General features: G+C 39.4%; 5 protein-coding genes and 1 long non-coding RNA gene across 13 annotated transcripts in view; 4 read left to right on the top strand and 2 right to left on the bottom strand.

Annotated features, from left to right (window-relative positions):
• The first annotated feature begins 1,402 nt into the window (after positions 1–1,402).
• On the top strand, positions 1,403–37,059 carry LOC141754177 (uncharacterized). The gene is made up of 2 exons (XR_012590570.1): positions 1,403–1,628; positions 35,239–37,059. It is a non-coding gene; the product is annotated as an uncharacterized LOC141754177 (long non-coding RNA).
• On the bottom strand, positions 2,600–17,379 carry cdc42se1 (CDC42 small effector 1). Its single transcript, XM_074613079.1, has 5 exons — positions 17,233–17,379; positions 12,224–12,635; positions 9,524–9,628; positions 8,003–8,074; positions 2,600–7,145 (listed from the first exon to the last, which is right to left on the bottom strand). Exons 2-4 carry the CDS (start codon positions 12,371–12,373, stop codon positions 8,006–8,008), a joined length of 324 nt encoding a protein of 107 aa, XP_074469180.1. The 5' UTR covers positions 12,374–12,635; positions 17,233–17,379; the 3' UTR covers positions 2,600–7,145; positions 8,003–8,005.
• mllt11 (MLLT11 transcription factor 7 cofactor) lies at positions 18,617–22,418 on the top strand. The gene is made up of 3 exons (XM_074613080.1): positions 18,617–18,776; positions 20,979–21,155; positions 21,251–22,418. The coding sequence occupies exons 2-3, from the start codon at positions 20,988–20,990 to the stop codon at positions 21,341–21,343; spliced, it is 261 nt and encodes an 86-aa protein (XP_074469181.1). The 5' UTR covers positions 18,617–18,776; positions 20,979–20,987; the 3' UTR covers positions 21,344–22,418.
• On the top strand, positions 25,327–34,896 carry gabpb2a (GA binding protein transcription factor subunit beta 2a). Of its 4 annotated transcripts, none has more exons than XM_074613022.1 (8): positions 25,327–25,511; positions 29,396–29,503; positions 30,914–31,081; positions 31,460–31,654; positions 32,203–32,371; positions 32,452–32,628; positions 32,745–32,863; positions 33,004–34,896. In XM_074613022.1, the coding sequence occupies exons 2-8, from the start codon at positions 29,396–29,398 to the stop codon at positions 33,349–33,351; spliced, it is 1,284 nt and encodes a 427-aa protein (XP_074469123.1). In that variant the 5' UTR covers positions 25,327–25,511; the 3' UTR covers positions 33,352–34,896. The 4 variants fall into 4 exon arrangements, with proteins under 4 accessions (XP_074469123.1, XP_074469122.1, XP_074469125.1 ...); XM_074613021.1 differs by lacking the exon at positions 25,327–25,511 and adding an exon at positions 25,707–26,957; XM_074613024.1 differs by lacking the exon at positions 25,327–25,511 and adding an exon at positions 27,156–27,270.
• A 1,402-nt stretch (positions 37,060–38,461) lies between the features above and the next one.
• Positions 38,462–50,571, top strand: anp32e (acidic (leucine-rich) nuclear phosphoprotein 32 family, member E). Of its 4 annotated transcripts, none has more exons than XM_074613047.1 (7): positions 38,462–38,660; positions 42,746–42,895; positions 44,075–44,197; positions 45,096–45,258; positions 45,336–45,427; positions 46,587–46,680; positions 46,997–50,571. In XM_074613047.1, the coding sequence occupies exons 1-7, from the start codon at positions 38,607–38,609 to the stop codon at positions 47,086–47,088; spliced, it is 768 nt and encodes a 255-aa protein (XP_074469148.1). In that variant the 5' UTR covers positions 38,462–38,606; the 3' UTR covers positions 47,089–50,571. The 4 variants fall into 4 exon arrangements, with proteins under 4 accessions (XP_074469148.1, XP_074469150.1, XP_074469149.1 ...); XM_074613049.1 differs by having other exon boundaries at positions 38,463–38,660; positions 46,635–46,680; XM_074613048.1 differs by having other exon boundaries at positions 38,463–38,660; positions 45,336–45,463; positions 46,635–46,680.
• A 7,233-nt stretch (positions 50,572–57,804) lies between these two features.
• The window catches only part of plekho1a (pleckstrin homology domain containing, family O member 1a), a 13,549-nt gene continuing 10,405 nt past the window's right edge, over positions 57,805–60,948 (bottom strand). For both annotated transcript variants that reach the window (XM_074612966.1, XM_074612967.1), the window contains exon 10: positions 57,805–60,948. This exon is cut by the window's right edge and continues 854 nt beyond it. The gene's annotated coding sequence lies outside the window, so the exon portion shown is untranslated.

Here is a 60,948-nt window from a genome sequence, read left to right as displayed (position 1 = left end):
TCAAAAAGTAGTTGTGTGGATAAAAGCAGTCATAGAGTTATTGAATAGATGACGACGTAACTGAAAACATGAGGTGTATCAGCTTCCTCACAAATAATACAGGATACCAACAGAAATGTTTTTTATCGTTTGAGCTTTTACTGGAGCACTTTTAATCATCTCTTCTTCTTCTGTAGTGCTTTAACGGCACGACCAGTTGTTTATATATTATCAACTTATATCCTCATACAGCGGTTCATATGATATCTGACAAAAAGTTATTCCTCCATTTTTGTTCGTTCTCCTACGAATGTCCAGCAACACGTGTCATTACATGCATACAGTCTTTTCAAAATAAACTTCAGTCTTCACAGGAAACTACTAGTTAGGTTTAGATAAAGATGGTGGTTTGGGTTAAAATATCTACCGAAGTGGCGTAACTTAAGTACGAAAGTGACTTGACCAAAACTACTTGGTTAGGTTTAGGAAAAGATTGCGGTTTGGGTTAAAATAACACTGGAAGTGGCGTAACTTAAGCATGGAAGTAACTTGACAAAAACGACTTAGTAAGGGTTAGGAAAAGATTGCAGTTTGGGTTCAAATAACTATGGATGTGCTGTAACTTAAGTATGGAAGTTACGTAACGTAAAACTACTCAGTTAGGGTTAGGAAAAGATAGAGGTTTGGGTTAAAATATCTACAGAAGTGGCGTAACTTAAGTATGGAATTGACAAATAAGTCATCATAGACTTCTGGTTTCACACTTTATAGGCAACTTCCTGGTTTGATTAAGTGGATTACATATGAATTGATTTCATGGGATATACAGTATACGAATTACAGTGCATTACTTTTTGTAGGTATTCACCTTATGTATCTGAAACATATATATTAATATGTGTTTCGGATTATAACTGTGAATGTTCAATAAGTCATTTTAAAATAAAGTGCTCCTGAACACACACAACAGAGGAAACAGCAGATTTAATTCAGCCGTCATGAGACATGTGTTACATAACGAGGAATAAAGTCCATCTGTGTTTCTGTTTCTCTGCGGAGGAGGACGTTACATAACAAAACCAAACACAAGACAACAACCCATAAAATACAAAAAGTGATCATCAGTCACACAGATAGCACACATTCATGAAGATGTGAAGACGAAAGAGTCTGAGTCTGAAACGTATTTATTATGATGTCAAAGAGACACTCCCTGATGTTGTTATGACCCTTCCTCCTGTTCACTGTGTGCTAAATATCAATGAGTTGGAGGTGCAATAACAAAATCAGGACTTTAATCTCAGAATCGTGACTTTTCTCAAAAATGTTATGGAGTAGATGAAGTCCAGAAACATTATATTTTATTATCTTGTGTGCACAAATTGTTGCACAAGATCCATAATTTATACGCGAAAGTTATAGACGTTTTTAGTGATGATGTCATGATGAGGTCACGGTGTTAGCTGGAGGCTAAACAAAGGAAAGACTGGAGGCTAACACTAGCAGTGGGCTAAAGTTACACATCTAAAATGACATCTTGTTGTGTTGTTGGGTGCCAGAATCCAGATATCACAGACATTTGAGATGACAAACTGTGATTCGAGGCTCTAGCGAGCTACAATATCAGAGAAACGTTTCAGAGATGGAGAGTAAATGTTGCAGCCGTGAGCCGTTGGCTGCTGTTGGCAGAAAGCTAACCTATTAGCAACGCTTCGCCGCTATTGTATGACTCTCTTTTTGACCGACTTTACTGAAGGATAGTTAACTAAAGGCATCCAAAGATTTATACGCCCTCAATTTATCTTTACAGAACTGCCGTCGGCCACCTGGTTGGACGGCTGACTACTTAGCTAGCTTAGCTTGCTAATTCCACCATGCTACAGAAAATGAGATCAACAGCGAACAGCGCCGAGTCACGGTCTCTCTGCCTCACTCCTCGCCACTAGGAGACTACTTCACCGGGAGGAGAGCAGGCGTTAGCTAGTCAATCTAGCTTTAACTAGCGTTAGCCAGCCGTCTCCTCCTCCTGAAGTAGTCTCCAGCGGCTTAGGGGTCAGCTAATCTGGTCCCATTGATTAATGTTAACTTATTTGTTAAAATACAAGCCAACAATACTCGCTATCCAGCGTTAACTAACGTGTTTAGAGAATGATTCTGCCTCCACTTAACGCTCCGCCCACTCAATACGTCACCATGGTTACTATAAAGGGGCTCTATTGTGTTGATAAGATATAAATCTAATATATTGTGCAGGTTTCTATCTTGTGCACACAACAAGATATGAATTTCATTTAAAAAATATCATCTTCTGGACTTCAGGAGCTTTTTGTTCACATCGCCTTCTGCAGCATTAGCATTAGCATTAGCATCTCAAGCTGCTTCACCTTCAGGGTGTTTCTCAAATCTGGCCTGTCGGCAGATCGTCATTGAAACAGCAGGAAGTTTCTCTGTTTTCATGCTCACAGTTTTCTGGACTTTATATTTTATATACCAGTTGTTGGTTTTCCCATTCACTTCAATAGAGTTTTATCAGAGCAGCATCTGGTGGACGTCGGAGGAACTGCAGCTGATTGGTTCATATCTCAACGAAGCTGATCTGGATATTAGTGTGAGACGAATATTAGCTAAAAATAATGAGGCTTTTTATTCATGAGGCTCATCATCAATAATCAATACTCTCATTCATACAGTCCGAACTATTTAACATATATATTCAGAGAGACATTGTTCAATAACACACAGTTCAGTGAATCAACATCTTTGATAAACAACAACAACAACAAAGCAGAAATAATTTGATAATATGAGGAAATATTTCAGATTCAGGTCTTTGTGTCTCTTGTTGAAGGGAAAGAGTTCTCCAGTGATGGTGGACTGTAAGCGGGGAGGGTCGGAGGGGATGAAGAGGAAGAGGAAGAGGAACTGTGGTTGTGATAAACAAACGGAGCCAGACGTTGGCGTCCTGAGAGCTGCTCTGAGTTTCCAAGAATCAGAAGAGAAATGAGGCAGATTAGGGGGTCGACAACAACATGGCCGACTGAACACTTGAACCTCTCGACCCCATCTGATAAAAATGGTAATCCGATTCACCATAAGAAGCCACGCACATTTTTCCACTTCCGGCTCGAAGCCAGGCGTGTTAGTTCTTCCAGTTTAGCGCTAGGCGACTGTCGCCATTTTGGACTGAAAACGTTTATTGTATTTATAACATTTAATTGGTCAACACAGGACATTTCAGTAGAATATGACAATAGCATAGCAATATTTTTTTTTGTACGGCTCTTTGTAGGCGGACGTTTTACTGGCGTCTTGTCGTCACTTTCAGTCCAAAATGGTGGAAGCGTAGCTCTGCTGCTGGGCGCTGAACTATTGACTTGCACTTCTTGGCGATATACGTTCTTTAACATCAACACCCAGTTTCGTGTCTTTGCCTCTATATTCTTGTGAGAACGTGTCGTGTATTTCTGATTATTAAAACACACGTTGAATCAACCAGAACTGAAACCTGAAACTTTAGACGCACTTGCATGAGAAATAAATGCAAAGAAGCATCAGAGCTACGCTTCCGCCATTTTGGACTGAAAGCGACTACCGGACGCCAGTAAAACGTCTGCCTAAAATATTATAAATATAATAAGCGTTTTCAGTCCAAAATGGCGGCAGCGGCTGTTGTCAAAAAAACACCAGAGTTTCGTCTCTTTGCTTCTAAACTCTTTGGTCAGATTTCCGACTCTGAAAGTCGGACGAACTTCACCAACCGGGACCTCAAAATCCAAGATAGCTGCTCAGCGCATCGACAGTGACAAGCTGTTGTAAAATACTGTTTATTAACACTTCTGTCTTATTTGTGTCTCATTAAATCAGTCGTACACACGGTACTGTCCAACTTCTATCTGTGGACGTGTTGCTACGGTGTTTGTCTGCACAAAACTGGCAACTGGCATTGCTAACAACTAGCTAGCTAACTGGCGAACCTGGCTGGAGCTGACTCCATTCGAGTTTTACGGCTTCAGGTCAAATCAAAACCTCCGACTGAACTGAAAGGCTTTAACAACACAGATTTCTCCTCCCGTCTCTCCAGAGGATGAACCCTTTAGATGTTAATGGTGTTTCCTTGACTTTCACTTCTTATCAATACACGTTCTTTGGTTCTCATCCAATCACATACCGTCACTTTGTCACGCCCCTTGGCGTCACTTTAGGATTAGACAGTAAAACCACTATAGTGGTAATAGTATAGGTTTAGGAAAGAATTACATGGTTGGGCTTAAAACTACAACGTTTATAGAGTGAAAATGAAACTGAACGTTGTGAACACGAACAGCGGTCTCTTTAAACGACATCAACACACTCCCGACGCACTTTCTCTGAGCGTTTACTGTCGCTGTGGATGGTTTACGTTGTAGTTAATGGAACGCCCGGTGCATCTCATACCGGCGTTAAAAGGGTGCCTTGTGCGTCGGTATCGAACGCCGACGGCCGTGACCATTATTTAACACCCTGGAAATGAGAACGGGCTGACCCTGCAGCTGTGTGTTAATAACACGACAGAAGAAGAAGAACAGCTAGCGTCTCTGTTTACAGCAGCCAGACGGTCTCATGTGATTCTGTTTGTGGCTCCTTGTTTACCGTCTATTGTTGATTTAAACGCCATCAGCTGATCGAATGTACGCCACTGAGAGTCACACGATGTCTGATCAGTTGTTGAGGATTGTTAACAGGGAGAATCTTTCAGGGGGAAAGTTTAGAATCTCCCACACTGTGAGGAGTTCAATGAACGCAGCACGCTGTCCAGAAGAAACTGAGACAAGCAGCAGCAGCAGCAGCTCACATTTTCCTTAAATAGACATTTAGTTCTTCTTCGGGGAGGAAGTGGCCGGTCGCCACGGTGAGGGGGAACACCGTGACTCAGCGGTTTCCATGGCAACCACCCCTGGGGTAGCATAGACAACAGCTGAGGGTTGAGTTACCGCACAGTTCAGATGTTGTCATCATCTTTCTATGGCCCTTTTTTTAACTTTGTGTTTGACCTCTTTAATTGATCTGTTTTATTATTTTTGGCACATTTACAGTGTCAACTAATCAATCAATTAATCAATCAATCAATACTGAAATACTTCTGTGGAGTTGTTTAGGTATTCGTTTTTGTTCCAGTCATATCATATTTCTATTTTGGATGAAAATTTTAATGATGTTTTTTTTTAAAAAACAAGTCTCGACTGTCCAGTCTGAGTAAAATCAGTTTTGTCAATAGAAGTCTGGTGTGGTCAGAATACTGAGGTCATGTCAACACTATTTCTGGTAATTTGGGGGTTTAATAACATAAACAGTAGTTTCCACTCTACAGCTGAACATGTTGGGTTGTTTCAAGGTTGATTTTGATCTATTTTTAATCTAATTATCTTTTAAAATCAGACAATTTTAAGGCAAAAACAACTAAATAAATTAAATAGGAGTTCATATTTTTCACCAGAATTACACAACACACACTGTAGAGAAGCTTTGAAATATTTAGACCGTAATGTAGTGACATACATATTACAGAAAATGTAATGGAACAGATGAATGCATAAATACAATGTGTTTTTTTTAGGTTTGTTTAAATACACAGAAAACTGTATAGAGTTTGGTTGGTGGGTTGGACTCTAAAGCCCTAGCCTCCTCCTGTTACAGCTTTCTATAAAGTGCTGGAATTAAACTTTTTTGGGGAATTTATATACTTACATTTAATCAAAGTTATTTTTTTTCGTCATCTTACATTTAAAGAAACTTTGCAAAGGATGTCTAATCTTTCCCACGACCTCTCTAATGTTTAGAAATCTTCAATATATCGAGAGACCCAAACTGAACCGAAGCTCTGCAACCAGACGGAAGCAAAACAAAATAGAAAAAACACACAGTGACATCAGGAGAAATCATACAGCAAATCACCCAAAAACAGCAGAAAATTAAAAAATAACGTTCAAATACTCAAAATATAAAGCAGATAAACACTTGATCTTCCCGCCAGATGCAGCATGAAATGTTTAAAAATGTCTCAAAGTGGCGCCCCGAAGTTAAAAGTTCACACATTTCCGTCTTCGTGGGTCCCCTAAGTATGTCAGCTTAGGACCCGTTTAGGGCCCCGACCCACAGCTTGAGTAGTCAAATGAGCAGAAAGAAAAATAAAATCTTTCTATACGTGGAAATATGGAACTTCTAAAAAACCCGGTAATTTTCTAATGGAAGTTTTGATCTGTGTGTCCAATCCCCGCTGAGAGTTCAGTGAAGCAACGTTTATATTTAAACTGGTGGGATATTAAGACCAGATGACATCACACACACACACACATAGGGCGGACTTTCCCATCTCCTAAAAGTCTTTAATCATTCAGCACCAGCAGTGAGGCATCCTGGGAGTCGAAGTCCAATGATGTCATCACTGAAGCGACCATGTGACCAATGAACAGAGAAAAAAAAAAAAAAATGTCCATTGAGGAAACGTTGGAGGGACTTTCCACCAGCAGGAGGGTTTAAATGGACGATTGTCTCCACGACGGGAAGCGGAAACTTCCCTATGAATGCTGGGAAATGTAGTCTTTTTTTACAAAAACGTTTAGTGACAATTTCTTTCTTAAATACAGACATTCTGTCATTTGTCGCATATCCTGAATAGAACGGCATTCTGGGAAATGAAGTCCAGTGATGTCATCGGTCGGTTTGATGTAATACTGACGGGGGAACCTCTTCATGTCTGCCCTCTAGTGGTGAGCACAAGACATTTATTTTACTCCGATCTAAATTTGTTTCCTCGATGTCAGCGTAGACGTAGACGGAGTTTAAAGGCATGCTGGGAGATGTAGTCCTTGCCTTGGTTTTGTTGTTCCTGGATCCGATGCAGAGCTGGTGTTTTATTGGACCTGAGACGTAGAAAAACTCCATCTGGACTCATGACTGGATGTTTTTGTTTTAATGATTTTCAGAAAATAAGAAAGTGATGATCCTCAAAGTAGAGATTTGTCTTTTCCGGGTCAGGACGGCGCCCCCCTGCAGGTGGCTGGCGGTGCTGCACATTGCTGAGGGGAACTCCAGCAGGGCAGTTGGAGCCTTCAGTCGGCGGTCAGATGTCGGAGAGGAGAGTGGAGGAAGGAGGTCGGTCAGCTGGTCTACGTCAGTTTAATACACTCCTGAAAAATAATAAACAGGAAGCAGTCAGCAGCAGTCAGCGCCGCCTACAGGCTGATGAGTTCATTACAGCTGCAATGTTACACCTCTTCCAAACATACAGCGAGCAAGCAAACTCTGGCGAATGGAGCGTGAAGATGTACTACGAGCGACGTCACTCTCTTCTACATAGAGAGATATTGATTAACTGTCAGATGTGATTTTGACCAGTGAAAATAGTTTGGAGGTGCGCGAAACAAGCGATTTTTCAAAACAAGCGTCACGTCGCTTTGCATGTTCTCTGACGCGGTGAGGTGGCGCTAGAAGAAAGATCGTGGAGTCATCAAAATGTCAACATATTAGTTTTGTGGTTTAATACTTAAGAAAAGACAAAGTACGAAAAAAAAGAGAAATGGTGAAATTAATTGGCTCTAGTCGGAGGGTTTTTTCGGCTGATTCAGCATGTTGAAAAACCTCCGACACGTTCTTGAATCATAACAGCTTGTGTATCCGTCGTCCTCGCTCCTCCTGTTTCCCTTCCTGAATGATGAATACAGACTACCGCAGTCTGTTGGTGTGGAGACTCATTTCCTCTCAGAACGTACGTGCTGACTGGCTGTTGGCTTTCATCTTTGCGGTGTGTTCGAGTGCAACTTGTCGGCTTAAACGAAGGAGACATGAGGCGGCCTTCGTCGCTGCTAGTTCTCTGATGTCGGCTCGGTGTATATGAACCTTTAGTGAATGTTTCTGTAGAATTTTGTATATCATTTATAAATGTTTTACACTGAAAGGAGTTGAAGTGGCAGCGTAGAAAATATAAATATCTGTGTGTGTGTGTGTGTGTGTGTGTTCGTGCGTGCGTGCGTGCGTGGGTGTTTACCGGCTATAACAGGCTGTTCCTGCCGTTCTCGCTCGGGCCTTTAGACCTCATCTGTTCCTGAACCGACCCCGACTATACACACACACACACACACACACACACACACACACACAGAACATGATCAATATAACTGATTACATGTATCTGAACACGTCACACGTCAGTAGAAACACTTATATTCATTTATTTAGATTATTTAAACGTATATTTTCTGTCTCTTCTCTACAGGATGCAAACAACGCTCTGCACCACAGAACTGATCAATCATATTGATCATAATACTATTTCAACTGTGTAATAATATATTTTGAAATATTTATTTTTATGTATATTCATATTCATTCAAAACATTCATATTTTATCATGTATTTAACGTGTATTTGTATTATAATACTGTATAAATGGTATATATATATATATTTATATATATACACAGTAAAATATATATACATACATATATAGTTTAATAATTATCTAAAGATGAATTATTGAGTCATTCAGTCCGTTTGTTTGCGTTTTTTAGGAAACGAAGGAAGTGAGTCGGTGAGGAAGGATCCTTGTGACCTCCGACCTCATCAGAGAGGAAGACAACCTGCTGACTCCGACCAATCATCACACAGGATGATGTCATCAGACGATTACAAACTGGTACAACTTATTTCATTCTAATTTATTTTATTTTTATTTTTATTTCATTTTTATAGTTTATCATTATATTCTATTTATGTTTTAAAATTAATTTAATTTAATCAATAATTCATTAATTATTTTTTTACTTTTTTTACTTTTTATTCTATTTTATGTATTTAGATATTTTTGTTATCAGGCGCCTGGGTTAGCTCAGTTGGTAGAGCGGGCGCCCATGTAACAAGGCTTGGTCCTGACCGTGGCGGCCCGGGTTCGAATCCGGCCTGTGGCCCTTTCTGCATCCACTCTCTCTCCCCCCCTTTCCAAGACTCTATCCACTGTCCTCAATAAAAATGGAAAATTCCCCCAAAAAAATAACTTTAAAATAAGATATTTTTGTTATCTAATTCCATTTAATTTTACTTTGTCATTTAATTTAGTACATATTATTTCATCATTTTATTTTATTTTACAGTTTTATTATTTTAAATCTTTTCGTATTTCATTGTATATCATTTGGTTTCACTTTATTTTTATTTTATATTTTGTTGTATTATTTTATTTTTATTTTTATTTTTATTTTTATTTTTATTTTTATTTTATTTTATTTCGGTGTGGTGGTCAGACCTGCAGCTGAACTCGATGCTGTCTTTAACAGATGAGATGAAAGAGAAGCTAAAATAGAAACAGGAAGTGGCAGCGCTGCGTGTCACTTCCTCACACACACACACACACACACACACACACACACACAGTCTCTTCTTCTCTGATTCACTAATAAAACTGTATAACAGCTGATCTACAGTCAGATAACAGACACCATTCTATTGTTAAAATAATATTCAGACAGGTGAACATGTAGACAGACAGGTGAACAGGTGTGTGTGTTCTGACCGGCTGCAGCCCCTCGGCCATCTCTCCAGAGCCGATGTGTGTGAGGTGAATGAAGTTGGTCGGCTCTCCGATCATAGTGCGATCAATCCTCCTCCTCTTCTTCTTCTACACACACACACACACACACACACACACAGGTTAGTCAGTTAGTGTGTGTTCATGTCTCTACTCGTCCTCATACAGACAGCATGACATCATCTCTATAAAATCAAACACATGACGTCAACAGGAACCTGGTTAACCCTTTAACACCCTTTAACGTCCAGTCATACCTCACTGTTAACGCTGTTAAAATTATTGTAATTATTATTATTATTATTATTATTATTATTATTATTATTATTATTAATAATATAATAATAATAATAATAATAAACTTTATTTATATAGCATTTTCAAAACAAATTTACAAAGTGCTTTACAAGACAAAATAAAAATGGCAAAAACAGTTTTAAAAATATACAACATTCAGCAACAGGAGCTACATAAGAGAAACAGTAAAATAAAACAATATAAAATAATCAATAAAACAAAAGAGATGAAAAAGAGAATAGAAGAGGTTTTAAGAAGTGATTTAACAGATAAACAGACAATTAAATATAAAAAAAGAAAAAGTTAAAGTTAAAACTAAAATACTGAAATAATTGTATGTGCTTAAACTAAGTTTAACTTGAAAAGGAAAATACAAGTGAGACAATTTAAAAGGAATTATTTACCTATAATATGAAACTATTATTGTGAAAAGGTCATAATTTTGTTCAGGGCCACTCTGCTGTGTTCAGGGACCCTGTGCGTTCCGGCTCCCTGCACCTGAACGCCTCATTAAAGGCCCATCCTGCTCCCAGAGTCCAGTTAATCCTGCTGAGAGGAACCGAGAGCTGATCCAGAATCTGATCCCCGATCAGAACAATCTGGATCAGATTTAAGAGGATTATAACGTTCCTCCGGATTATTCAGCGCTGTGATGTAACCATGACGATGACGACCAGCGCCATTAAAACTCTGTAGAGAGGAGGAGGAGGAGGAAGAGGAGGACGAGGAGGAGGGAGAGTGAGAGGAGGAAGAGGAGGAGGTGGAAGAAGAGGAGGAAGAGGAGGAAGACGAGGAGGAGGAGGGAGAGGAGGGAGAGGAGGAAGAGGAGGGAGAGAAGGAAGAGGGAGAGGAGGGAGAGGAGGGAGAGGAGGAGGAGGAGGAGGAGGAGGAAGAGGGAGAGGAGGGAGAGGAGGAAGATGAGGAGGAAGAGGAGGAGGAGGAAGAGGAATGTTTGTTTACACTAAAGCCACGTTTTCTGTGGGGTTTTTACTAATAATTAGTAAACATTATTAATGATAATTTCGTTGTTTGTTGACAGTAAAATAACTATTAACTTAGTTTAATTAACTATTAATTTACTATTTATAAATGATGGTTGTTGTTGCTCTAATGATATTTATTGATTATGTTGTTGAGCTCACAGACGTCACTGATCAGTTGTGTTATATTATATGTTATATATAATCCATTATGAATCTGTTAATATAATAATAAGAGACTTTGAGGCTGAAAGATAAAATCCAGTTGATGATGTGGTTGTGAGTCTTCCAGCCAGCTGTGGTGTAACATCTGTATTACACAACAACACCACCATGACTCAGGGTTAAAGACTCTGTGACGTCCAATCAGAGGATTTCTTTAAGATGACTCACAAAGAATGACCCATAAAACACCTTCGTTTATTATATTAATATTATAGATTTCTGCCTCCAAACAAACACCCTGATGTGATTTAGTTAAAGCACCACTTAACTCTACAAACACTGCAGCAGGAAACTGCGTCTAAACAAACTGATGTTTGTAACAGTATGTGGACGGAGGGCGTCGGCCTGCAGGTGGTCAGAGGTCACGGTGAAACAGGAAGAGGAAGTTCTGCCACCTGTTTCCTCTCGACTCACTGTAGAGAGACTCACTGAAGCTCAGACGTTATATATTTATGATCTGCCTGGTCAAACTAAAACTACTAACAGCTGCTAACTGGATTATAAACTAAATATAAACCATTGTGAGTGCAGACGGAGGCTACTTCAAAGTTAGCGTCCCTCTCCGTCTAAACGCCGGCGTTTTGAAGCTGATGGATCTACTTGTTACGCACCGTCTCTCCGGCAGCGCCCGGCTGTACTCCCGTACGTAAATCAGCTCGGTCTGCTATACGTAGCAACGGTCTGTTGTACATAGCAACGGTCTGTTCTAGTAGCAACGGTCTGCTGTACGTAGCAACGGTCTGTTCTAGTAGCAACGGTCTGCTGTACGTAGCAACGGTCTGTTGTACATAGCAACGGTCTGTTCTAGTAGCAACGGTCTGCTGTACGTAGAACGGTCTGTTATAAAGAAATAACAGAACATAGAACGCCGTGATTGACCAATCAGAATCGATTACTCAACAAAGCTGTGTAATATTATCATATAATAAATTTAACGTGCAGCAGTTAAACAGGTTATCGGACACATCTTTGATTAATTAAGAGACTAAATACAACCCCTTTGCTCCTTGCACCTTACTTTGTGATGCGCCGCTAAACTAGTAAAAGTGGAGTTGCACACGCCCCCTGAATGACCTTTAGACCTATAGATGGTTTAAATATGGCCTCTAAGTGTTTTAAAGTAACCGCTGGTGAGTCAAATCAGCAACCAAACCACAAAAAGTAACTTGTGTGTGTGTCTTACCGGCGGTGGTTTCGCTACCACGCAGCAGCCCATCTTGTGCCAGAAGTCGCTCATGCCGACGCTGCGCCTGTCCAGCGGCTGGCCGCCGCTCTCTGCTGCCGCCCTGCACGCCGGGGGAGGAAGTGCAGCCGATGGATAATCCTGGGGCATTCAGACAAAAACCTGAACCAGCAGCGACACGCAGAAAAACCCAAATATACCCTCAGAGCGAAAACTGTCCACTGAAGGACGCCAGGAGACTGAAGAAAATATCCAATATCCACAAGTTCAAAGAGGAAAGTATTAAATTAAATTAACTAAAATAGAGCAAAAAAAATGTCTTCCCACAAAACTGACAGAATCCGTTAAAGTCCACTGATGAAAAAAGTTTGTGTTTTAATATCCAAACTGTGACGACAGCTTCAGGTTTGATCTGTGGAGACAGAAAAGAAACAAGTTAAGGACATCACATTTTATTTAATCTTTAAATGTTTAAGTATTTAATTACAACTCACAACAATAGAAGAACAGAACAAACTGCCTCATACAGCTGCATGGGAACCAAACGTCAACACAGTGAACACATTAAGCATGACTAAACACTGGGTGTGGTCCAAACACACACACACTGTGAGGCCTGTGACGTTTAAATTAAAGAGTTACTGGACGTTTTGTTCTTGTTGTTTTCAGATGAATCAAACTAAAAAAAAAACATCAGACACAGGTGACCTTTGACCTCAGGACTGATTACTGCTGTAGTTCAGCTAACTTGAATGAATATTAAGTGCTGGTTGAAACAATAACTCTTGTTTTTATTCTTGGTTCTTTATCAGACAGGGAGAGTGAAGGGCTGATAAGAGGCGTCCTCGTCGTACTTCCTGGTTACATGCGGAGGTTAAACGTCTATTTTCAGCGTGCGGGAGGGGGGAGAGTCCGTCTGGAGTTCGTCCAGCTCGTTTCAACAGACGATAACGGAAGAATGTGAGAAGCAACGAGTAGCTTCACGCTTCACATCAGCTCAGATCAGCTCAGAGGAATGTAGACGTCCACCGCCGGAGGCCTCAGGTTCACCAACACTGCTCCTCTATCACACTGATAACTCACTGTAACTAAGTACATCTACTCAAGTACTGGACTTCAGTACAGGGTTGAGGTACTTGTACTTTACTAGAGTATTTCAATTCTACTTCTACTCCACTACATCTCTGTTTGATAACTTCAGTTCTGTCTCCTCACGCTGACGTCATGGGACAAACATTCACTCTCTCTGTCTGAGGTTTTAGTTTAAACTGCTGCTACAGTCCTGTAAGCGCCACCTACAGATGTTCACCATCACACAGATGTTGTTCCATTGCGACATCAGCGCCCAGCAGCAGAGCTACGCTTCTGCCATTTTGGACTGAAAGCGACTACCAGACGCCAGTTAAACGTCCGCCTACAAAAGTAAAACTAAATTATTTCTATTCTATTGTCATATTCTACAGAAATGGCCTGTGTTGAACAATAAAATATTATAAATATAACAAGCGTTTTCAGTCCAAAATGGCGGCAGCGGCTGTTGTGATGTCCCAAATAAACAACATATGGACCACATTCTAAATGTGTCCCAGTTTATTTCCGGTTGCAGTGAAAGGTGTCGTCCGAAATCTCAAACTATGTACTACTAAATACCCAACAGGTGTACTATCGTTCAACATACTTTAGTGTGAATAAACAGTAGTATTTATCTTTGAGCAGTAATTTACGTCGTCACTTCCTGAGAGCCTCCTCGCCAGTTGGAGACGTATAACCATGGTAACCAACCTCAAAGTTTGAATTAATTTAAAATATATATTACACCCAGCAACGTGAAATCTTATATTTACAGTTAAATTAAAGAGCCACTGACGTTACAGAGCCGTCCGTCAACGTCTGTCATGAATATATATTTATTTATTTAGGATATTTATGCCGCCGTAATGTCCAGTGTTGCAAACAATAATATTTCCCAGGTAATAGTATGTAATACATGTACTATTGGATTCATACTAAAGTTTCAGACATAGTAAAATATCTCACATAGGCCTACTGTTTTAGCGACTAAATAACATGTTAGTGTGGAATTTTGGACACAACCTTTGTGAATGACATCAGCTGACAGGAAGTAAACATGGACGTAAGCTGTTGCCTGGCAACGCAATTCCGTTGAAATGCGCTAAATCGGAGCGTTTCAGACGGAGAGAGGGTGAATACAGTTATATATAAATAAACATAAAAGCATGTAAACATGTTCTAGTGGAAACAAAAACTAAAAGTATGAACCTGAAAATGAGTACGATATGAGACCTTTAAGATAACATGGCAGACGGAGGATGAGTGTGTGTGATTGGCCGATCCTGTGACCGGGTCACTTCCTGCTTTCTAAACTCAGACGCTCACTTCCTGTTCCACATTATCACTTCCTGTTCAGCACAAAGACGTTTGAGATAAGAAACAACATGAAGGAACCAGAAACAGTCTCATGTTCTCCTGTTGTAACGTCTGTTAGTGGACGCTGTAATGTGAGGTACTTGTACTTTACTTGAGTACTTCTACTTCTACTCCACTACATCTCAGAGGGAAATATTGTACTTTTCACTCCACTACATTTATCTGACAGCTTTAGTTACTTTACAGATTCATATTTTTACACACAAATGTGTACTTGTAACAGAGTATTTTCCCAGCATGGTATTAGTACTTTTACTGCAGCAGAGGATGTGAGTACTACTACCCAGAGAGAGTATCATCTACAGCCGCTCAGAGAGAGAGAGACGCTTCACAATGAGCTCTTTTCATTCAGACGTCTGGAGGAAAATAACGGTTAACGGTTCAACACAACAAGCAGCTTTCACACCGCCGCTCACATGGAAAATAAGAATCACACAAACACAAACACACCTAGACCTGGTTCCTCTGAGACCGGGTCAGACCATGAGACCGGGTCAGACTCTGGATTACTTATTATTTACTCATTCAAGAAGATTTGTTCACATTAACCAGACAGTAATACAGAAAAATTCACCTCAAAATAAGGCGATTTTAAGTGTGACAGCTTATAAAAGCCAGCCATCTTCTCCTCCTGAAGTAGTCTCCAGTGTGTGTGTGTGTGTGTGTGTGTGTGTGTGTGTGTGTGTGTTGGTATGAAGTCTGAAGGTTAAATCCTCCCTCTAACAAACACTGAGGTCAGAGTCCATCACTGATCCGGGACCTGAATATCTGTCAGTATAAATACAGTTTAAACACAGAGCAGATTCACCCAGGTTCACCAGGTCCACCGGGTTCCACCTGGTCCAGGTCACCATGGCAACGGCTCAGACCAAGAAACAGTGAGTCAGTGAGAGCGTCCTGTAACATCTGCAGCGGTTTAACTGACAGACGAGGAGCTCCGTTCAGCTCTCACAGAGGTGAAGACTCATGACACATGAGTGCTGCTGCTGGACCTGGACCAGTCTGGACCCACACCAAGACCTCATCCAGCACAGACCACGCAGAGCTGCTGAGACAAACCAGGAACACCAGAGACCGTCCTGTGATGAGGTCACAGCAGCCGCGACGTCACAACAGTACAGTGGGGGGTGGGGGGGACAATGGCCCCTTCACCACTTCCTGCCCCCCCCCTACAGCCGGCACCGTTGCTCCAGAAACAACCAAGAGACTATAATCCAGAAATACTATCCCTACTATAGTATACTATAGTATTCTATCATATACTATATACTATCCCTACTATAGTATGCTATTGTATACTATCATATACTACAGTATACTATAGTATGCTTTAGTATACTACAGTATACTACAGTATACTGTAGTATATTATCATTACAGAGTCATTAGAGTATTGATTATAGACGCTTTAACACTTTACCGGCGACACAAAGTCTACCGTCTAAACAACGGAGGCCCACCATTCAAACTTTATTTAAATTGTCAGATCCCAGAGTTTCCAAATTTTCCAGTAGTACATGAACGCAGCGTAACGTTCAAATACATCCCCCCAAAGCAAAGTCCCTGTGTGTGAAACCTGCGTGGTAATAAACCTGCTTCAGAGAACAGATCTTTAGTGTTTCCTCCGGCTCACCACAGCCAGCAGCTCCGTCCTCTAAACTGACTCCAGACCTGTAATTTGGCTCCACATCTGGATCCTCCACTGAAAACACACCGTGTTTCAGAAAACACCGTTAAGAACCAGGCCTATTTTTAGCTCCTCAAGTTTCCAGAAACATTCGTCTTGAATCGGTCCTGATCTCAGCAGGGTTAGTCTGAACCCTGTGACCTCTGACCTCTGACCTTTGACCTCCACACTCCTGGTTCTTGCAGTTTTTTTTACTCACTGAAATCTGCACCCAAACACCCAAATTAGAAAGAAATGTAATTTTTACAAATCAGATACGTGATAATAAGTGAGCAGATGGAGCTAGGCTAGCAGTTTCCCCCTGCTTCCAGTCTTTGTGCTAAGCTAAGCTAACAACCTCCTGGACCTGTCTATGTTCTTATTGTCTGACACACAAAAGAGACCAGAGAGAGAGCAGCCCCGGTGTTACACTTTATTCTGTCACCCGTCAGATTGTGTGACCTGATTAAGAAATTAAATCTGGTCTCGTATCGATCCGTTGAATCACAACTGAGAGGAAACACACTTCAACATCAGGTCACAGTATCTGACGGGTAACAGAAATCAGTGCAACACCGGCGTCTGGAAAACAGTTAAACGGCTTCAAAAGGGCTTAATTATCCCTTAATACACACACGTATTGTTTTTTTACTCTATGTTTTCTCTATAAATCAAAACCTACATGTCATTTTTTAAGTTTTAGTTATATATATTGTGGTTGTATTAGACACTACAGGACCAAACAGTCTATGGTTATAGAACAGCTCTCTGCAGTTGAACCCTGAATGTGAGAGCAGAGTGAGCGCTCTGTTATGAAACATCTGGGAGGGTTAAAGGTGAAGTTTTTCAGCCCGTTGGTGTGAAGTGAGATCAGATTAAATATAAAAAGACTCACCAGAAGAAGAAGACGAGGAAGAGGAGGAAGACGAGGAGGTGTTGGTCGGGCTGAAGGCGTCAGACTGAGATCAGAACCAGCTGTAGCTCTAACGTCTCTCTCTCTCTCTCACTCTCTCTCTCTCTCTGAGGTGTGGCTCCAACCAGGAAGTACATCCAGGACTTCATTTTTTCTCTTTTTCCTTTTTCTTCTGCTTCCTGTCTGTTTCCAGTCAAACGGCTCTTCCTGCTGGCTCAACACGCTCATTACACCTGGTACACTGCATTAATCTGTAATCTGACCCTGCTGGTCCCAGTTTCATCATCATATTCAAACGACAGAGCTCTGCAACCGGTTTTATTTTATTTTTTCACATATTTCACAAAAGTAAAAGTAAAACAGTTAATAAAAATGAATAAATAAAAGGGAAAATTAAACAAAAGAGTAAATAGATAAGGGAATTAATACAAAGATAAATAAATAAAGAAGCAGATTAAAAACAGAAATATCAATTTATGTCACATTTTATCAATTAATTAATGCCTAGATTTATTTTTAATATTATTTTAGCTACATTTAATGACATTTATCGAGTTATTTATTTATTTATTTGTTTATTTTTTATTTTGGCAGGTTCCATCCACTATAGATTAATACGAAGATAAATGAATAAAGAAGCAAATTAAAACAGAAATATCAATTTTATTTATTTATTTATTTATTGGTTTTGGCGGGTTCTGTCCTCCATAGATTAATACGAAGGAGGATTTTTGAGGATCTTAAATAAATATATTTTAATCTGTAATTTAATCTGTTTATTCCTCTTAATAAAAATGATATTATTATGTTAAATTATATGAATAAACAGTGCCCCCCTCTGGATGAAAACATGCACTTAATTACATATATTAGTTATTAGAAAATAAATGTTTTAATTATTGATTTGCTTTTAAAATAAGACTAGTTTACCCTGTGTGTGTGTGTGTGTGTGTGTGTGCGCGCGCGTGTGCACGTGTGTTCGTGTGCGTGCGTGCGCGTGTGTGTGTTCCAGAAACATACCTAACATACCGGAAACTAACATTTTTTTCAAAATAAATGCGTAACGTAATGTAGATAATGGAACATATTATTAAACATCGTAAACGTTGTGTAATATTAAAAAAAACATTCAATTAAACATAAATAAATACATACATACATACATACATACATAAATAAATGAACAAACAAATAAATAAATAAATACATACATACATACATACATACATACATACATACATAAATAAATAAACAAGGTTATTCTCTGATGTCTAAATAAATTGCAGTGTGTTTATTAAATCATCTTTGAGTTCATCAGCTAACGAGAAAATAGTAAAAGCTTTTATTCTGACATGTGTAACCGGAAGCTGTGTGGTGTATTCAGGTGAGCTTGATGCACGCGCAGAGCTCATTTCACCTGCAGCAGCTGCAGAACCTACCGACCGACCGACAGCAACAAAAGAACCGACAGAACAAAGAAGAAGAACAATCACACAAACCTTTATTCTGTCACCGGAAACAAAAAGGTAACAATCTCTTTATTTACATCTCATAATTACATTAGAATTTAATGTTTCTGAGAGAAAGCCGGTGATGAAAGAACCTGCTGCTAATTAAACCCTCTAAAACACGATGTTCAACCAAACTACATGTTAAAATCTGAGTATTTAAGGTTAATTGATGAGATAAATGTCACTAGTTCATCGTGTAAAATGGGTTATAATCGGCTGCATCATCAGCTAACATCGAGCCAACGCCTCTAATCAACCTGATCGATCACAATTCATCCCTCAGTTTAAACATGTGATCAATAATGGACACAAACAGACATATTGGTGATGCATTTCAATCAGAAATCATTATAATTTGTCACCGTCCAGACTGCGGATCATCAGCTGGTGATAATCTGAGCCAACGCCTCTGGATCAATAGGCCTGACTCTATAATAAAACCAGCCGAAAGTAAAATCAACAGAAATGTGAATGTAGTTTGGTGGCAGTCAGAGTGGAACCATCAGTGTCAGGCTGTGAGAGGGTTATTTCAGTCTGCAGTGGACGTGATGACCCAGTTTCTGTTATAGACTCTCTGGAAGATTCTGAACAAATATATCTACATATTTATATAAATATATAAATATGAGTCACTGATGGAAGACCACCCCCTGGAAATATATTTAGATACAAGACTCTAAATATAAATACACTCAGTTACAGAATAAAACATTAAAACCTGCAGCTGAAATAAAATATAAAAAAATGGTGAAAATATTTTAAGAAAGGAAAAAAAAACATAATTTCATTAAAACAGTGTAATATATTTAGATAAAGGACTTTTAATATAAATACACCTAGTTACAAATTAAAAACTGCAGCTGAAATAAATTATAAAAAAATGGTGAAAATATTTTAAGAAAGGAAAAAATAATTAAATTAAAACAGTGTAATTATAATCAAAACAAACAACACTGTACATAATCATCCACTCTATGTATAACCATCCAGTATTTTTATTTCTTGCACTATTTGTATTGTTTACAACTCCCAAACAGCTGACTTGTATGTAGACATTTTATTTTTATCACTGTATTCTTTATTACGTTTTTTTTTATTCTGTGTAAGTACGTTGAGAGAGCTGCATAAAAAAACGGAGTCAAATTCCATGTAAGTTTATACTTGGCGAAATAAACCTGAATCTGAAAAGTTAATACAAATAAATAAATACAAGAGAAAATTACAAATAGGAGTAGATAAATAGGGGAATTAATACAAAGGTAAATAAATGTTTCATGATGTTGATCTGAAATAGTCAAAATCACTGATTTAATGATTTATTGTTAATTAACTAAAATGCTCCTTTAACCCTGAGCTGCTGAGAGGCCTTCAGGGCCCCTAGGAGCTATCGGCTCTGTAAAAGGGCGAGTCAGCTGTGATTCAATCAGTGACAGACTGATCTGAGAGCTGTTTATTGAGCTTTGATCACAGATATCTGATCAATATTCAGCTCTGAGTCTTCCTGTGTTTGTGTTGTTTGTTTTGTTCTTTTTTTTTAACTGTAATTTTAAATTCAACCGCTCTAACTGAAATATATTAAATAGTTTTACATTTAAAAACACATGTCGGTTGAATCGTGTTTTTCTCATAAGAACAGATAATTTATTTTTCCTTTATTTTGTAGTTTTAAACTAACAATGTCTCTGTTTGGAGTGTTTTTATTCATCTTTTCCTTTCCTTACATTTTATTTGTTGTAAAATTTATTTTTATAATGTAAAATATATTTGCTAATTTTTTTTGTAATTAAAAAATCGGAACATCTTTATATAAGTAGGACTACTGAGTAATGAACTTTCGAAATAAAGTATAAAAATTACATAAAACGCTGGCTAGCAAGTATTGTTGGCTTGTTTTTATAACAATGGCTGAAGAAAATCCTAGTTTCTCTCAATATGTGCCGTCACTCACTCTCCAGGATCACTGGACTCACTCACGGCAGCTGTTAACAGACGGCTAGATATTAGCAATATTTACTCTCCATCTCTGAAACCTTTCTCTGATATTGTAGCTCGCTAGAGCCTGGAATCACAGTTTGTCATCTCAAATGTTGTGATATCTGGATTCTGGCACCCAACCATGACCTCATCATGACGTCAACACTAAAAGGGTTTATAGTTTGTTTATGTTTTCCTCTCTTGTTGGACATGTTTCAACGTGTTGTGTTTGCTTCTGGTCAGACTGCAATCATGATGGAAAAGTCAAAGAGTCAGTACGACTCCTTCCTGTTCTGGAGGCAGCCGATCCCGGCCCTGGACATGTCGGAGCTGGAGGGCCTGGGTCTGAACGGCGGCCAGCCGGCCAAAAGGAAGGCAGGAAAAGACAAGTCGTCCTCTCTGAGGAAACAGGAGAAGGAGGTGAGGGGACGGACGGGTCCAGACTGGGTCTGTTGACCACTTTAGTTTTAAACCTGGTTTCTGTTTTACATGATATTCCATCTGTCTGTCTTCAGGAGGAGATCCCGGAGTTTTCCTCCTTTAACTATTGGAGAGCTCCGATCGCCGACGTGGGCACTCTGCTGGCCGACTTCAACCTGCTGCTCTGAAACACAACGCTCCACCACCTGACCCCAGATCAGCCCGACATCACCTGACCTCTGACCCCAGATCAGCATGACATCACCATCCACACTGAAGGAAATGTTAGTTTCAGGAAGTTGCCAAAATAAGAGCATGGTTTTCACAGTAAAAACAGAGGCTGAGCCTGGTTCAGATTAAACTCTGTGATCCTGAATCATCCGTCTGAACATTTATTTTATATGAACACAGTTTCTCTGTTTGTAACCAGGAGTCTGTATCACAGAGAGTCTTTGTCTGTTCCTGATAACAACTGGTATCAGGAAGCTGATTATCAATCTGCAGAAGTATAAAATCGATAGACTAAAATCAACCGGAACAGAATAAAATGCAGCACCTTAACACATACAATAATTATCATTATCAGTTATAAATATAAACAGATCTTTAATCTGGAAAATGATGGTTCGAAGTTGATGTTGTGTGAAAATACTGAAATAAAAAGTGTTTGATAACATTTTATAATTCAATAGGAGCTGATTTAATGAAACCAGAACACCCGAAATCAAAAGTGATCTCACTGTGATACAGATCCCAGATCAGCCGTCCCTTTGTTTCTGATTGTCTCCTGATCTCAGACCTGATTTTACACCTGATTTCAAACCCGATATCAGACTTGATTCCAGACGTTACACCGGAATAAGAAACCAGATTCTGATCCGACTGAGGATGTGAACCGACAACTCTCCAGTTTGAAAAATGAGATTTTAACCCCCTTGAACAAAATGCTAGAAACTGGAATGATTGAATCAGTGTTTCTGTGATAAATGTTATTTATTTATAAATGTATTAATTTATTCAGGAGGTGATGCGTTCAAACCCGCCTGAGACTAAAGTTTTGATCTGTTTCCATTTGTGCCTTTTTATTTTTCATCCTGAGGTGCTTTATTAACAGTCACGTTCATGATTATTTATTTATTTATGTATTTATTTATTCCTCATGTTGTTTGACTGAGCTGGCCTCACACTGGATCCACAAGAAGAAAAAATACAGAATGTAAAACCTGCCAACAATAAAAGAAAATGTCCTTTTTCTGATCAAAATGTTTTACTGTTGTCTGTTTTATTGTACAGGTCTTCATATAATTCATACAAAGGAAGTGATATCTATATATTTATTGGTTAGTTTAAATAAAAATATTAAAAAGTATCTTCAGACAAACACAGTTCAATGTTTCCAACAATAAAGGAACATTAGATTAATGTTTATTTAAATGACGCTTATATGTGAGCAACAAACTCCTATGATCTCTTATTAATCCATATTGTTCAAAATAGAAGAAAAAATAAATTAAATTAGTGACTATAATAAAGATCTCCCATTCCACTATAAGAAAACACATGAAGGAAGATGTTTTAAATAAATCTTTATTGGTATTCAAGTACAACTTTTTTCATAGAAGACAAAGTTCTTTCGGTCAAACAAAATATTAAGGAAAAACAATTCACGATTCAATCAGTTATATTAAAACTCATATGTAAATAAATAAAATTCAACAGAAAAATAAAGCAAAAAAAAAAATACACATAACACAAAATATACCAACACAAAGGGCTCTTACATTTAGAAACAGGCGGTTTGTTGACAATTGGTAATTAAATCATCAATAAAATAATTATAACAATAAATTCTATTAGTTTGTCCTCCACAGTGATTCCATACTGAATATTTTAATGGAAAATGTTCAAAACGTTCATGTTTTTAGAATCAAACCAACTGTAAATGTCAGTGTCAGTGTTTCCAAGAGATAAAAATCCTCTTTCACAGTTTAATCACAATAACAACAATGTGATGTAGTAGAAAACTATTTAAGAAATAGTGGATATAAAATAAATAAATAAAAATATGGATGAAATAACCAAATAGAAATGTCTGTTTTTGTCTATCGCAGTGAATTTAAATCAAAAATCATATAAGAAGTTACTATATTTTATATTATTATTGCCCATTGACTTGAAATATTGCCCAAAATGGCAGATAGTTGACACATTAATATCTGAGGTCTCACACAGTTATTTTATTTAAAATGTAATAGTGACTTTTATTTCTCATTGTGACAGTTTATATGTTTTTAAAGATTCAGTTATAAATAAAGACTTTTTTAAAAAAATACCACTTTATTAACATGCATGAATTTTCTAATATTTATAATTAACTCTTGTTAGAAGAAGTTGACAGAAGTTTCTCAGCAGGAAACCGGTGGTTTGCCTACTCCGGGTAGGGAATGAGTCCTTACCCCAAGTGAAGGAGTTTAAGTATCTCGGGGTCTTGTTCGCGAGTGAGGGGACGATGGAACGTGAGATTGGTCGGAGAATCGGAGCAGCGGGGGCGGTATTGCATTCGCTTTACCGCACCGTTGTGACGAAAAGAGAGCTGAGCCGGAAGGCAAAGCTCTCGATCTACCGTTCAATCTTCGTTCCTACTCTCACCTATGGTCATGAGGGTTGGGTCATGACCGAAAGAACGAGGTCGCGGGTGCAAGCGGCCGAAATGGGTTTCCTCAGGAGGGTGGCTGGCGTCTCCCTTAGAGATAGGGTAAGAAGCTCAGTCATCCGTGAGGGACTCGGAGTAGAGTCCTTGCTCCTTTGCGTCGAAAGGAGCCAGTTGAGGTGGTTCGGGCATCTAGCACGGATGCCTCCTGGGCGCCTCCCTTGGGAGGTGTTCCAGGCACGACCAGCTGGGAGGAGACCACGGGGAAGACCCAGGACTAGGTGGAGAGATTATATCTCTACTCTGGCCTGGGAACGCCTCGGGATCCCCCAGTCAGAGCTGGTTAATGTGGCCCGGGAAAGGGAAGTTTGGGGTCCCCTGCTGGAGCTGTTGCCCCCGCGACCCGATCCCGGATAAGCGGTTGAAGATGGATGGATGGATGGATAGAAGAAGTTGACCAACATGGAGATGTGAGCTCTGCAGGCAGGAATGCGCCTCTTCAAAAGAGGTGTCATTTAAGTTGATCCATAGATTCTATCCAGTGAAACATTACTTACAAAAGTTAGAGTGACATAGACGTAAATTGTTCCCTCTGTGAATCACATCCTGAAACTTGCTCTCATTTATTCTGGTCCTGTAAATATACATGTGAATTGTGGAAAGATGTCAATAATTTTATACTTGTTAAAATTTTCTCAGATTTTGCACTGTACTATAAAGATATTATAGTTGGTTGCTATGGTTACAGTGACAAAGACAGTAATGCATTTTTTTCTTATTAATTTAATTTTCATTCTCGCAAAGTTCCACATTCACAAGTGTTAATTTACAAAAAAAAAGCCTAATTTCTTTGTATTTATGAAAGAAATGGAATTATATCTGTCAACAATTTCTTTCTCTCATAACAAAAAAGCAATGAAAACAAAGAATGTATGCAATATCTTTAATGTTTTTAAGTGAAATTATTGTCATATTCTCGCATGGTCTTTTTTTATTATTATCTACTTATTTATTTATTTTTATTGTGTGTGTTTTTATTTTTTTATTTTAATAATAATAATAATAATAATAATAATAATAATAATAATAATAATACATTTTATTTAGTGGTGCCTTTCTGGACACCCAAGGACACCTTACAAGGATCAGTTTAAAACATAGACAGATAAAACAAATAAAAAAACAGGACATAAGACACATATTTGTACAGACACATAGGATGGGTGCTGATGAGTGCTATAGAGAGTAGGCCAGCTTAAACAGGTGGGTTTTGAGGAGGGATTTGAATGATGTGATATTGTCAGACTGCCGGATGTGTGGGGGGAGTGAGTTTTATGTTTGTATTGTTTCATTTCTGTTGTCCTTTTTTTTCGTTTGTCACAGCTCTTTGTTTATGTTTTCGCTATGCTTCTTCTGTATGTAAATGTTTTAGGCTGTTACTATATATATATATATATATATATATATATATAACAGTCATTTTGAAATATAAAAAAAAAAGTTCCGCGGTGACGTCACGTCGCCCCGCCCCCGCTGGGAGGTTAACGGACAGAGCTTCCTCCTCCGGTGTCGCGGAGCCGCCATCTTTTACCAGATAAAACACTAAAATAACTATTTTTAAAAACACCTTTTGGCAGGTGAGCTACCTGTCAGGGTCCGACTCACCTCAGGGGACGTAATATCGCGAGAATCTCCGAGAGAAGAAGGTAAAAACACGCTTTAATTTAACTTGTAACAGTCTGCTGCACACATGCTAACGGCTAACAGAGCTTGCTGTAAACACCAGCGGCAACGGACACACCACTTCCTGTCAGGACTTTCAACATAAAATACAGACCGACAAAAATGCGTTGCAGAGAACAATAAAGTGTCACTACATTAGGAAACTATTACACTTTAAAGCGTTCTCCTATCATTTAATAGTTAAATATAAGGATAGCAGGAGTTTGTATTTGAAGTATTTTTAACCCAACTTTAACTTCACGTAGAAAAAAACAAACCAAGAAATAAAATTAGGGATGCAGATGCACCTTAAATCAAAGTTAGTTCCAAAACAAAATATAACAAATAAATATATACATATAAACTTACTTTTTCTTTTAAATTATTTAAATTTATTATCAAAATATTAAATTGTACACCAACAACTTGGGTAAAAAAAATATGAAATATTAACAGGAATAACAGTTTAGGTGTAAACCTTTTTAAATGCAGCAACCAATTGGTCAAAATGTATATGATCCGGTATCGATGCATCCCTAAATAAAATGTTGCGAGACTAAAAATTACAACATCAAAATATTAAAGCTTAATTAATTAAAAACAACAATCAAGTAAACACCAGGGATATAAATAAAGTTAAAAGATGATTTAAGCTTTGGAACTCTCCCTCCTGAAATATGAAATGCTTCATCCCTGGACACTTTAAAAAAACACCTCAAACACCACCTGTTCATCAAGGCCTATGATCTCAGCTGACTCTTCCTACACATCACTCTTTTAATTACTTAGCTATAGTTTCTCCTCTGTGTTATTTATTAGTATGATTTTGTGTGCCCCCTTTGTAAAGCGTCCTTGGGTTTCTGAGAGGCGCTATATAAGTCCAATTTATTATTATTATTCCACCACTGTAAAGCAAATTCCACTCTTACACCTGGCAATAAACACGATTCTGATGTCAATTAAAGACATCAATCGGGTAAACACCAGGGATATAAATAAAGTAAAAATGATTAAAGCTTAAAAAGACTAAGTTAGTGTTAGTACTTTGACTTCAGTAAAACATCTAAATACTTCTTCCAAACACTGTAAAACCCTTAAATTGAATATTTTTACCAAGCAGGATACACTTTACGCTCTTATTGTGAAGGCTACACCCACAACATCCTGTCCCTACACCGCTGTCCGCCCGGTAACTTTCCGCAGTAAACAACCCGGAGGAGCCCGACAGAGCTGCGGTGGCGCCTAATGTCCATGTTTTGCGCTTTGTGAATAAAACGGTGCACATTACCGACCTATTTGTCCTAAAAACGCGGAGTGATACAAGCGCAGAAAACAGCTTCACACAGCGCGGAGGGATCTGTTGTAGCATTAGCTTAGCAGAGAGCAGAGCACCGCGTCTCCGGCTGGCTCCTATAATATACCTGAACGCGGTAAGTAGCTTCTCCTCCGTCCTCTGGTGCAATAGAAGAGGTTTATATTGGTCTCCAGGTGTAGAACAGGATGAATTGATGTATATTAACAGATTTGTTGAGGTGATTCTCCTGTCTGCGGTGTGTCGGTGCCTGCCTGGTGAAAGCTAGTTAACCGGATGTGGAAGTAGTTTTTTCTCTCCGTGTGTAAAATAGGAAATTTCTGTGTGACTTCCTCCGGAAAACCAACAACTTAATATCAAACGGTTTCCTGTCTGTTGTTTGCTGTAAATGTTTGGGTGCTGCGGGGTGACGGTTTTGACCGGTTGTGGTGGTAAATAAGAGCTGGGTCAGAGGAGAGCGAGAGGGGAGAAGGAGGGAGACGTGGCACATGGCGGACTCTTTCTGCCCGTGGAGGCGCGTAAAATGGCTCCTCGGCCGCGGAGAGAAAAACCTCGTCCTGCTCCAAAGAGGCTCTATAGTAACCGCTGGCTTCCATTATCGGACAGAAAGCGTTGGGCTAACTAGCCTAGCTTTTGGCTACTTTTACCATTAAAGAAAACCATTGTAACCATTGTTTCCAGTTAAACTACAAACAACTCAGACCCTTTACTGCATTAAAAGTACTAATACCACACAGTAAAAATACTCTGTTACAGTAAAAGTCCTGCATTGAAAATGTTCCTTCAGTAAAAGTACGTCATGTATACATTATTACAACATAATTACATACATTATTATTACTAAATTAACATTATTATTACTACATTAACATTATTACTAATACATTAGTATTACTTACATTATTACTAATACCTTAACATTATTTACGTTATTACTAATACATTGACATTAATAATACATTAACATTATTATTACTACATTAACACTATTACTTATAAATTAACATTATATTATATTATATTACTACTAATGCATGAACATTGTTATATTATTACTAATGCCTTAACATTATTATCATTATTACTAATTACTTATTATTACTACATTAACATTATTACTAATTAACATTATCATTATTACTTATACATTAACATTATTAATATAATTACTAATACATCAACATTATTACTGATACATAAATATTATTTACATGATTACTAATACATTAACATTTTTAATATGATCACGATACGTAAATATTATGAATATTATTACTAATACATTAACATTACTAATTAACATTATTATTACTAATACATTAACATTTTTAATATCACTAATACATAACATTAACATTACTATTGCACTAACATTATTAACATTATTACTAATACATCAACATAATTCTTATTATTAATCATACATTAATATTACTAATACATACACCATTTTCTCATTATTATTAATATTAATAAAAGGAAAAGCAGCAAATCTTCACATTTATGAAGCTGGAACCATGAAATGTTTACATGAATTTAATTTTCTGTCCATCGATTAATTGATTAACGGACTAATTGATTAATAGACTCATTTTTTGTGTAAAAATCTGAATTTGTAAAGTAACTAAAGCTGTCAGATAAATGTAGTTGAGCAGAAGTAGAAAGATTCAAGTAAAGTACCTCAAACGTGTACTTAAGTACAGTAGTTGGGTAAATGTACTCAGTTGCATTCCACCAATGTGAATAACTCACTCATAGCAGCGCTACATGTCACAAATCATTCACCGTTTATTTATGAATTAATTTGTAGTTATTTTGTTGCATAGTTTAATCTTCTGGATGTTATCAATGCCGTTCGCGCCCAAAATACTCAGAAAGTTTGAATTCCTTATTGTTTCATCACATCGCGTATAGATTTTGTTGTTTTGGCTCTTTTAAGCAGAGGTGGAAGAAATACTCAGACCTTGTACTTTAGTAAAAGTAGTAATACTAGAGTGTATAAATACTCTGTTGCAAGTAAAAGTCCTGCATTCAAATAGTTACTAAAACAAAGAAAGAAGACAAAAAATATCAGCATCAAAATGAACGTACCAGTAAATGTACTCATTATTCAGAATAATCTATATAATATTATTGTATTATAATTATTGATGCATTAATGTGTTCATCACTTTAATGTTGTAGCTGGTAAACGAGGAGCTCATTATAATTAATCTATCTATTTTATATCAGATTATTAGTTGATTATATTATGTATTTTTAATCTGTAAAGAAACTAAAGCTTTTAAATTAATGTAGTGCAGCAAATAAGTACAATATTTACTCTGAGATGTAGTGAAGTAGAAGTATAAATACTTAAGTAAAGTACAAGTACCTAATTTTTATAAACTTGGCTACTTTTCATCTGTCTGGACATTAAATTTAAAACTAAACAGTAAGACTTACAAACAGAAGTTTGTTGTTTGTGTGTTGATGTAGCATATAGAGTCAAACTGCAGAGATGTTTTGTTTATTACGATGCGTTCAAGGACATAAATATTTGTGTGTTTTTGTCAGATGTCGCTGGTGGACCTTGGGAAGCGTCTGCTGGAGGCGGCTCGGAAAGGTCAAGACGATGAGGTCAGAAACCTGATGGCCAACGGAGCGCCGTTCACCACCGACTGGGTGAGAATTAGTCCATCATCAACATCATCTCAGTAGGTTTCATGATGAAGATGATGATCAGCTGGTGTTCATTCGCTCTAGCTGCTCCGGAGAGGAGGAGGAGCTTGTCATAGATACCAACAACGTTTCTTTCCTCAATTTCCTCCTTCAACCATGGAAGAAATAACCACTGTTGCTGCTTTGTACACGTTGTGGAAGTCCCAGATATGTCAGAAAACCAAATGTTGTCATGTCTGGGTTCATAACATAACGTTGGTGTGTCTGACCTCTCCGGTAGAGCATTTGCTCTGAGGCCGCAGGTTTCCACCCGGTGCCGCTGTGACTGCTCCTTCCTCCTCACAACGATTACCTCACTAACATAATGGTTCCCTTATAGCGTTGGGTTTAAATCTGAAATATTGCCAAATAGGCACTTTTTACTTTTCGCTTTGACACCAAATCCTTCGCCGTCGTCTCGTCTGTCAACTCTCTCTCGTCCAGTGTGTGAAATCTGAGACTTTCACTTTCAGTTTGTAGCATCCGTCATCCGGCTATGAATTTATAACACGGCGCTGATATGTGAAAATGAATGCAATGGGTTTTATTTCTATTTTTAAAAAGCTAATCAGCATTGGGGACAGTGTATGCCTGAACACTGTGTAACACCCCGGAGCCCTGAAGTTACTTTCTACTGCTGCCATACGGATATTTACATGTTCTACTGCTCTGTCTCACCCGCTCTCTGTCTACAACCTGTTCAACCTGTTGACATGTCAGCATTTCCGTTATTATATTCACGACTACTTGTTCATACCTGCACCACATATATACGGAGCGGGAGAACTGAAACTCTGGGAGAGAGGAGGGAAGTCAGTGTGGGATGTATTTCATAATTTATCAGATCATTTATATAGTTTATAGCAGATTATCGGTGTTTTCACACCAAAGTTGCTCGCGGCACGTAGAAAAAAATAGACCAGACGCAGAAACTATTGCTAAAGATCGCCAGCCGACCACGGCGCGTCGTGTGTGAACTGCCCGATTGGTTTATTGGACGCCGAAAGGACGCAGACAACTATTCTCTGAAAAATTGCGGCGCTGCTGCGTCCAGGGTGAACCCGACGTGAAATATATATAAGTTATATGATAAGGGCAGAAGTTAAGTTCAAAAACGTGTCAGAAAATCCTTCAGATTGATTCAGCCTTTAGTCGGAAACATGAAACTAAAACATGTCAGAGAGAGATGAACATCTGCCGCATCAGAATCACGTTGGATATAAAGATGGACGTTAGTTTAACTTCACTTCTCAGTGAGGTGGTTTTGGTCCTCTGAGAGGCTCATGAGGGGATCAGATCTGTTGTGTTGAGTCTTTGTCTCTGGTGTTAGATATATATAATATATATAAAGATATATCTGTGTGTGTCCTGTAGCTGGGGACGTCCCCCCTCCACCTGGCCGCTCAGCACGGTCATTACTCCACCGCCGACGTGCTGCTGAGGGCCGGCGTCAGCAGAGACGCCCGCACCAAAGTTGACCGGACGCCGCTGCACATGGCCGCCGCCGAGGGACACACAGTCATCGTGGAGCTGCTGGTCCGGGTGAGAACCGCTTCAGTTTATGTTGACTGTACTTTGATTCTTCAGGAGTCTCAGATGAGTCTGTGACCTCTGACCCTTGACTCCACTAAACTGTCCATGAAACAATCTGAAGTTTATTTCACTGTTGAAGAAATCACATAAAACATTTAGCGTCTGCAGCGTCACCAAACAGCCACTACTGTTACATTTAATGTTTCACATCTTAAACAAAGAATTTTTATATCCATCCATCCTTTAAAATGTCTTTGAGGGTTTAATCAGAGTGAACAGAGCGTGAAAACTTTCTCATAGAAGAGCCTGAAATCTGAAGTACAAAATATATCTTCTTCTTCTTCAGTCTAATAAAAGTTCAGATTGTAACCGTATTTTAACTTTCAGAGCGGAGCGGACATCAACGCCAAAGACATGCTGAAGATGACGGCGCTGCACTGGTCGGCGCAGCACGGTCACCACGGCGTCGCCGAGACACTCATCAAACACGGAGCCGACGTGCACGCACTCAGCAAGTTTGACAAGACGCCGTTCGACATCGCCGTCGACATCCAGAACACCGAGCTGATGCTGCTGCTGCAGGTGAGAACTCCGACCTCTGATCTTTGATGGTGGTTCGGCTGTAAAAGAATCTCTAATTCAGTTTCATCTTCTTAAATGTGATTTTATTATAACTAATATCTAGAGTTTAATGAAGGTCAACAACCTGGACAAAAACATCTTTTTAAGATTCTTCTAATGATTAAATCAGGACAAAATTATTCTTCACTTTTATTTGTAGGCTCAAATCGAAGAACCGTCGCTGGCGCCCAGTTAGGACACGGTGTCATGGACCAAACGCAAAAAGATATAGATATTTGAGTAGTTCAAAACTATGTGCAGTCCTAATGGGGACAAGTTTGGATCAATTCATTCTTCTTCTTATAAATAAATAATAATAGTAAAAGTAAATAAAACACTTTGTGTTTCAATTATTCTGTTTTTATCTATTTATTGAAGGAAAGAAGAAGAAAACATTAAAATATCAGCTGATTAGAAGCAGCTCTGATTCTATGATTTAAATGTGTAGGAGTGAATTAAAGGAACATTTCCTCCTCTTCCTCACCTGTAAACTGTTTCTCTGTGTGTAGGAGGGCATGCAGAACCAGGTGAACATGAACCAGGTGAACATAAACCAGGTGAGTATGAACGTGGAGACCAGCGGCGGCACCAACCAGCCGCAGTTCATCATCCAGGGGATCCCCTCCCTCCAGGGGGGGGTGGTGAACCTGGCCGAGCTGCTCAACAAGGCCAACGCAGGTACGACATCACAGAGACACGCCCACTGAGCCTTTAACCGCCACTTCCCGTCCAGCAGCTGTAACCTCTGTGTCCTCCAGGTGACTCCGAGGAGGCCCTGGCCGCCAGCGCTCTGGACTCCAACATCCAGCACGCCACCGTCGTCAACGAGAGCGGTCAGAGGGTCATCACCATTGTGACGGACCAGCACGGCAACCTGCAGACCACGGGGGGGATGGCGCCGCCGTTCTTTGTCACCATGCAGCACGGACAGCAAAGTACGGCCGACTTCGCTCTGCTCAGTGCCATCCGATCAGCTCTGCGCTGTCCAATCAGCTCAACGCTGTCCGATCAGATCAATATGTCGATCATTAATGTGTTTGTGTGTTTTCAGTGCTGGCGGTGCCGGCCAATACCGTGACAGAGGAGGTGGTCACGGAGGAGCCTCAGCCGCTGCCCTCCAGGAAGAGGAAGCTGGAGGTGACCAACAATCACAACGACGGCGGAGAGACGGTGAGAGTCGTTTATATATTCATATATATATATATATATATATATATAAATAACACACCTTTCATACAGACATGCAGCCCAACACATAGAAAATATACAGTATATATATATAACTTCTTCTTCTTCTTCTCCTCCTTCAGGAGTTGTTGCAGAGGCAGCTGCTTGAGGCCAACAGGAAGGCTCAGGAGTATCGTCAGCAGCTGATGCGTAAGGAGCAGGAGGCCGAGGAGTACCGCGTCAAGCTGGAGGCCATGTCCCAAACTCAGGCCAACAACGCCGCCGCCGCCATCAGCGCTGCTGCGGCCAATGCAGCCAGCCCCGAGGAGGTGGTGGGAGGGGAGGAGGACGAGGAGGAGGCGGCGGCCGGCATGGTGGAGGAGGAGGGCGAGATGGTGGTGCTGCAGGAGGGAGGCATCATCATGGAGGGGGAAGAGGGTCAGGTGACGCTGGTGGAGACGGGCGGCGAGACAACGGAGGTCAGCTCCTAACGGGGCGGGGTCAGGAGGAGGGGGGGTGACACACCGACGGAAAGACAGATCATAACGGGGGGTGAAGTGTGCACCATTTTGAATCCCCAAAAGACAACAGAGAAGGGACTCAAAATGGCTTCCCAAAAACAGAACGCCGATTGAAATCAAACTAAACAAGCATGAAGGAGGAGTCTAGTCGTGCACCATTTTGAATCCCCGAAAGATTCCATACCGACACTTCAGAGAGGGAAACACAATGGCTTCTCCAAAAGGACAAAACAGTAGGAGGAGAAAGACGGAGTGAAATCAGACTAAACAAACAAGACAGAGGAGTTAAGTCATGCACCATTTTGAATCCCCGAAAGACAACAGAGAGGAGACACAAAAGGGCTTCTCAAAAACAGAAAGCTGGTTGAAAACAGACTAAACAAACAAGACAGAGGAGTTTGGAAGTGCACCATTTTGATTCCCCAAAAGATTTGATGATAACACTTAAGAGAGGGAAACAAAATGGCTTCCCCAAAAGGACAAAACAGTAGGAAGAGGAAGACAGACTGAAATCAGACTAAACAACCAAGACAAAGGAGTTTAGTCATGCGCCATTTTGAGTTCCCACTTGTACTGTAACTGAATGCCTTCTTAAGCGGGATGCAAAATGGCTGCTGCAGAAGGGACTGAAGCTGGATGAGTGGATCGAAGAAATGAAGACAGTGGATCCCAAAAAAAATATCATCGCTTTAACGCACCATTTTGCTTCCCCATTCGACTCTGATTGAGCGCTTATAAAGACAAGATAACTAAGCCTAAGGATACTCATACAGCAGGAATTCAGACTTTTAGTTGTTTGATTTAACATTTTCCTCCTTGTTTTTTGAACGCAGATGATTATCCCCATTATACCATTAATATCCCTTTTATTTCCTTTACGTTCTGTTTTTATCAGTGGGTTGTTCATCCGATGCCTTCATAGCTCTACGTCTTGATAAATTGGGACCACGATTTCAAACCCAGCTACTCAAACCTCGCTGTGGCCTGCACCATTTTGCTTCCCCAGAAGAATACAGACAATACAAGGCCATGATGAAGAAAAAGCATCTTTTCTTCAGGTTTCTTTGGACACTAAAACGACTCCCTCTGAACTGCTTTCTTACTTTTTTCATTTTTATGTACATTTATGTTGTAATCGGTTTTGTTTTCGGCTGTGATGTCATCATGTTTAAGAACAAACGTTCCTGAAAATGAATCCACAACTGAGCAAGGATGCCAAATGGCCTCAGTGGAGCTGTTTGTGAAGCAACAGGAACCACTTTGGGATAAATCGCTCAACTTTCCTGCTTTTGTTCGGTCGCTTCTTTAACAAGCCAATTAATGTTTGAATATAGAAAAACTTTATTCCCGGTCTGACGTTGAGTTTCATGAATCACAAGAATCCGATCCATCATGGAAACATTTGATTTGTTCTGATTATTGTTGAAAACCAGCTTTGTTTTCCATCATCAGGTGGTTGTACGGGCTGCAATTCATGATCGTTTTCATTATCTATTAAACATTTTATAGATTCTAGTTCAGAAAGATTCCCATCACAGTTTCTCAGAGTCCAACGTCTTCAAATGTCCAAAACTCAGAAGTTTAAATTACTGTAATAGAGGAGTTCTATAGACCCTTTTAGTGATGATGTCATGATGAGGTCACGGTGTTAGCTGGAGGCTAAACAAAGGAAAGACTGGAGGCTAACACTAGCAGTGGGCTAAAGTTACACATCTAAAATGTCATCTTGTTGTGTTGTTGGGTGCCAGAATCCAGATATCACAGACATTTGAGATGACAAACTGATTTGAGGATCTAGCGAACTACAATATCGGAGAAACGTTTCAGAGATGGAGAGTAAATGTTGCTAATATTTAGCGGTCTGCTAACTGCAGCCGTGAGCCGTTAGCTGCTGTTAGCAGAAGACTAAACTATTAGCAACTCTTTCTCTCCATCTCTGAAATGCTTTGCCGATATTGTACGACTCTCTTTTTGACTGACTTTACTGAGGGATAGTTAACTATAGGCATCCAAAGATTTATACACCCTCAATTTATCTTTACAGCGCTGCCGTTGGCCACCAACCCGGCTGACTACTTAGCTAGCTTAGCCTGCTAATTCCGCGATGCTGTCATGTAAAAACAGAAAATGAACAAAGTTGTCACTCTCTGGCGATAGCACTGTGCTTTCCTACGCTGTGACAAGAGTGTGGATGAAGCATTAAGTTGTTAAATTGTACTTATTTAGCGACTGGCTAGTTAGCTAGCTACCTTGCTAATTCCACCATGCTACAGAAAATGAGCCCAACAGCGAACAGCGCTGGGTCACGATCCCTCTGCCTCACTCCTCGCCGCTAGGAGACTACTTCACCGGGAGGAGAGCAGGCGTTAGCTAGCTAGCTTGTCAGTCTCCGGACAAGTTAGCTAGCTAACTAGCCAGTTCCAGAGACAGACAAGCTAGCTAGCTAACTAACGTTAGCCAGCCGTCTACTACTCCTGAAGTAGTCTCCAGCGGCGTAGGGGTCGGCTAATCTGGTCCCATTGGTTAATGTTAAGTTTCTCAACTAACACTCGTGATCCTGGAGAGTGAGTGACAGCACATATTGAGAGAAACTAGTATTTTCTTCAGCCATTGTTAAAAAAACAACAGAGCTCTGTGAATTATGAGATGATAAAAATTACATCGGCTCAGTCAAGGTTTTTCACAAACTTTGTCTACAAATGTCCAAAACCAGAAGAAATTTAAATTACTGTTGTAAAAGAGTTTTAAAAAAAACAGTTTAGAAGCTGGGACGAGTGAATTTGGGGCATTTTTGATTAAAATAAAATATCAAAATGATTGGCATTCACCAACTCTTTTATAGTCAATAATCATCGGCTGTGGAACCATTTATATATTCACGGGAACATATTGACTTTCTGGTCCTTTTTAAAGGTGATTTTGGCGTGTTTTTAGCCCTTTAATTAATTATACATTTACATTCCTGTTGTCAGTTTTTAGACTTCTTTCCTTCCAGGCTGCTGTCAGTTTACGTATATATTTGACTAAAATTTGAAGACATCTTTATCATTGCTTGGTCAAAGTTGTGGAGTAGTGATGCAGTTTAAAACTAGTGTTTAAACTGGTGAGTTCAAGGACCCTCAGATATCTGAAATATGAGAGTTGACTGCTGAACAGCAACTTTTTAAATCCCCAAAAAAACGTCAACTTCCTGTCGTGTACAGTGCACACAGAGGACTCCACCATTGTGTTGGCATTGATTATTGATTGATTGGTAAAATGCATCACTTGAGAGCCTATAAACAAACATTAGCTCTGATTTAAGCAGCAGGTTGGTTTTTATAGAAACGAATTGAAATCAGTTGAAGCTGCCTGGAAGGAAGGACATTAAACACGTAAAGTCTTTACGAAGTGTCTCTTGGCTCTGGTTCGTTGGCGTTTTCCTGTCCTGGTTCAGCCCCGTTGGGCCAGTTATTGATTACTTCCTGTCACCTGTACCGGCTCCTTCCTGTCTCCGATCAGTAATTCTTTTCAGTTGAGTATGATAGTTATTTTTATAAGCTCAGCAAAGCCAACCTTTTTCTATGTACATATAAAGTTGTATTTTTTTAACTGTACCTGAATGCGTCACCATGATGATGATGATGATGATGGCTGCCTGCATTGGTAATCTGAAATATAAACACTTGTTTTTTTCAACTTGTCAGTTGTGTTTTGATGCTTTCACACAGCGAAACCTGAACTCGGCACGAGGCGTTCAAGTGTTGAACTACGACCACAGCTGAAATTATTTTATTCAGAAGCTTAAAGTTGGTAATAATTTCACTGAGTTCTGCTTCAGTGTGGCTCATTGATAATGATAATAAGATAAAAAAAATTTAAATGGAATAAATTCAACATAATTAACATTTTCAAAAAGTAAAATCATACAAGCAGCTTAATTCTATCAAAGACTTTTTGAAAGTTTTAACATATTTTGTTCACATTTCCATTTTCTAAAACTTCTGTTTTATATACAGTATGTATATGTGTATATATATATATATATCAATATAATAAAAAGTTGATTATTACTTAAATTAATTATTTTTTATTTTATATATATATATAAATAAATAATGAATTGATTATAATTTATTTATATATAAATAAATTATAATCAATGTATTACATACATATATAATGAAAATATTAATTATATAAAAAAAATTTTTTTTATTATATATAAATAAAAAATGCATAGATTATAATTTACATATACTGTATATAAATTATAATCAATGCATTATATATGTATATAATACAAAATATTTATTATATGAATTTATTTTTTAATTTAATATATAAATAAAAATGCATTGATTATAATTTATATAACATAAATTATAATCAATGCATTATATATGTATATATAATAAATAATTATGTATTATTATATTCACTAATTTTTTCATTTAATATATATAAATAAAAAATGCATAATTATAATTTACTTATATGAAAATTATGATCAATGTATTATATATATGTGTATATATATATATATATAATAAAAACATGTATTATTGATATTAATTTACTTATCTAATATATATAAATAAAATACATTGATTTTATATATTATAAATTAGAATCAATGCATTATATATGTATATATTAAAAAATTATGTATTATTATATTCACTTATTTTTTCATTTAAATAAAAAAATTCATGATTATAATTTACATATATGTAAAATATAATATAATTTATTTTTTATATGTATAGATATGTGTATATACATATACACATATATCTACATATATATATATATATATTTATTATTGATATTGATTTATTTTTGTATATTTATATATATATATATATGTGTGTGTGTGTGTGTGTGTGTGTGTGTGTGTAACTACATAAAGATTATTTTAATAATATTAAACTACAACTCCCGTGAGGCCTCACTGGCGGCCGCTGGCTCTGAGGATCTTCCCGCCCAGCTCGTTGGATTATGGCCGCTCAGTCCTGATTGACGTGCCCCGTCGTCAAATCAGAGGCCGCGGAGTTACGCGCGGCCAACCCCGAGCGCCTCGGTGGGCGGGGCCTCGCGGGGGGAGGGGGCAGGGCGCGAGGTATCATGGAGGATCAGTAGGCAGCGCGAGGCCATCAGAGAGGAGAGCAGCTCGCGCTCTGATCCCGGGACTCCCGTTAACCGTTAAACCGGCACATCACCGAGACACCAAGACACGGCTCAGCATGGACATGAAGAAGAGGATCACCCTGGAGCTGAGGAACCGGAGCCCGGCAGAGGTGAGTCCGGTTATCTATAAATTATTGCCTGAAGTAGCCCCGGAGGTGATGAGGACCGGAGATCCCCCCGGTGCTCATCACACGGAGCTCCGGTAACCGCGAAAACACCACCGAGGAGCGAGTTCACAGTCCGTTAACGCGCTCATCTACCCGGGTTGAGTTTGATGAACTACCGGCGGAGACCTCGGAGTGATGGAGGCATCTCCTCCTCCTCTCCGGTGAGTTCTCCGCTCTGTCACGGAGCCTCCCGTTAAACACTAGTTCAACTAACGGACGGTTCTTCCTCAACCGGAGCCCGCACGGTTCCGTTAAATCGTCTAAAAAAACACCCACGGACTTAAATAAGTGTAACTTTTAATCATCCAGCGGCCGCTCGGAGGAGTTTAAACGACACAAAACAACCGAATAAATAAATTAACGGTTTGTTATGAGAGCGGGTGTTTTTACCGGTGATTCCCGGTGCTTTTGCTCCCCGGTAAACACTGCGTGTGTGTCCCCGTTTAACATCAACAACGACATCCAGTCTCATCCGGTGCTCCGTCTCTCTCTGAGCAGCGGACATTTTAAGTCGCCAACGGCTTTTTAAAACTTCGACGCAAACGGCTCGTTTATGACCGTTAAACCGAACTTCTCCCGTTAAATCCGGTTTAATAGTAAATTTAATGTCTTTTTTTTAGTTTTTTTGTGTGGACATTTCACGGTGCCCGGTGGCGGACTGAGGTCAGAAACATTTTGAGTCCGGGCAGCTCGTGCGCTCGGTAGTAACGCGTTACCGACTTACAGAAAGCGGATTAACGGCGGTTTTCGACGGTTTTTTTCTGTGTTTGATATCGACGAATGTTTCTGTTCCACGAAGCCAGAAACGGTCCGTTACCGTAACGCGTCTACCGTGTGTGTGTGTGTGTGTGTGTGTGTAGAACAAAATGGCGTTACTGTTACCGGACGAGGTTTTAACGGCATACACATTAACCGTTGATGGATTACTGTCCGTTAAATTAATATAACGGATAGATGACGTCACATCTATTAGAAGGTTTATTAATAATAAGAAAACACGGTGTTGTTAGGGTTGTTTTCTCTGTATGAAGCAGTTAGACCTCCGTGTGTGTGTGTGCGCTTAAATTATATAACCGGACTGCCAACCGATCAGCTTCCGTTAAATAACACACACACACACGCACACGCACACACACACACACACACACACACAGCCGATGTGGTCCCGGTTCAGACTGAATCCAGGCTGTGAATCACTAACTCTACTCATACTGGTCTCACTGGTCTCACTGGTGTCATGTTTTATGAACTGGGGGGATGTCGGCAGATGGTGTATGTGTGTGCTCAGTAGACAACCCCCACCGCACACACACACACACACACACACACACACACACACACACACACACACACACACACAGAGTGGATGTAGATTATAGTAGGTTACACCCCCCCTCGTAGTGTGTAATGGTGGCGTCTTCATTGATGGCTGCAGGCTGAAGCTCAGCTAGACTCTATTAGACCATGTTAGTCTCTATTAGACTCTGTTAGACCCTGTTGGACTCTATTAGACTCTGTTAGACCATGTTAGTCTCTATTGGACTCTATTAGACCCTGTTAGACCCTGTTGGACTCTATTAGACTCTGTTAGACCATGTTAGTCTCTATTGGACTCTATTAGACCCTGTTAGACCCTGTTGGACTCTGTTAGACCATGTTAGTCTCTATTGGACTCTATTAGACCCTGTTAGACCATGTTAGCCCCGTTTAGTCTCTATTAGACTCTGTTGAACCCTGTTAGACTCTATTAGACTCTGTTGGACCCTGTTAGACTCTATTAGACTCTGTTAGTCTCTATTACACTGTGTTGGACTCTATTAGACCCTGTTGGACCCTGTTAGTCTCTATCAGACTCTATCAGACTCTCATGGACCCTGTTAGTCTCTATTAGACCCCGTTGGACCCTGTTAGACTCTATTAGACTCTGTTGGACCCTGGTAGTCTCTATTAGACCCTGTTGGACTCTGATAGTCTCTATTAGACTGTTGGACCCTGTTGGACTCTGTTGGACTCTCTGCTGGTTACATAAGCAGGAGATCCAGAGGAACTCTGAAATAAAAGCGGCCACCAGTCTGAACAAAGTCCTCCACACTGGGAGCCTCCATCTGTTAATTATTAGTTATTATATATATTAGAGTTGGGAACAAATTGATTAAGCTATGTATCATGATTTTAGTTTTTACGATATTGAAATAGATGTTTTTTAATGCCAGAATCAATACTTCATTTGAGTCTATGTGGAGGTAGAAAGGAAGTTACCGCTCTTATTGTTGTAGTCTGAGTAACGTGACGTCGTATCCGTTCCGTATCCGTCAACCAAAACAAACCGCAGCAAGCCGAAACGAGAAAGTGTAAAACGTCGGAGGGTCAGCGTGGATCCGACCTGCACCTTCACATGTTAAATCCAGCGTGGTAAACACTACACATCCAGTAAAGGATGGAAACACTTTGGGTTCACACATTAACAGTAAAGCAGAGCTAGACATCACGGCTAAAGCTGCATGCTAACTCTGTCACGGACACAAAGCGTTATCGTATCGCGGTAACATTGCGGTCGAGTCGGCCGTCACTCTCGTCTCCGTGGTCAAATGGGCCGACGCTACAACTGTAGAGCACCCAGATACTGACATTTATGTTAAATGCATTGAAACGGCCCCGATGGAGCTGACCATGGATGGATAAAGAGAACGGAGCTGACGGGAGAGCTAGAGACCACCTTGGAGAAGTTAGAGGAAGTAGACATGTGGGAGTACGTCCAGTTTTCAAAATAAGGTGTTAGCAAAGGGAACTGTATATACAAAATACATCTATGGAAATAAGATTGATTGGATTATATTCACCAGAAGTATAAAACATTACATATCTGTAATATACTGATATATCTGTAATAAACTGATATATACACTGATACTGATATATCTGTAATAAATTGATACATCTGTAATAAATTGATACATCTGTAATAAACTGATACATCTGTAATAAACTGATACATCTGTAATAAACTGATATATACACTGATACTGATATATCTGTAATAAACTGATATATACACTGATACTGATATATCTGTAATAAACTGATATATCTGCAATAAACTGATATATCTGTAATAAACTGATACATCTGTAATAAACTGATACATCTGTAATAAACTGATATATCTGCAATAAACTGATATATCTGTAATAAACTGATACATCTGTAATAAACTGATATATACACTGATACTGATATCTGTAATAAACTGATATATCGGTAATAAACTGATATATCTGTAATAAACTGATATATCTGTAATAAACTGATATATCTGTAATAAACTGATATATAAACTGATACTGATATATCTGTAATAAACTGATATATCTGCTTGTTTAGTCTCAGTGAGCAGGAACCACCAAGGTGGGTTACGATAGGATTGATTGACACCTGTCAATCAATGCAGATACATACTAAATTCAATATCTTAATATGTCTTTAATGAGACATTTGTTGTTGACCTCTGACCTCAGTGATCTACATTCACTTCAATGAAGGCTGCAATTATTTTAATGATTAATTTGTTATTTTCTCCATTAATCAATTAAGACGTTAATTCTATTAAACAGTGAAATTAAAAAGTGTCATTTACAATTTCTCTCTAAGATCAGTGAATTTATCATCATATATGTCAAAGAACAGCAGCACATCCTCACATTTAAAGAAACTTAGAACAGAAAATAGATTCAAACGATTATTCAATTATCAAAATAGTTTCAGATTAATTTACTGTTGATTGAATATGGATTAATAATGGACTAATGGTTGCAGCTCTGACTTCAGCAGGTTTAATCACTTAATCAGTTCAGACTGAACACACCGACAGACAGCTGGAGGTCCTGTGACATGAGTTTAAAACAAAAGTTAAAACAGTCTCAATAAAGAGAAACTTAAAATTACACTTGTTTGTGTTGAGTTTGGTGTGTGGAGCAACTCTAAAGCCTACAGTACTAATGTCTCTCTGTCTCCGTCTGTCTGTGTGTCAGATAGCGGAGCTGGTGGTGGACAACAGTCGCTCCGCGGACGGGGAGGTTGAAGGACTGACGGACGCCTTCGCAGAGCTGGAGTTCCTCAGTATGGTCAACGTGGGTCTGAGCTCGCTGGCCAAGCTGCCCTCACTGCCCAAACTACACAAGGTAACACACACATACACACAAACACAAGAAACACATGTTGATATCATCCAGTGTGACGTCATCATCTCTGATGTCCATCATCGAACGTCCATAAATCCACTTAGAAATCAGAGAAGAAAACAAACCCTCATGTTTCATCAGTTTCCTTCAGTATCACAGTAGTCCAGTGATAGTTATACATCCAGAGGTACACTGAGATAGGAGCTGATCACAGATCAGTCAGCACTATATTTAAGTTAATTCAGTCACATATTCTTTTTATCTTTTCAAAATGTACCTTAAAGGGAGATTTGTCAGGTATTTAATACTCTTATCAAAACGGGAGTCGACAAATAAGCTGCTTTATGACAAAACAATGACAGATATTGTCCAGAAACCCTCACGAGTTGCATTTAGCATAAAACAATATGCTCAAATCATAACATGGCAAACTGCAGCCCAACAGGCAACAACAGCTGTCAGTGTGCTGACTTGACTATGACTTGCCCCAAACTGCATGTGATTATCATAAAGTGGGCATGTCTGTAAAGGGGAGACTCGTGGGTACCAATAGAACCCATTTACATTCACATATCTGGAGGTCAGAGGTCAAGGGACCCCTTTGAAAATGGCCATGACCGTTTTCCTCACCAAAATGTAGCACAAGTTTGGAGCGTTATTTAACCTCCTTCATGACAAGCAAGTATGACATGGTTGGTACCGATGGATTCATCAGGTTTTTTCTAGTTTCATATAAAACCACTAGCCACACTAACACTGAGCCCGCTACAACCTAAAAATCTCAAGTTGCGTTAATGCGTTAAAGACATTTGTGGCACTAAAATGAATTTGCGTTAACATGTTGTTATTGTGTTAACTGACAGCTCTAGTAATTGAAAACCATTAAATTAATGTAACTCAGACTTCCTCACATATCAGTGTGTCAGTGTGTAGCTCTGCTGGTTTAACCCTATAGTAACCGTAGTAACCGGTGGATCATCCAATGGTTAATCCTATAGTAACCGTAGTAACCGTGTGGATCATCCCGTGGTTAATCCTATAGTAACCGTGTGGATCATCCCGTGGTTAACCCTATAGTAACTGTAGTAACCGTGTGGATCATCCATGGTTAACCCTACAGTAACCTAGGTAACCATACGGATCATCTCGTGGTTAACCCTTCGTACTCTGTGCCGTCAGTTGGAGCTGAGTGACAACAACCTGTCTGGATCTCTGGAGACACTGTCAGAGAAATGTCCCAACCTGACCTACCTCAACCTGAGCGGGAACAAGATCAAGGAGCTGAGCAACGTGGAGGCGCTGGTCAGACACACACACACACACACACACACACACACACACACACACACACACACACACACACACACACTCTTTTGTTTCCTGTCTTTAAATTCATGTACGTAACATCTTAACATTGTGGACACAGGAATATTAGATTTAAAAAAATAATAATAATAATAATCATTAAGTACAGAAAGACGGTAGCTGTTTCTCAATTCAGATGCTTCTGTTTGTTCTTCAAGTAACTTCAATACGATACCCTGCCTAAATATCTCGATACCGATACTGAAACAATACCACGGCAAAAATCTAAAACATCAGGAAAAGTAATGGAATAATAGATGACAGAACATGGAACTGAAAATTATTTTATTATTAATTAAAAATGTAAAAATGTATTCATTCAAAAAATTAAATGGTATGCAGTAATCTGATGTCCTCTATACTTAAATTTGTGATTTCTTTGATAATTTCATATTTACATTTATTTTTGATAATGCACACAACACTTCTCTATGTTTATATATATTTTTATTCTAAAATGGAACAACTGTAATTTCCCCACATGGATCAATAAAATATTTCACCATTTTGGACTGAAAACACTTATATTTATAATATTTTATTGTTCAACACAGGACATTTCAGTAGAATCTGACAATAGAATAGAAATAATATAGTTTTAATTTTGTAGGCGGACGTTTGACTGGCGTCTGGTAGTCGCTTTCAGTCCAAAATGGCGGAAGCGTAGCTCTGCTGCTGATGTTGCAATGAAACAAACTATTGACTTTCACTTCTTATTAATATACATTCTTTTTTATGATGTTTATGAATCAGTCTAAATGTGTTTTAAAGGGGAAACATTACTATCATCAGTCGCTAACGTGCCAACATGTTAACACGATGTTTCCTGCTGCAGCAAAACCTGAAGAGCCTGCAGAGTCTGGACCTGTTCAACTGTGAGATCACGTCCCTGGAGGACTACCGGGAGAGCGTGTTCGAGCTGCTGCCTCAGGTGACCTACCTGGACGGCTTCGACCAGGATGACAACGAGGCGCCCGATTCCGAGGCCGAAGACGACGGTGCGTGTCCGGTGGAGAGACTGGTATGACCAGTACACCCCCTCCCCTCTGTCTGAACGTGGTCTCTGTGTTCACAGACGAGGACGGCGAGGACGGAGCCAGGCCGACCGGCGACTTCGACGAGGAGGACGACGAAGATGAGGATGAGGACGGCTCGGAGGGAGGAGAGGTGGGGTTGAGCTTGCAGGTGAACCGAGCCAATCAGGTGGGTCAGGTGTGCTGCAGCCTGCAGGTCGATCCACAGCCGGCTCCCATGATGCATCTGTCCAGACCAGGCAGTGAACGGAACCAGTTTACTTCCTGTTTTACTGATCCAGGTTTGACTTTCCAAAAACAACCTCAGAGTGAACAGAGTGCCACTTAAACACTAAGTGCTCTAACAACTAGTGAGCAGTCCAGTACCCCGAGTCCAGTACCCCGAGTCCAGTACCCCGAGTCCAGCACCCCGAGTCCAGCACCCCCGAGTCCAGTACCCCCGAGTCCAGTACCCCTGAGTCCCGTACCCCAGAGTCCCGTACCCCGGAGTCCTGCAATGAGTCCAATTCCCCCCGAGTCCCGTAATGAGTCCCGTACCCCCGAGTCCCGTAGTGAGTCCAGTACTCTGAGTGAGTCCAGTAATGAATACAGTTCTCTGGGTCCAGTTCTGTGCCTGATCTGAACTGAGCCGGTGTGGTGGATCGACTTCGGGTGGGACTTCTGGTGTGACCATGTTCTTGACCAGGTTCAGCACCAAAATGGCCGCCTCTGAGGACAGTTGTTGGTAAACAGGAAACAGACTTTCGTCTCATTTTGGATTAAAAAAATAAAGGCCTTTTTTGGGCATTTTGATTTTCTAAACTCAACAATTATAATAATAATACTTAATAAAATCTGTACATTGTGTACAATAGTTTTAGTCTTTTTAGAATAATTTTAAGGGCAAAATGTTTCTTTTTATAACATTTCTTTATAAAAAACAATATTTGTTTATATTATGTAAGACGTTTTTCTAGATTTTACATATTAAACCAGTTTTTTTCAAAAGGGAAAAATTTAAATCACAAATAAGAGGATATTTTATAAATTTATATCAACCAATATGTCTAATTTTTCCTATTTGTATCCTCTTTGTGAAGCCAATAAAAAAATAGAAGAAATTTATTGTTATATTTTCTAAAATTACATTTTCCCTTCATATTGATGTATTTAACAACCAAAGCCGTCAGAGTCGGTCTGATGGAGGTCGGCCTGGTCACATGATGTAGACGTGAATAGATTAAGAGCTTCGTTAGTGTTGTCCAATCAGAAACCAGCTGCTTCTAATAGTAGTGCATCTTTTATTTTGAAAGTCACTGAAGCGAAACTCTTCTTCCTCATCTTCTGTCGCTTCCTCTAAGGACGAGGACGACGACGAGGATGACTATGCAGAGGAGGAGGAGGAAGGTGAGTGAAGCATCATGGGGTTTTTGTGGCATCCCGTCTCTCATAGACATAGATACATAGACGCCGCATTGGACGCTTCAGCCCGTTGCGGTGATATGTCAACGTGGGCGCCACATTAGACCTGGCAAGACATTGAAATCGTTTTTTATCCAGAAAAACAGCAGCTCCTCCGTTCACTTGTAAAGGGTTACAGGCCAGTCTTGACGGTCAAATATGGCGCCCATGTTGACGTACGATCCAGGAGTCAATGCCGGGTCTACGTATATATGTCTATGGTCGCTCTCCTCTGATTGGTTCTCTCTCTCTCTCCGTGCAGAAGATAAGGCCGGCGTTCAGGGAGAGAAGAGGAAGAGAGACGTGGACGATGAAGGCGAGGATGATGACGACGACGACGACGACGACGACTAGTCCTCCGGCTGGTCTGTGTGTCGTCCTGTCCTGTTTCTGTCCGTCTCAGTCCACCTCCGGACCCGACCTCCGGACTCGACCTCCGCCAGACAAACGACAACTACAACAACAACCGCGGCAGCAACAGGAACTGTGTGATCTCAGATAGTTTGTTTCAGTTTGTAATAGAATCTCACTTCTTTATTTTTAGATAATATATAAGAAGATTTTATCAGCTCAAGAGTCCACATGATTCCCTTTAAAACCTGGTTCAGGGTCACAGTCTGTCCCCCCCTCCTCATCCTGATCCTCGTCTCAACGTCTCACTGGAAGTCTGGCAGCGAATCTACCGTTCCAAACTAAACTGAAAAGTCTGACTTCCTGTTAGCAGAGTGATGGCACTTCCACGCTCAGATTTCGGTGTTGTGGCGCTTCCTGATCGTATCAAGCTGTCGAGGTGTACTTTCCACTTCAGGGACCAGACGGACGCTCACTCACTCTGGGAAAAATAAACCGCTGGTGCACTAAAAGTCCAGTTCAGACTACAAGACTTGAGTTCCCGATACGTCTTTTTAAACTGCAAACAAACATGGCCGACACAGATCAGGAAGTGTCCTGACGAGTAGTTTAAAGTCACTGATCTGCCGTCATAAAATCCTGTGGTTGGTCTCTTTGGTTTCAAGACCACAAACGAACCACCAGAGTTCGCTTGGACCCGGACTGAGAACCTCCTTTTTGGGTCGGTCTCGGTCCAGTTTGATTGGCAGCTTGACACCAGGCTAAACTAACCAGACTAACCGGGCTCCATTTAACAGAACCAAACAAAGTCCAGGAGTCCTCTTGTAATCAGTAAATGTCTGGGACTCTGAGGTTTTGAAAGTCTTGTATTCTGCTCTGGACTTTACATTCTCCGAGCTGGACCCGCCGTCACAAACCTCCCGACGTTAATCACAGCTTACACGTCAAAACCACCAAAGTCTTGATCCACCGTGAGCGTACCAACGTGGAGCTTTAGAGAAGATTTTACCTTCAACAACACGGAGACGATTCAGCACAAACAGGAAGTGAAGAGCGTTCTCAGGAGAGCACGTCATCCGTCCGTCTTCCTGAGCTTCAAACCGGAGGGACAGACGGACCACATCCAATCTGATCCACGACCTTTAAGAATACCCGTTCAGGAGGACCAGAACCCGGTTCTTCTTGCAGCCATATCTGATTCTGGACTCTAACAGGAGAGGAGAGCGCCCCCTTCAGGACCTCAACACCCAATCAGGGACGTCACATGTTTCAGGATCTTCCGTCATGTTTTAACCCTTTAGTCCCTGAACTGAGTAGTGACCCCGTTGACTCTCTGCCCCGTTAGAACCGAGCAGACCTGCTGTAGCTCAGGTCCTCATAGGAGATCATGTTCCCAGTGTGTGTTTGACTTATTGTAGGGATTCTCCAGGGAAGATTAGGGGGCGGGTGGGAGGAAATATTAGTTCTGATGTGTTTGTTTTTCTGACCCGTTTTTTGTCCCTGAACACAACCCAGTCGCCAGAAAAAATGTTTGAATTGTACGTTTCTGCAAAACCACGGATACGTTGAATGTCGGCCTTTCTGAACGCTTCATATCAACCTCGTATGGATCCTTCTGGTGAAAGTCCTGTGTTTGACCGACCCGTCCATAGAGGTCTTTGTTGCTCGTTATACTCGTTATCCTACCACGTAACTTTCAATTACGGTCGCTCGCTGTATTACATCACTCACTCTGACCGAATGCAAGAACGTGGACATTCAACGTGTCCGTGGTTTTCAGAAATGTACGACGCCAACATCGTTTCCTGGCGACTGGGCTGCTGAACAGCAGCTGTTGGTGTTTTTTTAGTTTGGCTCGTCCTCAAACTGCCCGTCCCCTCGTGATGTTCAGACCGCCGCCGTGTCACGCTACAGGCTCCGCCTCCTGCAAATGACCCTGAACCTCCAGATGAACCTGCAGCTCCTCCTCCTCAGAGGAAACCTTTACATAGACCAAAACCTGCGGTGCGTTCAGGTGCTCCTCAAGTCAGCAGTTAGAAATTTTAATATTCAACAACAAAAAAACTCAACAGATTCTGATCAAAAATTAAAGCGTGAATGAACTGATCCAACTTCTGTCCAATCACGTTGCACCCTTTCGGTCATATGACCCATGTGTCTGAGAAGTGTCGTCATCTTAAATTTTCGGACTTAACGAGCTGGCAGAGATCACCTGAACACACCGCTGCAGTGGATTATGGGATACTGAGGGACTCGTTGAGATGGAGGCGGGGCCTGAAACAGGGACACATCTGTCGCGTCTGATTCAGGTGTCGCTGCTCTGCGTCGGATTCTGCAAGCAGCAACTTTTAACTTTCTCTAGCTGTATCAGACGGGACCAAACCTGACACGACAGGAAGTAAATGATGTCATACGATTATAAATTAATCATGTTAAAATCTGATTATCACGCAGACAATAATGTTTATTCATTTATCTCCTGGTGAGTCGGGTTTGTTCGTCCTGATGAACTTTGACTTTTAACTAAACTGCTGTAAAGTTTTAGCTTTTCTCTCGTTTACACTCTTAAAAAATGACACACCACTTTCACGTCTCAGGTTTTAGTGTCGGAAGGTAAAGTTGAAACGATTCTCATGTTCACGCTGTCGGGCGACTGAAGAAGGTTGAAGATTATAGTAATAGTAAAGACAGATGGCTGCCCACCCAGAGCCTGGTTCTGCCCAAGGTTTGTTAAAGGGATAGTTCAAACTGAAGCCATTATCTATGCTCTCATCAAAGCCACCAGACTCCATTGACAAAAACAGTCATTTTAGCTCTCAGAACACAGGAGTTGCTGGTTTACTGCTGCATCCATGGGTTAGTTAGTTTGTGTTATTGTGTGATTTTGGTGTTTTAAAGCGTTAGTTCAGATTTACTAAAGTCACACAATAACACAAACTAAACTAACTGATCGAGGCAGCGGAAGACCAACAACTCAAGTGTTCTGAGAAGTTAAATTACTGTTTTTGTCAAAGGAGTCTGGTGGGCGATCGAGGCAGCGCTGCGTAATAATACGTTTTCCTTCAATTGCAGCCCAAACTTGACTCTTTGAGACTAAAAACATTTGATTAAAACATCTTAAATAAGCGTAAAAAGTGGTGCGTTGTTTTTAAGAGTGTAAAAGGTCAAAGGTCACGTCTGTCAGACCTGCTGAGGTCAGTTTTAACTGGTTTTTAAGGCAATATTGTAAATAGACTCTCAGCTCAGTTTCAGGTTTGTTTTTATTTTGTAATGACTTTAAAAAATTTTACAGGTGTTTTGTTTGTTTCTGCAGCGAGGTGATAGTTGACCCGTCTTTGACCTTTGACCTCGGCTCACTCCTCTGTCGGCTGTTACTTTCCTCCATCGTCCCGTCTGTGGGGGGGAAACTGTGTTTGACTTTTTTGTGTGCTGTAACAAAAACATATTGAGGGGTTTTGAATTAAAAAATTATAAAAGGAAAGAAAAGTTGTGTTTTTAAACAGAAGTTTTATAACAAAATGTTTGCTTGAATTAAACGCTGCAGATTTTACGTGTCACCAGGAAGCAATTCATCCCATAAAGGATAATTTAAGTTATTGACCCAACAGAACTAAATATAGATACCTGAACCTTCTGTGACCTGAACCCTCTAAAATCTGGAAGACCATGACACAATGCCATCTGAGCCTGTGAGGCGAGTAGCAGGGTCCTACCCATTTTCTGCAGCAGGTACGTTTCAACAGGTGAGTCCAACCGGTAAATATCTATCACACTGATTAATTCAGCTGCTTTAATGAGATTTCTTCTGTTACATCAAAGTAACTAAAGTACATTTATTCATATACAGATGTGAAGTACTTGAGTATTTTTACATTGTGGTATTACTTTTATTGTAACTGTTATACACTTTAGTATTGTAAGTTTACTCTAACAGTATTTTTATACTGTAGTACTTATAACAGAGTATTTTTTACACTGTATTATAAGTACTTTTACTGTAGCACAATATTTTTGCAGTGTGGTGTTAGTACTTTTGCTGTAACAGTATTTTTTTCAGTATGGTGTTAGTTTTACTACAGTAAAGGCTCTGAGTACTTCTAAGATAAAAAGTGAAATGTGACCTCAGACTCTGTAAGGAGTCGACCTCCATCTGCTGATAAACATCAATAAAACATGAGAGAGGAGGAGGTTAGGAGGTAAACAGAGAGGAGAAGAAGAAGAGGTTAGGAGGTATACGGAAGAAGAAAGAAGAAAATATCTTTATTCGACCATAAAATACAAGCGTATGTTCCAGTCGATCAGCAATCAATACACAGACCCACAACAGCAACGCTGGATCATCAATAAATAACATCAATAAACAACAACATCAATATATGAAACTAATCAAGTTTTACTTAAAATTCAATAACTCAAATGAATCATTGCAGCAGAAATAATTTATCACATTGAGACAAATAAATAAAAACGTTTAGACGTAAAGAAGAAAAATTAAATAAATAAACTAAATGTACATGATGAATGTTATGTTTATTAATAATAAAGAAGTGATCATATATAATTCAACATGTCAGATTATCTGTGTAAACTAATAATTTAATGTCTGATTTTAATTTTTAAAAATCTGAAATTTCCCTTTAAAATACGTTGATAGTGATTCAGTAACATCATAAAACATCTGTACCACATGTGTCATTTATTTGATAGAAACAATAAATAAATAATAAACATCTGGGTCAACAGTTTTTCATTAAACCTTCCATTTAAAGGTATTTCTTCACATAATATTTTAACGTTTTTAATATTTAGCACATTTAACAGTTTGCAGTTAAAAATGCAAATAGATAAAAAAAATAATAAAAGCAGATTAAAAGACGCTTTTAATCAGTTTTTATTAACGGTTATTTTCTTTTCTTAAAGATCTTTAAAACATGAATGTGAAGACAGGAAATGAAGGTGAGCGTGTGTCCTGTAGATGGCGCTCTTGTCTTTCTGCTGCTGTTGAACTGCCTGCCTCACACCAAACTCCAGTCATTTGTTTTTCTATTTTTATTATTTCTTTATTGAAATAAATCAAAACAAAAAAAGGAAATAAACATTCTTTTAAATATTGCAAAATAAAATTCTGTTTAATTTTTGAGCAGCTCAAATATTTTCACAAATGAATTGAAGGAGCTGCTTTACCTTCATTAAACTTCCTCCTTTTAATATATCCTCCACTCTGATTGGCTGTTGAGCTGAAGCATCTGATTGGTCCTCTTCTTCTGTAATAAACTTAAATGATTTATTTGTATTCTTATATTTATTATGAATTTATCAGGTATCATTAACTTTATGCAAATATATAAAGTTCATTAACTTTAAGTTCATTTTTACATAAAATTTCTAGTTTTTATTTTCAGACAAATTCAGAAGTTATGAAATATACCGTGTATGTATGTATATTTATTATAATTATTATTATAAACATGAGTTCTTTTGACTTGAAATGATGAGTTGAAGAGTTAAACCTCTTCAGTTTGTAGTTTAAAGAAACTTTCTGCTTTTTAATGAATTTCAATTTTTTGTAGTGAATTCAGAAATATATAATACCATTAATATTATTATTATAAGATATGTTTCTGTATGAACTCTGTTAACTGAAGAAATTAGTCAAACTGTGAAAATATAAATTTAACTGAATTTAAATCATCTACATTTTAAAACTCATCAGACGATTTTTAACTAATTCTTCAGTTTTAGTTCAGTTAACTCACATTTTAAAGCAGCAAAGAAACTCTTGATTAAAATGTTTCCTGTTAGGAGACAAGTGAACGAGGAGAGGAGACGAGGAGGAAACAGGAAGCACCCTCTGACCTTTGACCTCCTGTTCAGATTTAAAACGGATCAAACTGGTAAATTGTCCTTTAATGGACGTAACAGCTGAGACCACACACACACACACACACACACACACACACACACACACACACACACACACACACACACACATGCACACACACACACACACACACTCAGCCTCCCCAGAGAGCTTCCTGTCTGACAGTCTGAGATTCAGCTGCTCTGATTGGTCGGAGAGAGTCAGCTGATCACAGCTGATTGAAGGCGTGTCATCATTCAGACTGATCAGAGCTGCTGCTGTGTCCTGGCATCCTTTACTGCATTAAAAGTACTAATTAGTACTAATACCACACAGTACAAATACTGATCCAAGTCAAAGTCCTGCCTTCAAAACATCACTGAAGTAAAAGTAAGTCAGTATTATCAGCTAAATGTAGTTAAAGTATTTCAAAACCAAGATGGCAGCGGCCAAAAACAAAAATGGCAACAGTCAAAAAAACAATATGACGACGGACAAAAAAACAAGATGACAACGTACAATAAGCCAAGATGGTGACGTATAAAACCAAACAAACAAAACCAATTAAGCCCCATGAAGCCTCGTGAAGCTCCATGAAGCCTCATGAAGCCTCATGAAGCCTCATGAAGCCTTGTGAAGCTCCATGAAGCTCCATGAAGCCTCATGAAGCCTTGTGAAGCTCCATGAAGCTCCATGACGCCCCATGAAGCCTTGTGAAGCTCCATGAAGCCTTGTGAAGCTCCATGAAGCTCCATGAAGCCTCATGAAGCCTTGTGAAGCTCCATGAAGCTCCATGACGCCCCATGAAGCCTTGTGAAGCTCCATGAAGCCTTGTGAAGCTCCATGAAGCTCCATGAAGCCTCATGAAGCCTTGTGAAGCTCCATGAAGCTCCATGACGCCCCATGAAGCCTTGTGAAGCTCCATGAAGCCTTGTGAAGCTCCATGAAGCTCCATGAAGCCTTGTGAAGCTCCATGAAGCTCCATGAAGCCTTGTGAAGCTCCATGAAGCTCCATGACGCCCCATGAAGCCTTGTGAAGCTCCATGAAGCTCCATGACGCCCCATGAAGCCTCATGAAGCCTTGTGAAGCTCCATGAAGCCTTGTGAAGCTCCATGAAGCTCCATGACGCCCCATGAAGCCTTGTGAAGCTCCATGAAGCCTTGTGAAGCTCCATGAAGCTCCATGAAGCCTTGTGAAGCTCCATGAAGCTCCATGAAGCCTTGTGAAGCTCCATGAAGCTCCATGACGCCCCATGAAGCCTTGTGAAGCTCCATGAAGCTCCATGACACCCCATGAAGCCTCATGAAGCCTTGTGAAGCTCCATGAAGCCTTGTGAAGCTCCATGAAGCTCCATGAAGCCTTGTGAAGCTCCATGAAGCTCCATGACGCCCCATGAAGCCTTGTGAAGCTCCATGAAGCTCCATGACACCCCATGAAGCCTCATGAAGCCTTGTGAAGCTCCATGAAGCCTTGTGAAGCTCCATGAAGCTCCATGAAGCCTTGTGAAGCTCCATGAAGCTCCATGACGCCCCATGAAGCCTTGTGAAGCTCCATGAAGCTCCATGAAGCTCCATGAAGCCTTGTGAAGCTCCATGAAGCTCCATGACGCCCCATGAAGCCTCATGAAGCCTTGTGAAGCTCAATGAAGCTCCATGAAGCTCCATGAAGCCTTGTGAAGCTCCATGAAGCTCCATGAAGCCTTGTGAAGCTCAATGAAGCTCCATGAAGCTCCATGACGCCCCATGAAGCCTCATGAAGCCTTGTGAAGTTCAATGAAGCTCCATGACACCCCATGAAGCCTTGTGAAGCTCCATGAAGCTCCATGAAGCTCCATGAAGCTCCATGACGCCCCATGAAGCTCCATGAAGCTCAATGAAGCCCTTTTGAAGCCTCATGAAGCCCCATCAAGCCCAATGAAGCCCTGTGAAGCCTCATGAAGCCTCGTGAAACCTCATGAAGCCTCATGAAGCCTCGTTAAGCCCCCAACTGTCACTGTATGTTAAGAGGAAACTAGGTTTGGATCTAGTTTTCCAAAATAAAAGCCCCATAATAAATTTGTTTATTATTTTCTCCATTAATTGATTGGTTTGTAACAATAGTGAAAATAGTGAGAGATGATGTCACAGTAAATAAAACACTGTGCATGTGCGTGTGCGTGTGCATGTGCATACGTGCGTGTGTGTTTAAATATTTACTGTCTCTGAGAGCTTTTTGCTCGTCATGATATTTTTATAAGACACAGATACATGAACACACACGCTGCGCTGTGATTGGACAGAACCAGCAGGACAGGTCGATGACATCACTCTGACCTCAGCGCTGCACTTTGTGTGTGTGCGTGTTGTTGTTGATGATGATGTCACTGTTCTCTGTGTGTTGATAATAAACAGGAAGTATTTTTAGTTCTGTTGCTACGAGAGCTTCTCCTCTTCATCATGCTCCTCTTTTAATTCTTCTTCTCCTTCATCCTCTTCTTCTTCTTGTTCTCCTCCTGTTCTTCATCCTGCTCCTCTTCTCCTTCTTCTCCTTCATCCTCCGCCTCTTCTTTTTCTTCTTCCTCTTCCTCTCCTTCTTTTCCTTCATCATCATCTTGCTTCTCTTCCTCCTCCTCTTCCTCCTCTTCCTTCTTCTTCTTCTTCTTGCTTCTCTTCCTCCTCCTCTTCCTCTACCTTTAATGACTTTATATTCTGCTGGTAGTTTAATCTATAATAATACATCATCATTTATTAGTTGATTATTTTTGTTTTAATAAACTGTAAAGTAACTAAAGCTGTCAGATGAATGTAACGGAGTAAAAAGTACAGTATTACCTCCGAGCTGTAGTAGAGTAGAAGTATAAAGATAAATACTGAAGTAAAGTAGGATAAAAAGAAGGAATAAGGGATGGAGGAGAGGAAATGAGGAAAGATGGAGGAGAGGAATAACGAGGTCGAGGTTTTGAACAGACGCTGCAGGGCTCTGACTCACAATAACACACAATAACACACAATAACACACACACACCATCCCCCAACACGCACACACACACCTCTATAATCCCTCCTGTTTTAAATGAGAACAAACTGTAACACTGACCTGGTACACACACTGGACCGCTGAGTGTGTGTGTGTGTGTGTGTGTGTTAATAAAACATGCAATACACTCACTCACACACACACACACACACACACACACACACACACACACAAACTAGAAGAGGAGCATCAGACGGCGAGCGTGATGATGACACACTGAGAGAATCAGTGTAAATAATTTATTGGACTCTGATGTGAACACGAGTCAGACTCTCAGTAAATAACCCAGTTAGCGCACACACACGCACACACACACGCACACACACACACGCACACGCACACGCACACACACACACTGGGTTAACCAGATTAACCCTTTAGGGCCCATTGACCATCATTTGAATATAAACTGAAATAATGGAGGCCGCTTCCACCTACTTCCTGTCTTTGTGCTAAACTAGGTTAAAGCTGCAGTAGGCAGAATATTTTGGCATCATTGGGCAAATATTCCATAATAACCTTTCAGCATATTGTAATTCAAGTGTTCTGAGAGAAAACTAGACTTCTGCTCCTCCTCATGGCTCTGTTTTCAGGCTTTAGAACATCTAGCCCGTGACGGGAGACTTTGACCAATCACAGGTCATTTCATTGAGAGAGCGTTCCTATTGGCTGTGCTCCGGTCATGTGACCAGAACTTGGCGTTCCTTCACCAGATTTCACGATGGCGGCGGCGTCACAAACTTTCTCATTCTACAGCTAAACCATGCACTACAAGATGATTCTGAACACATCTGAGGAGAGAAATAGGCATTAACGTAACAGAATAGTGATTCATATTTTATCAGCGCTGCCTAGTTTGACCGGCCGGCTCTCATAGACGACAGCTGGACAGCAGACCTCAGATCAGCTCTTACTGCTTGTTTCCCTCCGGTCTGTGAAATCTTGCAGATGCCGTTAGGAGCACCGGAGGACACAGAGGAACATGATATTTTTCAGGTTACCTGTTTCATGTACTTTGTGCTAAGCTAGGCTAGCAGTTCCCCCCTGCTTCCAGTCTTTGTGCTAAGCTACGCTAACCATCCTGGATGTAGACAAAGACAGGAGGCTTCATAAATAATTGTCAGACTGCTCGTTTACGGTGGATTTAATGTTCAGTGTCTGATGTGGTGACACGCAAACACAGCAGATTAGTCATTAAGAAATGCTCACACATGCATACACAATCACACACACACACACGCACGCACGCATGCACACACACACACACACACACACACACACAGTGTTGGTGTGTGCGTGTTGTAGAGGTGGAGTTGTGTAATGGAGCGATGCTGTTTGTGCTGCCCTACATCTGCTCTGCATTACAGCTCACTGACCTGACTGTGTGTGTGTGTGTGTGTGTGTGTGTGTCACTCTGGGCAGTCGGCCAATAGCGCAGCTGGATTCTCGGATCATGTGACCAGAGTCAGGATGTGTGATTTCTGCTCTCGTGTCCAAATTCAGGATTATAAACTCATCCTGAGTCAAAGCCACGTTCTAAAGTTAACAGACTTTAAAACATCCTTTAAAGGTTTAAAATAATATATATATATTTCTATTTATGGACACAAAAGTTAATATAATGTGGAGTGAGCAGAGACTGTCGACATATAAAAGACAGCTTTTGTCTACAGATGCATATAAATGAGCCAACCCTGTCACCAGACTTAATGTTAAAATTGGGCGATTAAAGCTTTTTAAAGTAAATTCTTTCATGTCTGTGAGACATAAATTTATTTATTTGTTATTATCCGTATCAGAATTCATCTGTTTTAGAGTAACACACATCAAATTTTGCTTTCAAGGATTATTTTTATTCAAACAAGAAACAGTTCAGCCAACGGGGTGAGACGAGTCCACCTGTTCTCAGGTCAGCTTGTTTTTAGGAACTTTCTAGAAATGTTTAATCACAGAATCAATAAAATTAATATTAAAGAGCAGCTGGAATAACCTCACTCCATTGGTACATTTCTTTAGCTTATTTTATTTTGCATGTGAAGACGAGTTCTAGACGCTCAAACAGAAAACAAACAGTGTTTTTTTTGGCTCCATTTACCCACAATGCATTGCCGTATACAGTAATTCAAACAACATCATTCAAAAAACATCAATATATAAATCTTTAAATAAAATGAGCAAAAAAAGAAAAGAAAACATTTAAAATAACTTCATATTTTAACAAAGTGGAAAGTTTGTTCTAAATGTGTATAAACTTTAAAATAAATAAATAAATAAAACTAAAAACATTTGTTCAACATCTTTTCACCAACATCACTTACAGTACAATGAATCCTTAATAAGTAATCGCTCACAGTGTCAGTGCCTTCTTTTACATACTGAGTTCATCTGATAAATGTGCAAAAACACTCAAACTGGAGAAAAGTTAAAACGTCGTGACTGACGAACAGAAACTCTGAGATAAATTAATGTGAACACTAAAGTTACAGCTCCAACAACCAACACAAAAAGTGACTTTAAAATAGAAAATATCAGTTTAATGATATTTGATTAATATGTAAACGATTGAAACGTTGGCAGCTCTTCATGTCATCCATATTCCCAAAAAAGTGCATTTTTTAATAAAGAAAAACATATATTGTTGTGTAGGACTGCAGCTAACAATCATTTCTAATTAATATTAATATTAGTTATTTGTGAGTCAATAAAATGTTTCCTTAAACCAACAAATGTTTAAATTGTTTTGTTTGATAAATCAGTTAAACTGAGTGATTAATTTTATGCCAATAAACTAATAGTACACAATTATAGAACGATGGTTTCAGCCCTGTTTGTATTCTATTAATATTTCTTACAGTATTTAAGTAAGTAATATATATTTCACCGACACGTAAATGTCACCATGTTCGTTAGTGACACGTAGATTTCGTCATGTCTTGTTAACGTCATGTAAATTGTTATGTATGTTAGCAACACGTACATTTTGTCATTTAACTCTGGGACACGTAAATTTCATCATGTGTTAGCATCATGTAAATTTTGTTATGTATGTCAGCGACAATAAAATGTCATCATGTATATTAGCATCATGTATATTTCATCATGTATGTTAGCGACACGTAAATTTCGTCATGTTTGTCAGTGACACGTATATTTCATTATGTATGTTAGCATCATGTAAATTTTGTCATTTAAATCCATAATGCGTAAATTTCATCACGGATGTTGGCAACATTTAATTTTCCTCATTTAAGTCATTTAAATCAATTTCATCATCTATGTTAGTGACGCGTTCATTTTGTCGTGTATGTCAGCGACAATAAAATTTCATCATGTATGTTAGCAAATTATGAATTTCATCATATATGTTAGCGACACATACATTTCGTCATGAATGTAAAGCGTCATGTAAGTTTCATCATGTATGTTAGCGACTTGCAATTTTCGTCATTTAAGTCCGTAATGCGTAAATTTCATCATGTATGTTAGTGACACGTCAATTTCTTCATGTGCTTATGTCATAAGTTTCGTCTCTTTCAGAAGATACCTTGGTCATAATTCTGTAAAAACAATTCTAAGGGATCCTTATCAAAAATGCATCTTTATGTTATGCTGTGTGAACATAATCCCTATGGGCCAAAACATCGGGTGTTTTTTTTTTTTTTTTGGACTAAAATAAATATGGGTCCTGAATCGTCCAGTATCAGTCGGGTACTACTTGTGCTAACTGAATGAGTAAAATGCAGCACTAAAGCACAACTATCAGCTGGTGTTAGACTGGCTTCAAGGTGGATCCTGCTACCTGAAGTGGAGATCCTGTTGTAAATGTCCTTGTGTCGTGTTACGTATTCTTAAATTAATAGTACATTAATAATACCACTCAGCAAATCTACAGCCAAGTAGCATTATAGCAACGATAAACAGTACATATTGCACAGAGAGTTGGAGGAACAGGATTTTACAACAGTACATATTTTGCCCCCGAGCAGGTTAATGAAGCCACGCTTTTTGTTCCGTTACAGCTGATTAACAAGTAAAGTGTTAGAGAAGACATATTCTTTGTTTCTTATTGACATTATTGCTTATTCTCTCTTCGTGGTGCAGAACATTAAACTCCCTGATTTTTCTTGTCAAAACTCACCGTTAATGTTTGAAACATCTTATTAAAATATTAACAGTGAGCTAGAAGGACGTTTTGGGAGAGATAAACGGGGCTACAACTAAATCAGAGACTGACAATTTATAAGATTGTATTAACAGAAATGTCACACAATAAGACATAATATATATATTAGCAAATAAATCAGGTAACGGATATTTAAATTATTAATAATCATAGTGGATACACCACCGTGCCCGTAGGAAACATAGTGCTCTTCAGTGCCTTCATGATTTTGTCATATTGAAAAAGTTCCCCATTGTATAAACGTTGACATCTTTGCTTAAAAAAAGTCTCTTTAAATGACAAATTGTCTTTTTTTTTTCATCTTCTCAAAACCCTGAATATCTCGTCCAAAAAACTCACGAGGGAAGAACTTGTCTTTGAAATCAACAGAGAGGCGTTTCACTTCACTTTCAGCAATAAAAGACAAAGAAGAGAAACATGCAGCACCATTAGAGAAGGTGAAGGGGAGTGCCTCTCCATTAAAACTGCATCAACTCAAATTAAATGTGACACATCTGTCACACAAAGAGACTTTGTGAATAAAAACGGGCAGCAGAAGAGAGAGGGCGTCTGACTGATGACAGTCTAGTGCACTGTGGAGGATTAAAGTCATTAAACCTCCTGGGAAGAACTGTATCGCTGGTTTCAAAATAATCCACATTTGCTTAAGTGTTCACGTGCATCCCACCATCCCTGGATTAAAAGATGAAAAACATTTGAGAAATAGAATTAAAAATCCCAAAATTATGCAAAATCCTTGTCTGCTTTTTTTGCGTGTAAGCATGCTGAAAAACGCTGCTACTTTCATTGAGAAAATTCAATTCA

This window comes from Sebastes fasciatus, chromosome 17 (assembly GCF_043250625.1).
Source record: "Sebastes fasciatus isolate fSebFas1 chromosome 17, fSebFas1.pri, whole genome shotgun sequence".
Lineage (NCBI taxonomy): Eukaryota > Metazoa > Chordata > Actinopteri > Perciformes > Sebastidae > Sebastes > Sebastes fasciatus.
Note: the sequence above shows the minus strand (reverse complement) of the source record. Positions and strands in the feature narration are given on the sequence as shown.

What these genes read in the sequence shown, in the direction of transcription:
- cdc42se1 (XM_074613079.1), bottom strand. Translation starts at nt 12,373, where the DNA reads ATGCCCCAGGATTATCCATCGGCTGCACTTCCTCCCCCGGCGTGCAGG. An exon ending in TGGTAGCGAAACCACCGCCG is followed by an intron (nt 9,629 to 12,223) that starts GTAAGACACACA and finishes GTGTGTGTGTAG; the next exon opens with AAGAAGAAGAGGAGGAGGAT. An exon ending in TGGCCGAGGGGCTGCAGCCG is followed by an intron (nt 8,075 to 9,523) that starts GTCAGAACACAC and finishes GTGTGTGTATAG; the next exon opens with TCGGGGTCGGTTCAGGAACA.
- gabpb2a (XM_074613022.1), top strand. Translation starts at nt 29,396, where the DNA reads ATGTCGCTGGTGGACCTTGGGAAGCGTCTGCTGGAGGCGGCTCGGAAA. An exon ending in CGCCGTTCACCACCGACTGG is followed by an intron (nt 29,504 to 30,913) that starts GTGAGAATTAGT and finishes TGTGTCCTGTAG; the next exon opens with CTGGGGACGTCCCCCCTCCA. An exon ending in ACAACGACGGCGGAGAGACG is followed by an intron (nt 32,864 to 33,003) that starts GTGAGAGTCGTT and finishes CTCCTCCTTCAG; the next exon opens with GAGTTGTTGCAGAGGCAGCT.
- mllt11 (XM_074613080.1), top strand. Translation starts at nt 20,988, where the DNA reads ATGATGGAAAAGTCAAAGAGTCAGTACGACTCCTTCCTGTTCTGGAGG. An exon ending in TGAGGAAACAGGAGAAGGAG is followed by an intron (nt 21,156 to 21,250) that starts GTGAGGGGACGG and finishes GTCTGTCTTCAG; the next exon opens with GAGGAGATCCCGGAGTTTTC.
- anp32e (XM_074613046.1), top strand. Translation starts at nt 38,607, where the DNA reads ATGGACATGAAGAAGAGGATCACCCTGGAGCTGAGGAACCGGAGCCCG. An exon ending in CACTGCCCAAACTACACAAG is followed by an intron (nt 42,896 to 44,074) that starts GTAACACACACA and finishes CTGTGCCGTCAG; the next exon opens with TTGGAGCTGAGTGACAACAA. An exon ending in TGAGCAACGTGGAGGCGCTG is followed by an intron (nt 44,198 to 45,095) that starts GTCAGACACACA and finishes TTCCTGCTGCAG; the next exon opens with CAAAACCTGAAGAGCCTGCA.